This window comes from Ostrea edulis, chromosome 8 (genome assembly GCF_947568905.1).
Source record: "Ostrea edulis chromosome 8, xbOstEdul1.1, whole genome shotgun sequence".
NCBI lineage: Eukaryota > Metazoa > Mollusca > Bivalvia > Ostreida > Ostreidae > Ostrea > Ostrea edulis.
In genome coordinates, this window is record NC_079171.1 from 39,222,102 (window position 1) to 39,287,881 (window position 65,780).

The following is a 65,780-nucleotide window of genomic DNA, read 5'->3' on the forward strand; positions in this document are numbered from 1 at the left end:
AAATTATGTTTGTGAAAGACCTAAAACAAGAAATTTACGTATGGCCACTTTCATCGAACAAATTGAATCCAACATTTATTTGTGCAGTTTTAATTTCTTTACCCATGTCAGAATTTTTAATTTGTTCGTTGAATGTGGCCAAACTGAAATTTTGAATCAAAGTTCCAAAATTTATCATTTTTAGAGAAAAATGTGCAAACGTCACGTGTTATGACATCTACGGCACAGTTATGACGTCACAGAATTAACATTTTGATATGAATATATTTACTACGATGTATATTGACAATATTTAGTGCAATATTTGTTTGTTAAGTTTCAGATAATTTTTCATAAAAATACAGACAGATTTTGACCTTTTGTGGCCCTAGCTCTTTATTTCAGGACTTAATGTAATTTTTACTCATTTCATATGATATAAAATAAATTGGAGCCGTTCATGCAATAAAAACGGTCACAAATAACGACATCTATCGCAGTGTGAATTTAATATCCCTGAACTTATACTGAATTCTAATCATTGCATCTCGGTTACATATGCATGTAGATTTATACATGTGCCTCGTAATTTTCGGCGTTTTAAAATTTTCCCGGAATGTTACTTGAAGCAATTTGTTCATTATCTACCCCGGTGTTGCTATTCTAAATTGATATTTGGCATATCGATGTTTTTTAATGTCTTCACGATTCTCCAAAAAAAAAAAGAGGACTAGAAATGAAAGGAAATGCTTGGTCACCTTTCGTATGGAATCTCAAATTCTAATGCCGGCCAGCATAAAATTGATGTTGCGAATAACCCTTTTATCATTCATGATACCAAGAGTTTGAAAAAAAAAATAGAAACCAAACTATAATGCACAGTGTAACAGAAAATTAGAAATCAATAAGACCTGAGATTATATTGGTATAAAACGATAAGAATTGCACATACAGACAACATGTGTTGCATTTCTGTTGAAGATAGTTTTAGATTTAGACAGAAAAGTCCCGTGCAAGTTCTGATAGTATCATTGATAACCAAACATGAAGTCGCGGTATGTATTCTGCGTTTTTCTCTGTCTAGTCATTCGATTCTCCTCTGCGTTTGGCGTTCATATCGCAGACACGGACATTACTGTCCAATTTCTCCTCAAAGAGTTTCAGTCTTTACGTGACCGAGTATCTGTATTAGAAAGTTTCATTGAAAAACAAACGGAATTAATTCAGGTTCAGAATGACAAGATAGGTAAACTTGAATCTATAGTCAAGTCGGGGACAATTAATGAGGTTGATTTAGAGGAGACGAACTATTCACTTAGTGATATTGAAGATGGAGCTAACCAGTCACGTGATAACAACACTAAGACAAAACACTTAGCATTAGATAGAAAAAATTACCCTACGTCGTTTATCCCACATAGGATTCCACAGCAACGAAAGCTAAAAAGTAAGTATATATGCATACTAGTATGCTCATAGTTTCTGAAGAGCAAACATTGATCTAAAACGCAAAGATCCTGTTTTAGTAAGAGTTTTGTTAGGTGTTTATCCATGATATGTCTTAATCCGTCTCCGAAGTAGCCTTTAGTATGTCTAGTAAAAAGAATAAATTTTCCAATGATAGAATTTAAATCAATGTGACCTTTCAACATCGACATCCTTCATGGTTACACGTTCATATACAATTATGATCTGTGACTATCGTTGGACTTCAATTTTGTTTAACAATTGCTTGGCCCCATTTTAAGCCTATTCACATTAAATGATCAAGAGAAAGATCAGGATTTTTTTTTTATCAAGTTGTAAAGGTGTTTCATCCAATTATAGATCGTAAATCCAGTAACATCAACACCTTTAACTAATTAAGTAATTGAAAAAGCTAGTGGTGTATGAAGTATTAGAATAATGTAAACCTCATGAGTAATTGATTTCATTTGTTCATCCAGGAGGAGTACGACTGGCTGAAGTACAACCGATAGCATTTTATGCCTACATGAGTAGTGATTTACAAAATCCTGGAGGACATCACACATTAATCTTTGACATCACTAAGACAAACGAAGGCAGTGGATATCACGCACATCTGGGTGTGTTTATGGTTCCTAAATCTGGAACCTACTTCATGTCGTGGACCATGGGTCTCTGGATCTCATCCTATCATTCTACAGAACTAGTGGTAAACAATCAGGTACACGGTGCAATATACCTTCATACCAGTGATGATGAACGCGACTGTGTTACGGGGAATCTCATCCTAAACCTGAACGAACGAGATGAAGTATTCATTAGAACAAGAGAATCCAGCAACGTTGGAAAGATTGCTAGTGATGCATACGGCAGGACAAGTTTCTCTGGATTTCTTATCGAATAGCAAGCTTCAGTTGATTTGGTAGAATAACAGAGCAGTAGAACTTTCCTTCTTGAATGAATATATACTTCAGTCATGGGCGTCGCCATATTCTCACCACATGATAATTCTAACATATACAAACTGAGTTCACAGGAAAATGAAATGATTGAAATTCAACAACATTTAGTTTTTTCAGATTTTACATTACAAATGCTTGTTCCTGTATCTGTAAATATTGGAGAAATTTATTCAATTTCGACATTCTTTGATGTGTTCTCATCTACATAAATTTTGTTTTATTGCATCGAAAATAATTTGATTTCATAAACACCAAGTTCAAACTTTACATAAACAAAACACAGTGTTAATTTAATACCTTGTACATTACTATAATGTGTAAAGTTGCATCATCAGCTAAGATTTCTATGTAAGGATTTACAAAGAAAGGTGATTAATGTAGAATAAAAACAAAAAGTGATCCAATATTGATACATGTAAATGTATTACTCCTGCGAAGTTAGATATGTAGAGGAACCTGCAGTATATACAATGTACACACTTTTGAACAACGATCAATTTAAGAAATTATATAAAGAATATAAAATAAAGAGTAGGACAAACAAGGGCTCTCAGACGCATCATATGTGGGATCAGGTTCTTTGGAGGAGCAAGCATTCCCTGTTCACCTGTCACACCCGTCGTGAACCATATATTTTGATCAAGTAAACGGAGTCGTCCGTAGTCAAAATCAGTATGTAACTAACAATTGGTATGAAACATGTCAGACAGCATTTCACCCAGTGATCACGTGTATTTGCAAATTCATGGTCGTTAGATTATCTTCACTTTCTCACCATTATAACGACCATATAATTTTGGAAATGCTTACTTTAATCGAGACTGTTATGACACCTATAACATCATCTTATTTGTCAGTAATCTGCCTCGATTTAAAACAAAATATGTAAAACATGCTCCCGCGAACGAAACATTTTACAGACTTAAACACAATAGAGTATAGCTACTAAACTATGGGAAGTGGACGATTCGTTTGACATAAAGTTTGACATAAAGTTGTGTTGTTAGTTTGCCGTTGACATCAATAAAATACTAGTATGTACCCAAATATGAAGCAGATACAGAAGACTGGTGTATTTTATTGGGTTACTCCAGTTAGTCAGGAGACTTACTGCTATTGGTCAGTCGTGTCACTCAGGAGACTTATTACTATTGGTTAGTCGAGACATTCAGGAGACTTATTGCTATTGGTTAGTCGAGACACTCAGGAGACTTACTGCTATTGGTCAGACGTGTCACTCAGGAGACTTATTACTATTGGTTAGTCGAGACATTCAGGAGACTTATTGCTATTGGTTAGTCGAGACATTCAGGAGACTTATTGCTATTGGTTAGTCGAGACATTCAGGAGACTTATTGCTATTGGTTAGTCGAGACATTCAGGAGACTTATTGCTATTGGTTAGTCGAGACATTCAGGAGACTTATTGCTATTGGTTAGTCGAGACACTCAGGAGACTTATTGCTATTGGTTAGTCGAGACATTCAGGAGACTTATTGCTATTGGTTAGTCGAGACACTCAGGAGACTTATTGCTATTGGTTAGTCGAGACACTCAGGAGACTTATTACTATTGGTTAGTCGAGACACTCAGGAGACTTATTACTATTGGTTAGTCGAGTCACTCAGGAGACTTATTACTATTGGTTAGTCGAGTCACTCAGGAGACTTATTACTATTGGTTTGTGTCCATGATCTTAAGTAAGTTGGGGTACTTCACACATTTTGAATTGTTAACAAAACAAAATGTGCCACGGTATGATATTAAATTCCATAAAGCAATACTGAATTACAAGCAAGCTACATGTAGACGTACGTACATGTGCCTCGTAATTTTTCGTTACAATTCTGAATTGATAATTGGATGATTGATGTGTTCTTCAGATGTAATGTATGGAGCTTAAATTTATTTTCAAGATTCACAAAAACTGACGAGAAACAAAAATTAAAGGAAATGCAGAATCACTATTACTATGGAATCTTTCAATTTATGATGGCGGCCATGACATAATTGATGCATAGCTCTTATCCTTGGACGAATTTGGCTCCACTTTTTTGGCACGCTGTTTTTGGCTATAATTAGTTCTAAAACTTCATAGTTATTTCGGGTTTCAAACATTTCGGTTGAGCATCACTGAAGAGACATTATTTGTCGAAATGCGCATCTGGTGCATCAAAATTGGTACCGTATAAGTTTTACATGTTCTAGTCCATGCCCCTTTTATCATTAGTGATACTTTGAAAAAGGGCAAACAATGATAATGCACATTGTAACATAGAAATTTATAAATGAATAAAAGTTTAAATCATGTATGCATAAAAAAATAAGAATTGTGCGTAAGGCCAACATGTCGAATTTCAGTTCCTCGTAGCTTTAGATAGACATGAAAGTCCCATGCAAGCACTGATATCATCCTTACTAACTAACAATATATAAAGTAATGTCATTTGTTTTACGTTTTTCTCTGTCTTGTCATTCGATTCTAATAATAGTGATAATAATAATGTGCGGCATTTATATAGCGCATTATATAATTTGTAATTACTCTAAGCGTTTTAACAATGTAAAATGTAAAACATGATAAGATTAATCAGAGCATAAAATATAACATCCAAATTAAAATAAAAACAATTTAAACATTACGAGTTCATACGACAAACCAGCCTTTACATTAAAAAAGAATATATTACAAAATATGGTTATAAGATTTCCTAAAAAGATATGTTTTGAGGTTTGTCTTAAAACTTTTGACAGTGCCACACGAACGGATGTTTATCGGTAAACTTTTCCATAGTGAGGCAGCTGTTACATCAAACCTTCGATCTCCATAGGTCTTTGTACGAACGCGGGGTTTTTCTAGCAATCGTGAATTGCATGAACGCAGAGATCGTTTTGGTTTGTCCACAGTGATGAGGTCGCTGATATAGGCCGGTGCCAATCCGTTTAGTAGCTTGTATGTGTGTAGTAAAATATTGTATTCAGCACCGGAATCAACTGGACGCCAGTGCAAGGACACAAACACCGATGATATATGGCCATGCTTCCTGACCCGGGCAACAAGTCAAGCTGCTGAGTTTTGGATTGTCTGTAGCCTGCCCAGATCTGTTTGGGGTAGCCCTGTAAATATTGCATTTCCATAGTCTAAGCGTGATAACACAAAAGAACATGCAAGTGTCTTGCAGGCGTCATCATTGATGAAAACGAATTCGTGCAATATTCCGTAGATGATAATAACAAGAACGAGAGGTGGAACTAATATGATTTTTAAAAGACAGTACACTGTCGAAGAAAAGACCAAGGTTTCGAACACAGTCCGAGTTGGAAATAATAGTATTTCCAAAAGACAGTTGAAAAGATGGTGAAACGTTTGAATGTTTCGAAGTAAACACTATAAATTCAGTTTTTTTCTTCGATTAATTTCAGCAGGTTGAAGTTCATCCAAGATTTTATATCTGCTAAGCATTCCTGTAGCCGCGATGAGATAGCATTCCATGTATATTTAGGTCTAAAAACTAAGTATGCCTGGGTATCGTCAGCATAGCAATGATACATGATATGATGTCTGCGGCAGATTTAACCAATCGGATTTGCAAACATTTCATAAAGTCTTGGTCCCAGAACTGACCCTTGGGGTACTCCATATGGAAGCAGAAAGTCCTTAGACTTTGCAGTTCCTACAACCACTTTCTGACTACGACCAGTTAGGTAAAATTTGATCCATGTAAGTGCTGCACCAGTAATACCAAATGATACCGCCAGTCGCTTAATGAGAATTTGATGGTCTATAGCATCAACAGCTGCTGAAAGATCTAGCATCACCAAGGCAACACAAGAACCTTTATCCAATGCTGTCAATATCGTGGTGTACCCTTAGAAGAGCTGTTTCTGTTGAGTGACAAGGGCGATATGCAGACTGGGCCACGTCATTTAGGTTGTTTGAATCTATATGGTGCCCTATGCGAGCTGATACCACTCTTTCCAAAATTTTGGAAAGATATGAGAGGTATGGGACAGGTCTGTAGTTCCGTAAAAACTCTGGCTCCAATCCTGCTTTTTTTTAATAACGGACGTACAATGGCTTCTTTGAAGGAAGATGGAAATATACATTCATTCAAAGATTTGTTCACTATTTCTGCAAAAATAGGTAGCACAGATTCTAAATTGGGTTTCAGAAGTGTTGTAGGGATTGGATCAATTTCACAGGATTTTGATGAAGCCATAAGATGATCATGCGAACTTCAGATTCTGTTACTAAACTGAAATTGCATAGCCGTTCTCCATCAAATTGAACATCAGCATAGAATGGATCCATTGTATTCATGCTGTTGTTATTGCACAAGTTTACCCTGATGGTCTGGATCTTATCCGAAATTCAGAGATTCTCCTCTGTGTTTGGCGTTGATGACGCAGATACGGACACTATCGTCCAATTTCTCCTCAAAGAGTTTCAGTCTCTGCGTAACCGAGTATTTGTATTAGAAAGTTTTATTGAAAAACAAACTAAAACAATTCAGATTCAGAACGACAGAATTGTTTAACTTGAAACTATAGTCACGCCGGGGAGCTTTAATGAGGATGATTTAGAGGAGTCGAACTATTTACTTGGTGATATCGAGGATGAAGCTAACCAGTCACGTGTGTAACAACACTACAACTAACCCTCTGATATTGAGGATGCTTACCCCTCCCATGCACCTGACCCCACCTCTGATGTATGTTGGGGTCTGTGTTTGCCCAACTATCTATCATGTATTGCTTATGGGATTGGTGAGATTGATCACTGTTCGTTATTTTAAACTTTCATGATGAAGAAAAATCCTTCAACAAGAAATTTGAATACGAATTGTTAGGTCGTTTTTTACACACTACATATATGTAAATTTGATAAAGGGCCTACGGAGGGTGCGCCCGATTAACAGAGGTTGTTTACTCCGTAAGACACCAAATTCCATCCATGATGTTTCTCGGGGTCCGTAGTTCCGCTTCTCTCGATTTTGTATTCATTATTGGATTTATAGGATCATAGAATTTTACCTCAGTTTAAATTCCTACATTCTAAGATGTACAATATATCAGAGGATAAGCAGACCTGTTGGTGACCTACTTTGTCGGTTAGTCTGATCACATTCAGTTCTTATCTGTCAAATTTATTTTACCTTTCAGATTACCAAATACCGGTGTGCAGTCTTTAGTACTACTTCATATATTTCAAAAGTTGTGACCAAGGTTGAAATAGTTGACAAAATATACATGTACAATAAGATAAAACGCACACAACATTTGCCTAATCTTAGTAGTGGTGGTGGGCGCGCGTATTTAAGATCAAATAAGTTATCAACTGAAATACAAAGATAATCGATACTTTTAGTTTGATTCTTGGTTTATTTTTTTTCTAATTCAAACTTAACAAAAGGGAGGAACAAGACGCCAAGAAAACTAGAGATTGTTTTTATGAAAAACAAATGTCTCCCAGCTCCCGAAATTATAAGTGCTCCAAAGGAAACGTCATTCCGCAGGAACATAGACATTATGAACTCCGAGAAGAAACACAGAGGTGTTTACAAACTATTTTACACTCTCCCGCCATTAAATCCATTATAACTTTAAGGACAATGATTGGATCCTCCTCTTCCAACACAATGCACATGAACAAATGACAATGAAGAAATGTACAAAATTTCAAGGTTATCTGATAAGCCATATAGGAGGAGAAGTGTTTACAAGCTGTTTTACATCCTCCACCCCTCGTAGATCTACAATAACTTTTGGAAAAATAATTGGATCTTCCTGCTTCGACAATATGCACAGCTACAAATGGCACTGAAGCATTGTACAAAGTTTCAAATATATCCGATACGCCATATAGGAGAAGTGTTCACAACGCGGGTACGTTAAGGCAGGTTATGGAAATTTATTACTGGGATAAAATCCGCGAAATAATGTGACGTCATAATTGAAATAATTATATCACTCAGTATATATTAAATTCCAATTATGTATTTTATGTAAGTTTTATTTATGCTTAAAATAAACCATGTAGATTCTAAGATCCAAAGAAATTCGGAAAGTTTTACTGCTGCCGTGTAATTTCTGTCTGATCAATATGAAAGTAAACTGATGACGTCATGACTATACATCGAGTGACGTTGATTTTTGCAGGGAATTTGTTTATGTGTGGCATGCAAATATCGACAAAATGTGGATTGTTTTAAATATATGACATAGGATATATGGAATATACATGTGAAACGCTGAGATTTTATTGATATTATGAAGGTAGGTTGATGTCATTCATTGACAACTTTGTTTAACGGAGAAAACATTCCACTTAGCATGTCGATCCGATTTTCGTCTGTCACACACTGAAATAAAACTGAAAAAGTAGCACACTACGCCACATACTTTTATAGACTTTTTATGCAAGGTGAAGATAACGAACAGTGATCAATCTCATAACTCCTACAAGCAATACAAAATAGATAGTTGGGCAAACACGGACCCCTGGACACACCAAAGGTGGGATCAGGTGCCTAGGAGGAGTAAGCATCTCCTGTTGACCGATCACACCCGCCGTGAGCCCCATATCCTGATCAGGTAAACGGAGTTATCCGCAGTCAAAATCAGTGTGCCAAGAACGGCTTAACAATCGGTATGAAACACGTCAGACAGCATTTGACCTAATGATAAGTTGTATTGACGAACTAGATCGTTATAACGACCATAGAATTTGCGAAATGCTGACTTCAATCGAGACTGTTGAAATCCCTGTACCATCAACGTGTTTGTCATTAGCTTACCTCGATTTAAAAACTGACTATACCCAGAACAAGCTCTTACATATCGAATCAGTTGATATATATAAACACCATATGCAGGTGATAATGGAATATTGCTACATAAATGTGGGAAGTTGACGATGGAGAAGCTGAAATCATCCCGTTTGTCATACTGTTGAGTTGTCAGTTTGCCGTTAATGTTTACTTTCAATAAAATATCTAAGTATGAAGCAGAAGTGGACGACTCTGTGGTGTCCTTTATTTCAAGCTCACAGGGATCGTGTGAAAGGTCATAAACTAATTTACACGGTAATTACTGACAGAATCGTCTGTTAAGAAAACTTTTAAAGAAAACTGCATAGCATCAGTGCAAATGTAAAACATGGGCTACATGGTTTCGTGTTTAAATGTTTAATAATTATTTCTTGCTGAAAGTGGTAGGATTATATCAGTAATTCTGATATATTATGGGTGTTTTATCGTCATTATCGCCAGTTAGACCAATATTTAAATCCTGGGGCAGTGTGCTACTTTTCCATTTTCTATTAAGGTACGTCCGTGCTCTATTTATAACAGTCATGAAATGACGTCATACGGAAGCGCATGTTTGTAATGTTGTTATGATACAAAATGTTCTCATGTAAACAACCAAAATAGTTTTTAAGGTTTAGCAGCTTCCTCTTTCTCTGTAGGACAGATATTTTTTAAAATTGCAGTTTACGTGCATAATTGGAGCATGACCTGCCTTAACATATCCGCAAAGGTATTTACATCCTCTACCCCACTTAGATCTACTATAACTATAACTTTTAGAAAAACAATTGGATCCTCCTGTCCCAACAATATGCATATTTACAAATGGGAATGCAGCATTGTACAAAGTTTCAAGTCAATCCGATAAGCCATATAGAAGAAGCGATCACAAGATATTGTGGAAGACAGACGGATGGAAAGTACAAAACCAATATGTCTCTCCCTGAATGAGGGGAGATATAATTACAGCACTTGTATTATAGAGATTGTGTCAAATGCAATATAAATTTTGAAATACATATGTATATGTTTCAGAATTTTTATTCATGGTACAACATGTATATGAATTGGAATTCATTTCTTCAACAAGGCAGTAGATTTCAGAAGGCTAACGTACCATAAAAACTATGTATCTGGATATTTTACATTACCTGTATCATGTAGGTAAAGGTCAATATTTGTTACTAGAGGACATAATGTGTGTATAATCATGATGAACAAGGGTGTGTCAACCAAAAATGTGAACACCAATGTAAGGTTGTCCTCTACATACTGATTTTCACGACGGATGTGACCGGTCAAGACGGGATGCTTACTCCTCCAAGGCATCTGATTCCACATATGGTGTTTCTAGGGGGTCCGTGTTTGCATTTCACTCAATTTTGTATTCGCCGTAGCATTTATGGAATTTGCAAAACCCTCTTCGTTATAGCACTTTTTCATTTGATTGAAAATGTTTCCTGTTGATGCAAAGTGAAGATAACGAACAGTGATCAATCTCATAACTCCTATAAGCAATACAAAATAGATAGTTGGGCAAACACGGACCACTGGACACACCAAAGGTGGGATCAGGTGCCCAGGAGGAGTAAGCATCCCCTGTTGACCGGTCACACCCGCCGTGAGCCCCATATCTTGATCAGGTAAACGGAGTTATCCGCAGTCAAAATCAGTGTGCCAAGAACGGCTTAACAATCGGTATGAAACACGTCAGACAGCATTTGACCCAATGCGGGTTGTATTGACGAACTAGATCGTTATAACGACCATAGAATTTGCGAAATGCTGACTTCAATCGAAACTGTTGAAATCCCTGTACCATCAACTTGTTTGTCAGTAGCTTACCTCGATTTAAAAACTGACTATACGCAGAACAAGCTCTTGCATATTGATGTGTATCGGTACATCTTATTCTGTGACACATATGGCAGTTAGTACATGTAATTTGCTGACTTATTGCTACACAGTAAAGTTGGAATCTTATTATTGGATAGATGCTAAATATACATTATTTCTTTTAAACTTGATGTCCTAACTCTTGGACATCAAAAACCAAAATAACGCATAAGAACCTACAACGTTATAATGGATTGGAGGGATTCGTGGAAACTGAAAGTATTTGGTCAATATTTCATCAGGCTTTCGATATGTGGATCATAGAAAGTGAAGATCATGAAAAGTGATTAATGTCTTGTAAATTGCATAAAGAATAAAAAATTAAGAGTAGAGAAACACAGACCCCTGGACACACAAGAGGTAAGTATTCAGTATGTAAAAAGCGGCATAACAATTGGAATTAAATACGTCAGACACTATTCAACTTAAAGAAAGATCGTATTTAGAAATAAGACCACTATAACGACTGTACAATGAATTTGCGAAATTCTTACTTTAAACCAGATTGATGAAACCCCTCTAACATCAACGTATTTGTCTCGATGTCAAAACTTGATCATACGCAAAACATGCTCTTACATATGAAATCAGTTAAGAGTCATTAAGACCATATGAGTTATGAGATTGATCACTGTTCGTTATCTTCACCTTTCATGCAGGTGATAATGGAATACTGTAACATAAATATGGGAAGTTGATGATGGAGAAGCTGAAGTCATTCACATTTCTTATAAAGCTGAGTTGTTAATGTACCGTTAAAATGTATATTCAATGTAAAACTTATACGGTACCAATTTTGATGCACCAGATGCGCATTTCGACAAATAATGTCTGTTCAGTGATGCTCAACCGAAATGTTTGAAATCCGAAATAACAATGAACTTGCTAGAGCTATTATAGGAAAAAACAGAGTGCCAAAAAAGTGGAGTCAAATTTGTCGAAGGATAAGAGCTATGCATGAGGGAGATAATACTTAATTTTAAATCAAATATCCAAATATGAAGCAGATATGGAAGGCGTCTTTTATTTCGTGTTTACCGAAATATATCGAATATCAATGAATATTAGTCATAGATAAAACATATTCAATAAATATAAATGTCTAGTTAAAGGCCAAATAAAGATATATTTTTTTCTTCTTCTCATGTAGCTTTTGAATAAATTCTGCTTTATAAGAATATGAAAACAAGTCAGCTAATAGAAGAGCACAACCCGAATCCACAGGAAATCCAACAGACCGCCTGAAGACTCGATCGCCAAAGACTGAACAGAGGAACTCTAACTAAAACCAGACTTAAGTAAAAAAAAAAAAAAAAAATATTACTTATATCTTAAGATTTATTTAGCACAAATGTTTAAAAAACTGCAGGTTTATAAAAAATGAAAGGCAAATATATGCTGAAAATTTTATTTATTTATGAAAATTATATCGAAAGTTAATTAGATTGGAAATTTAGACTTCAGTCTATTCTCAGTTTATGACTTTGAGACCTGAACACCCGTATACAGAACCAGAGCAACATTCAACAAAGCAACCGTGTGGGCAACCGACCACAAGACATGAGTTATTTTTTTACATGTACAACCCATAGAAAAACACATATATTTTAATGGATAACGCGGTGAATTTAGAGTTAGCCTTCATCACTTTAACTGAAAAAGTAATAGTCATTGAAATCCTTCTACTTCAATAACGAATATCCTTTCCGTTAACATTTTTTACTCTTCACATTATCTGATAATAGAGTTCGTTACTCTTCCAGATGTGTCTGACAACAAGGGGGATAGAGTTTGGGCGTGTTCAAAAGTGTTGATGAAATACGTCGCACACATGCTCTGTTAGAGAGAGATCAGGGCTGTAGGGAAAAGGTGATGTGGCAACACTGATTTGGGAAATAGAATTCATTACACGTCGTACAGCAGACACCGGACATTGTATTGTTGAAAAACTTTAAAAGGTTTGCTAGCGTAATGGCAGGCTGCAGAACAGTGTCAATATACAGCTGGGCGTCAAATATCCTTCACTGATGACTAAGTGAGTCTTACGTTCACAACAAATCCCATTATACATCATACAACGGTCATCAATAAACATCACATTCCATCATGCAGTTATCAGTATAACGTTTTTCGCGACATTGAAAGCACGCTGATACCCGACTGAGCAGTAAAGAATGAATCTTGATACACCAGAAAAAAGTGTACAACGTCGAATTTCCGCAGGAAACAAATTTGGACAGTGTTGTCACAACCATTAGAGTCTGACACCATTTCCATGACAATTAAGTAGCAACACCATCCCAACGTTATACGGCTTGATCTCAAAGGAGCAGAGACGCCTCAACAGAATATCTCGGTTTATTCTTGGAGTATGTGTCCTTGGTGTCTCAGTTCTAAATCCGTTGCTTAAGAGCTGTAACCTCTCGAAACGATCCTAACGAGGCGTCGTAAACTTTGGTTGATCAGTTCAAATTGTACCATCTATCTAAGGCGTGTATACAGATATTGTGCTTTGGCGGACATTCAGAGCTCTTGCCACAGCGTTTTGAGTGTTTCCAGTCAACAGTAATAAACAGTGATCAACCTCATAACTCCTGTCAGCAACACAAAATATAGAGTTAGGGAAACGCGGACCCCTGGATGTGCCAGTGGTGGGATCAGGTGCAAAAGAAGAGTAAGCATCCCCTGTCGAACTGTCACATCCACCATGCATTTTAAAATTGCTAACAAAAATGAAAGTACATTTTACTCAATTCATATGATGTAAAGTAAGTTGGGACAGTTCATACAATATAAACCGTCATCAGTAACGAAATGTGCCGCAGCGTGGTATTAAACTCCTTGAACCTATACTGAATTATAATAATTGACTGTATCTCGTTTTCATGTAGAGGTCTGTACATGTAACTCGTGATTTTCAGCATTTTAAACTTTTACCGGTATGTTATTTAGAGCCGTTTGTACAGAACTTACCCCCATATTGCAATTCTAAAATCATAATTAGCACATTAATGTATTTTTAATGTGAAAGCACGAAGTCCAGATTTATCTTCATAATTCACAAAAAATTATGAGACACGCAAATTAAAGGAAATGCACGGCCACCTTTCATGAGCAATCTGTCAATTTCGAAGTCCTGCCAGGCCAAAGGTGTTGCGAGTTCATGCCCCTTTTATCATTCGTGGTCCCTATACTGTATTAATAAAAACAATTATAATGCATGGTGTAACATAAGAATTGATAAAACCGAAGATTACATTTGTAAAAAGAAAAAAAAAAGGCAGATAAGAATTGCACGCAAGGATCACATTTCTGTTCCAGATAGCTTTAGATTTAGACATAAAGGTCCAGTACGAGCACTGATAGTATCATTTCGTACACACCAGACATGAAGTCGCAGTACGTATTCAGTGTTTTTCTCTGTCTTTTCATTCGATTCTCCTTTGTATTTTGTGTTGATAGCGCAGACACGGACACTACCGTTCAATTACTCCTCAATGAGTTTCAGTCTCTGCGTAACCGAGTATCTGTATTAGAAACTTTCATTGAAAAACAAACTGAAATAATTCAGGTTCAGAACGACAGAATTGTTAAACTTGAAGCTATAGTCAGGTCGGTGAACTTTGATGAGGACGATTTGGAGAAGTCGAACTATTCACTTGGTGATATCGAGGTTGGAGCTGACCAGTCACGTGATAACACCATTAAAACAAACCCCCTAGAAGTAGATCGACAAAATACCCCTATGTCGTTTATCCAAGGCTTCACAGGAAAGAAAGCTAAAGAGTAAGTAGATATGCATACTGGTATGTTCAGAGTTTCTAAAATACAAACGGTGATTTATAGAGTAGATCTCTTCTACCGAGAATTCTACTTGATGTTTGATTTTTTTTTCCTACATAATCTGTAGTAAGCCTTATCCAAGGTTTTCTGATTAAAGGTTGCCTGTTTTCTTTCCAGCCTTTAGAATGTCTAGTAAAAAAATAAACATACTCCATCATGAAAAGGTGAAGATAACGAACAGTGATCAATCTCATAACTCCTATAAGGAATACAAAATTAAGAGTTGGACAAACACGGGGCCCTGGATATACCTGAGGTGGGATCAGGTGCCTAGGAGGAGTAAGCATTCCCTGTCGACCTATCACACCCGCAGTGAGCCTTATATCTTGATCATGTAAACGTAAAAATCCTTAGTCAAAATCAGTGTGCCAAGAACGGCCTAACAATTGATATAACACACGTCAGACAGCATTTGACTGTATGATAGGTTGTATTGGCAAGCTAGATCGTTATAACGACGATATAATTTGTGAAATGCTTAAACGGTGCGATATACCTAGTTACTGGCCAAGATCAATACAACTGTGTTACGGGGAACCTCGTCTTAAACCTGAACGAAGGTGATGAGGTATTCATTCGAACAAGAAACGATTTTAACACTGGACAAATCTTTAGCACAGGATATGGCAGGACAAGCTTTTCTGGATTTCTGATCGAATAACAAGGTTCAATTGAGTAAAGAGCTAAAGCAATTGAATGTTGAATTTCATCTTTTTGTGGACATGAGCTAAATTAGGTCAAGCTCAAAGAAAAAATATTCTTTAAATTGCATTTGTAAAATAATGTAAAAGTTTAAACCCGATGTAAATAACTTGCAAGAATTCGTCATATTTTGACAATTCATCGATCGATCTACTTGTCTATTATGCGATTGTATCTACTTGTCTATTATGCGACTGTTAACATCTTCAGAGATAACGCAACTTGCCATTTTTCTGACACGATGAGCAGCAGTCTGCCAAAATCGTCAGTGACGAAAAGGTTTTAAAAGAAGTCAACAGAGCAGTATTGGTGCTTTAGTAAGTAGATTCTAGCAACAAGACAATAAGCCGCATAGTAAGGAAGTTGAACAAGCCGCCTGATGTTGACATTATCGCATTCTAAGGGATAGGGTGCCTTTGGTTACTTTGGGGCTGAATAAGACGTAAAGTATCTAGATTGTCCAACTTGGCTAAGCATCGACAATCTATGGAGCGCAAAATTAACATAAACTACGAATAATTGAAGATATGTTCAATTATTTGTAGATATCATGAATTCAATTATTGCACACAATTGAATTGATGCGCGCATAAAATCAATTATTGTTCATTTCAATTCAATAGATGAGATCATCAATTCATTTGATGAGAGCAATAACTGATTTGAAGCACGCATTAAACCCGGAGAGCCAGACAGCAAGTTTGACTGCTCGTAGCATTCCTGGACTTCGACCAATCAGTCCAAGAACTGTGCGTAATCGTTTGCGCAAGCACAACATCAGACCAAGACGTCCAGCGGTGCGCCCAATACTGCTTCAACATCATCGTATCGCTAGACTAACTTGGTGCAGACGACATCTGCGATTCAGAATACAGGACTGAGCCAATATTCTGTTCACTAATGAATCCAGATAACATTTGGATAGCAGTGAAGGTCGTTGTAGCGTGTATCGTCGCGTTGGGGAGCGGTACCAATACGCTTGTGTTGTGCAACGTCGACAAATCGGTGGAGGTAACGTTATGGTGTTGGGTGGAATAACAGCACGTGGAAGGACGCACATCAAACCAATTATTAAGCATCCCAACAGCACGATCACGTTGGTTTTCGCCGAGTCGTGGCATTACAGAAGGGTAATTTTTTTCAAAACTAAAGTGCTTTCCTTAACGAATAGTGTCCAAACAAACCTTTTACACTTCTTACTCCAAACAGTATTGGCCAGTAAAACTCGTGCATACGAACACTTAAATAAACAACGTGTTTACTAATGATGAAAGCGTCCATGCAACGGAGTCGGGTACTATCCGATATTGTTCAAAAACATCATCTTTATCGATTGTTTAGATTTTATAAATATAAACATTAAATATAGAAAAATTATACTAAATTTTATAATGCAGTTTCTTTTTTCCGCTAGTATATATATACATATATATATATATATATATATATATATATATATATATATATATATGTGTGTGTGTGTGTGTGTGTGTGTGTGTGTGTTTGTAAGCCCTGTCAATTGAACCAGTGAATAAGAAGGCACACGTGTAAATCAACACGGGGTCGGTCAAAGGAACACGAAAATGGTGGTGTTCAGTTGGATTTTTATAAAAATCAGCATAAAATCATTAAATAGTTCATCTACCATCAAAATCCTGAAGTGTTTACTTAACAGGATTTATGAGATGTGTGTAACAGGTGTGTAAAGATTTAGCACTCGTCCATCTTTTTTCCTTGCGAGCATGGCTTACACACTTTCGAAGTGCGCATGCTCTGTTTTGAATGACGTAATTTGTGATGTCATCATAATGGAGTTTTCCAGGGTAAGAAGTTGGCCCATCTGAGGTAAGTAAACACGGTTGAAAGAAAATTTTTGCATATTAACAATGAGTTTTTTATTAGATAGACTGATTAAATGGTGTTTCATACCGATCGTGTTATGTACAAGCGACAGAGTACCCGAGTTACTGAAAATTCCGATGATGAAAGTTATATATCTAGTACGTGAACTGTTTGGGTTTTTTTCTAAAATTTAATCTTTGCAGTTAATGTACTCTGTATACTAAAAATTCATATTGATTTTGGATAGAATTTCACATTTAAAAACAAATAGATATGCGCCAAGTCCTTAGGAATCTACCCCACCCCCACCCCTCCACACGGGACTTTTTTTTGGATGATTGGACCGTATCCCCCTTTTCATCTGTCTCCCTACTTTGAAGTTTTTTTCCCAACGCCATGACATAAATAGATAAATAAATAAAATGCAAAAATAAAAACGAAAGATATATATGTATTCGGATTGGCATGTTCCACTTTGTCCGGGTTGAAATCCCCGAGGATGCAAATGTACATTACGCCGCACTGTTTGCAGTACGTACATGGTACAGGTGTACCGCATAGGTATGTAGCTACTAAGACTATAAACCAAACAGAATATCATATGTAAAACTATTACTCTGAATGCATTTTACTTGTTTACAATGTAGCCTGTCGGGGTGTGGTGCATGTCACACGCGTTGTTTACACGTGCACTTTAGGTGGCAGTGGAGGAAATTCGAACCATGTATGGATTATTGTCTCCTGATAACTTTGGCAGTTAACTTTTGATTTCAATCTACTTTTTAAGAATAATATAACCCTCGCTAATCATTGCCAAGCTGCATTTCGATCTTGGCAGAATGATCTTCAGCTACAATTCAAAATTAAGGGGTGATGTTGTGTACTGAGTTTTTCTTGATTGTTTACATCTGTGACTGTTTATGTGATGTATCAACTGATCAAGCTGTACAGTGTCATGACATATAGTGGCATAGCTTCCATTTATGTACTTGCGCATCATTTTGTCAGAAGAAGAAAATTCTAAAATGATAATTAAGATTTTTAACATGTATATGAATATACATGTATGTGTATGTTTGATTTTAGTATAATACCTGTAGAGAATATTTCAGTAGTATGAAGTGCCACACATTTAGACGCATGCATGTGGTGTTTAAAGGTCTCATCTGAAAGACCAGCAACTTTCTCTTTTGAATGCTAAATATGATGATGGAGCATTTACCTCACTACCTACATTTTCACCCTAAATAAAGTACAAGCATGGCTCGAAACCATGATTTCTTGATCCTGTTACCAGTCTTCACGAAAAACTTTGTAAAGCACAGGCCCTTCGGGCCTCCCAGTATAATAATTGTGCAAGCCCGAACAATATTTTGCAGGCCCAAAATGTTTATTTTCTAATTTGATCTCTTGTTATTTGCTGATTCTACTCTATAGACACATGCACAGTTCTTTTACTGTAGGAAAATACAGGTCAAGATGATCATAGTTAAAGAACAACTGACATTAAAAGGATTATATTATTTTTCAACATATTAATCCAGTATATGCGAAAGTTTTTGGACCACACAGGACATTCGGTCCAGTGTAATCAATGAACACACCGGACCGAACCAAATTTTGTCAGACCGAAAAACCTAATGTAAAAAAGTGAAACACGTGAAAATGCAAAACCAAGGGAATCTTATTTATTATACTAGTAATACTATTCCAGGAATCCTTCCCGTATAATACTTTAGACAGTCCATGCGGTTTTAATCAATTCATTTACGTATTTGGATGTGTGCTATTTTTTTTACTTATAACAAACTCCGCATCAAGATAGTAAAGCTCAAAACCGGACATTGAGACATCTGACATTCCGGTCCAGTGTAAAAAATGATGCATCAGACCTGAGGCACTGCACATCAGTCAGGTCCGACGGTCCGATGTCTTTCGCATAGACTGATTAATCTTGCAGATACATCAGCAGCTCATGTTCAACTCTGTTTTGTATACACCACGTACAAAACATTTTTTAAATGTTAGCCAAGGCCTACCCTCGCAGTGTTCGAAATTGGTTTAAAACTTGGTATAGACCACAGGTCTATGCCAAAATAAAATGACTTAGACGTACCTCATCGAATTGGCATAGACCACAACATTGAAAAAATAATAACACAAATTTAAAACATTTTCATTTACTTCTAATATACTTAGAAAGTGTATTTTCTTTCCATTTCTGTAATATCATCCTTTCCTCATAATGTTTATCAGACGTCGACTGACCATGCAAGGCCCTCTTGGATAACTTTATTGCTTTAAATCTAGAAAATTGGCATAGACAATTTGGTCTATCTCAATTACAGTTGGCATAGACCAGTGCCATTTGACATATACTCGGTCTATGGTTAATTTTGAACACTGCCCTCGGTCCAATGGGGCATGAATTTTCGTTTTTTTCTCCTCGTACGACAGTTTTTTTTGGGTTTTTTTATCGGATGGTTGTGATTGTGAAATACGCTTGGGTGGTTTTGAATTTCCCGGACGAGCCCCCTCCCTATACTTCAGAAAAGGCAGCATGGTTGATAATTTTTCTATGCGAAATTTGACTACTAAGTCATGACATTTAGTCTGAGTCAATCTCACGCTTTATTTGTAATATATACAGAACATATAAGAAAACATTTACAGGCCCATCGGACTCCAGGGTTTAATATTTTAAGAAGCCCGATCCCGATTTTACTGGCCTCGGGCATCAGGCCACTGGTTAATGTCGAAGACTGTGTTACCACTGAGCTACCATGACCAATTTTTATACGCCCGTCTTAAGACGGGACGTATTATGGTATGGCGTGTCTGTCCGTCCGTCTGTTAGCTTTTTCGTGTCCGACCCGTAACTTAAATACTACAAGGCCTAGAATCATCAAACTTTGTCTGTAGATACATCTTGGGTAGAAGGTGTGTCGCACATTAAAACCAGGTCACTGTGACTTTTCATTAAGAAGATATGGCCATATATGGCAAAAACTTGTCCGGCTCATAACTTGAAAACTATTAGACCTAGAATCACCAAAATTGGTCAACTAATGCATCTTAGGTAGAAGGTGTGTCGCATCCTACTTTAAGGTCACTGTGACATTTAATTAAGGTGATATAAAAAAAAAATGTTTTAATGGGTACTATCTATACTGTTAACAATATGTGACGGATGTATCATGTGCCATGGCGGTGCACTTTATTTAACATGAATTCATAGCTAAAAAAAAATTATTACTAATTTTTTGGTTAATTCCATAAATATATTATTCCGCTCTCTAGACACAATTCTGGGTTACCCCCCTGCCTTTGGGGGTATAAGCACCTCATTTCTTTCAGAATGGCACAATGTCAGGAGAGCTTTTGTTATTTGTTATACTCTTAATGTTGATGGCATGCATCTATGAACAACAGGATAATTTTTTAGATTATTATTTCTGATATCATATTTGTAAATTGTTTATGAAGGGTTGTTAAAAGTTTGTGGACAAAAGGACACACTTATTAAAAATTCAGAGTTATCGTAAGTGAAAAATATAGGAGATGTGTAACAAGATTGTATATTTGAAGATTTTAATTTTAATTAATTTTTATAAGTATTGATTTCAGATACATGTATGACATTGCATGCTTGGGGGGGGGGGGGGGGGGGGGCTACAGTTAGATAATATTCTGGTCAGCACATTCGATAAACTACATGGAATTCATTAAATCACTTCTTTTTCTTTCAGTGGTCTTCAACTTTTAATCTCCAAGAAGGAAATGTAATTAAAAGATGAATAAAGTATCCCTAAGAATACCAGAAGAAAGGCTATGTGTTGAGAAAAACAGCCCTTCCTCAGTACCTCAGAACTAGATGATAGCCCTTAATTGTTACTTTATGCTGAATATGACACAGTATAGAAGATCTGATCATGAAGAAGTAACACCATTGATACACTTGCCAACTGCCAAAATTACTTTCTGATAGTATGACGAGATTAGAAGATATCATGGTGTAGTCATGACACAAACTGCAAATCAAAGAATTAATTGTCTTCCCCAGAGGATGAACAGAGCACGATGGCTTCACATGGATAACATTTCCTTTCGAGTTTTGAAATTAGTAAGTATACAAAATATTTTAGGCCACATAGGGCCAAAAAAAAAATGTTTGTTTTAGGTCGCCTCTGATTTTTAAAAAAAGGGTTGGTAGGTAGGTTTATTTTATTTTTTTTTTAATATTTTTTTTTTATAAAAATAAATAAGTGCCTTCGAATCAATGAAAATTTTATAGTTAAAGTTGTAATATAATGTGTTTAACAGATAAAAAATGGGTTTAGAGCACAATGTTTAATTGACAAAATACACAGTATATGTGATGGAGTTTTAATATTACAATTATAGATGTCTTGGCATTTCGGGTAATAGTTCGTATATCGATGAATTGAAATCGGAAAATTGAAAAAAATTAATAGGGTCGGTGGATATATTTAGGGTCGGGCAGGCGACCTGAAACAAACACATTTTTTATTTTGGCCTAGTCATAAAATTATTTTTTAGATTTTCATCTTTGTTTGGAAATAAAAATGGGCAGGTGGTTGGAGTTTATTTTTATGCCCCCCTTTGAAAAAGAGGGGGCATATTGTTTTGCACCTGTTGGTCGGTCTGTCGGTCGGTCTGTAGACCATGTGTTGTCCGCTCAATATCTTGAGAACCATTCACTTGATGATAATGATATTTCATATGTGGGTTAGCAGGGTTTGACATTTACTTTCTTGAGCACTAGACCAGTCGGGCTACTTCAAATAATATTTACTAGACCTGACCTTACATCCACTAGCCCTGACCAACTTTCCAGAGAAAAGAAACCCTGATGGTTTCTCCATATTTAAGTACTTAATTCAAATGACAAACGTTAAGTTTAAACTAAAACGTACTTAATTGTCTCAAAAACATCTTTAGTCTCGTCATTCAATTTGGTGCTTTTATTTTCAAACTTTCCAATCTACTCCTTTTTTTTTCTCGGAACATCCTTCCTTGAGGACGAGAAGTCGAGACATTCCCGCACATGTGTCAACAACGAAAAATGGCTATTTACGATTTAATTTATTCATTTGATACAGGCAACGAAATTAAGGGGAAATACTCGCTAAATGCGAGTTAAAAATTGAATTTGCGAGTAAAAAATCACAAGTGATCGCAACTTTTTGCGAGTGAAAAAACCCCAATCTTTTTCCCGGATTTCCTCGGTTTATTGGCTGTACTTTGAAGTTTACAATAATCTTGTCTTGTGCATAGAAACTCTTTACAGAATGAATATACAAGTATTGAAAAAGTAAACGTGGATCGAATAAATAACTAAGGCCAAGGTCATCTCAGTTGATGGCCTACTTCATACACACTTCGGATGTCTCAGAGACGTCTGATTTAAATAGCAAGCATATTGATCTCGTCCGTGTCTATATAAAACAACACATGACAGTGTGTCACCATTTCACGCGGTGTCCTTCTGTACTCTATAGTCATACACTTCGAGTTCGCGGGGTTTTCTTTTCAACTAGAATTTTTTTAGATGAAATTTCCAAAAGTTTTGAACATATAGTTTAAATTGGCGCAAACAGTCTTCAAGATTTCAATCCACATGATGCTGTTAATAGGTGGTAGATCTCTGGACAGCGAGTACGCCGCACAAGTGTACCATATGACCCGCACCATGTATGTTGTCTGATAATTCATTGAATTTTAAATGAAAGAATTCGCAATCTTATTTTTATTATTGCACTTTAAAGGAGATTTTAAAAGATTTTCCCAAAATTTTGATAAAGAGACATGCTTGTTTTCTTAAATTCATGTAAAACAGTAATCGATTGAAAAATGCTAGTAAAAGCTCAATTTTGCTAGTTGGAAAATAATCCACTAGCTAAAATTTGCTAGTGGTGAAAAAAGTTAATTTCGATCCCTGTGATAGACACTTTCTTATATTCAATTAAAATAAACTGGGGTTTTTTTCAAATGAAAATAAATTCAGTTTATATATATTTATCCGAAATATAACTTTACACCCATTAACAAAGAGTAAATGTCGTAAAACATCACTTCCGACAGCGACTATGTATTCGAACTAAAAATAGAGATTTTGTCATCACGCGGTTCAAAATTGCTCGCAAACTCTTTACAGTTATTTTTTAAAGTTAAAAATAAGATATCTTATGGTTTAAAATAAAGTTTCTTGTTTATTTTTTCAACATGACCAGTCGGACTAGTAAATCGACATTTTACCCGACCGGACCTATCATTTAGTAGACTCGGTCGGTCGGACGTGCCTTAGTGTCAAACCCTGGTTAGTTATGAGTAGAAGAGGATCCTTATTGTTTTTCAGGTCCAAAGGTCAAGGGTCAATCTACTCTGGACATAGGAATATAATGTCCACTCAATATCTTGAGAACCCTTTGCTTGAAAGACATCAAACTTGGCACACTGGTACATCCTAAGGAGTAGATGACCCCTATTGATTTTAAGGTCATATGGTCAAAGGTCAAGGGTCAAACTGGGCATGGGAATATACTGACCATTCAATGTCTAGAGAACCCTTTGCTTGACAGACATCAAACTTGGTACACCAGTACATCTTCAGAAGAAGATGACCCCTATTGATTTTGAGGTCACATGGTCAAAGGTCAAGGGTCAAACTGGACATAGGAATATACTGTCCGTTCAATATCTTGAGAACCCTTTGCTTGACAGATATCAAACTTGGTACACTAGTACGTCTTCAGGAGAAGATGACCACTATTGATTTTGAGGTCACATGGTCAAAGATCAAGGGTAAACTGGACATAGGAATATAATGTCTGCTCAGTATCTTGAGAACCCTCTTCTTGACAGACATCAAACTTGGTACACTGATACGTCTTCAGGAGAAGATGACCCCTATTGATTTTGAGGTCACATGGTCAAAGGTCAAGGGTCACACTGGACATAGGAATATATTGTCCGTTTAATATCTTGAGAACCCTTTGCCTGACAGACATCAAACTTGTTACACTGGTACATCTTCAGGAGAAGATGACCCTTAATGATTTTGAGGTCATATGAGCAAAGGTCAAGGGTCAAACTGGACATAGGAATATACTGTCCGTTCAATATCTTGAGAACCCTTTGCTTGACAGACATCAAACTTGGTACACTGGTACATCTTCAGGAGAAGATGATCTCTATTGATTTTGAGGTCACATGTTTAAAGATCAAGGGTCAACCTGGACATTGGAATATACTGTCTGCTCAATATCTTCAGAACCCTTTGCTTGACAGACATCAAACTTTAAATAGTACACTGGTGTATATTCAGGAGAAGATGACTCCTATTGATTTTGAGGTCACATGGTCAAAGGTCAAGGGTCAAACTGGACATAGTAATATACTGTCCACTCAATATCTTGATAACCCTTTTACTTGACAGACATCAAACTTAGTACACTGGTACATCTTCAGGAGAGGATGACCCATATTGATTTTGAGGTCAAAAGTCAAAAGTTGAATTGGACATAGTAATATATTGTCTCCTATATTTTAAGAATTATTTGTTTGATTGACACGTACCAAACTTGGTACACTGGTACAGCATAAGGAGTAGATGACCCCTATTGAATTTTAGGTCACATGGTCAATTCACTCTTGACATAGGAAGATATTGTCTGCTCAATATTTTGAATTGATGATAATACTATCAATTAAATGAGGTGTGTGTATAACCCTTTTCAATTTTGCACCATGGGGGGCATATGTGTTTTACAAACATCTCTTGTTTTTTTTTTCAGAATATATATTTCACGTTCATTATTCTCACATGTTGCTGTAGAGTGTAGATTACATCATTTTTTTTACATTGTTTTCTTTGGACAGAAAATTTCCATACAGCAATATTATAATTGTTGTTGAGTGATTTTGAAGTACATTTTCATGTAACACTGAAGTTGAACATTCTTTTTCCCTGTTGTCCGTCTGTCTGTAAACTTTCACATTTCTGACTTTTTCTCAAGAACCACTGGGCCAATTTCAACCTAACTTGACAAAAAGCATCCTTGGTGAAGGGCTTTCAAGTTTGTTCAAATAAAGGGCCACACCCCCTTTCAAAGAGAAGATCTAATTACAAAATTGCAAAAATAGGGTGGGGTCATTTAAAAATCTTCTTCTAAAGAACCACTGGGCCAGATGATGTGAAAGTTACATGAAAGCTTCCGGACAAGTGTAGATTGAAGTTTGTTCAAATCATGACCCCCTGGGGTAGAATAGGGCCACACTAGGTGATCAAAGTTTTACATGTACAAATATATAGGGAAAATCTTCACAAGAAGTAGGAAAATAACAAGGCCAGTAAAATACAAATTTACGTAAAGGCTTCCTGAAATAGTGCAGATTCAAGTTTGTCATAATCATGCCTCCCAGGGAAGGTTGGCCGAGGCCACAATAGGAGATCAAAGTTTTACATTCAAATAAGTATAGAGAATTTTCAAGAACCATTAGGCCAGAGCAGTTTACATTTACATGAAAGCTTCCTGACATACAGCTCTGTAGTGCAGATTCAAGTTTGTAAAAATAAAATTTCCAAAAGGTGTCACTGTGTTTGGTGTAATTTTTGTTCGTTCTGCACAAACTAGCTCATTCAGCTTGACACAGCCTAGGTAATTTACAGCTGATCATTTGATAAACACTTACTTTGTAGAAATAGAAATTATGATTTTTATCTATTTATACATTTATTGCTATTTCTATGAAGACCTTTTACTAATCACTTCTCTAAATATTTTTGCAGATTTGTCAGAATGTTATACATCGTTATCAACAGAAAAGAACTTCATAGGTAGACCAAAGCTGACATGGGATGAGATCCTAGAACAAGACCTAGAGTTTACAGGATTGGATAGGATCAATCCACTGGGTCGCCAAGTGTGGAAGTACAAACTTCAACCTCGACAGGACAGCCAGGCCTCACCCTTGCAAAAAGATTAATTTGGCCTGGATAGTCAAAATGAGTGATGATGATTGATATCAAGGTCTGACACTGGAAGCTCAGTAAGGGTAGATGCTGGCAATGGAGCTGTTTAGCAATAAAACAAACAAGTTTAACATTAAACATGTTTGTATACTTTTTTGGCTCACCTGAACCAAAGGCTCAAGTGAGCTTTTCTGATCACCTTTCCCTGTCGTCTGTCTGTTTATAAACTTTTCACATTTTCATTTTCTTCTCCAGAGTGAACCACTGGGCCAGTTTCAATCAAACTTGGTATGCATCATCAATAGATAAAGGGCATTCAAGTTTGTTCATATAAAGGGTCATGCACCCTTCAAAAAGGAAATAATCATGGAAATGCAAAAATAGGGTGGGGTCATTTAAAAAACCTTTTCAAGAACCACTGGACCAGGAAAGTTGAATTCACACGAAAGGTTCCTGTTTTGTGCAAATCATGGTCTCTGGGGGTAGGGTGGGGTCACAATAGAGAATCAAAGTTTTACATTCATATATAGTGCATATTCAAGTTTGTAAAAAGCTCACAGGGGTAGGGTGGGGGTCACAATAGGGGATTTAAGTTTTACATGTGAAATATATACAAGGAAAATCTTTTAAAATCTTCTCCTCAAAAACTAGATGCAGAACCGTAGCTCTTTGAAAAGAGAGCTTCAGATGAACCCCTTATAAAAAAAACTTCAATTTATGGCAGAGAAAAAAAGTGCATGTTTAAGTCCCTCTATCACTGCATTCCTGCATCGCTGTCTCATGAATTTAATATTAAATAATTCCCAACATATTTTCCCACTATACTTGTTTCCAAACATACTTTCAGATATTTTCTAAACCCACATATAACCCCAAAACAGCTTCAAGTGATTTCAATTTCTTTGTTGATGTAGCCATGTTAAGTAGCCAGTCAATTTGAACCCCAGTTCATTTCCATACTCATACTCATTTTGAAACATAATGTCTGTGTGAACTAATATCCTCACAAATATTTTTAGTGAAATATTTTGGATGAAATCATCCCAGTTGGGTTAAATACTTATTATTCAAATACTGTAGGTTTGAATATTGAACTAATCTCACAGCTTTCTTAAGTTTGGTCCCCATCCCCACCAGTCTGTTTTTAGGCTTAACTATTGAAATGGAGTGTAAGGGATCAGACTAGGCTTTTATAGCATTATCAATTTTCAAAAGCTTTAGAAAAATTATACAATTTTAGGTCGCTTGAGTAAACTCAGATGACATATTGCTATTGATCTGCATCTGTTGTAGTCCGTCGACATTAACAATTGAACATTTTTAACTAAATTCTATAACTGAAAGATGAAGATACCGCACAGCGATCAATCTACAATTCAAATAACGGAATTCTTTTCAAATTTAGTATGAAGCACACAAATTTACATTAAACCTTCTTGACATAGTGCATATTCAAGTTTGTTAAAATCATTTCCCCGGGAGTTATGGTGTGGGTCAAAGTTTTATATGCTAGCTGATATAAAGGAAAATTCTTTAAAGATATCTCTTGAACTATTTAAGTTAGGGCTTTCATATCTTGTATATACAATTTTTATGGCAAAACAAATCTGACCTATTCAGTATGTCCTGAACTACATTGTGTTTAAGGTAGATCTTTCATATATATTATATATTATGAATTTCTTATGATAAAACCTTTCATCTTGTTGAGGAGCCTCTCACCTCTGGTTGGCGCGGGTTTGAATCCTGCTCGCACCGGTAATTGAGAAAGTTTCCCAGTTTACTCTCGGAAGGTCGGTGGTCTCTTCCCAGGTACATTGTATCTGGGTTCTCTCTTCCACCAATAAAAACTGGGCACCACCAGATAACTGAAAAATTGTTGAGTGTGGCGGAAAACAGTTAAAACAATCAATCATATTATGTTATTTGACCTTGTGACCCTGAATTCTGAGTTTGACATACTTTTAAGAAAGTATAACATATTAAGTATATCCAGGACTATTTTAGATAGGGCTTTTATGTTTTGTATATTGATTACTTATGGCAAGGTCTTTCATATCATACCAAGACCTACGACTTTTTACCTTGGTCTTATCCAGAACAGCAATATCATGCTAGTCATATCTTTGTCTTATATGATTTCATTTTAGTAATGTTGTGTTCTTTAGAGCTAGGTTTGGGTCACATTATTCATGAGAATAAAGATTGATAAAATAGCATTTAAAAATCAAAACAGCAGGGCCAAGATGACTCAGGTGAGCGATGTGGCCCATGGGCCTCTTGTTGATTTTGATATTTCTACCTATATCATTTGTATGAGAAATGGAACTCCTTTTTTTCTTTTACAAATACATGTATTATCATATGGATCCATCTTTGTTGATTATTTAATCAAAGGACATATTCAATTCATTCAATGTATTAAATGTAAATTTATGGATATGTCTGTGGTTAAATTACTTATGTATGTATGTATACATTTTTCTCGCACATGCAATTACATATATGATGTATATATATTTACTAATTGTACATGTAATATCCCCTGTTATATAATAAAATATATGACTGAGAATAAAAGACCTGCTGTTTTCATTGCTACCATGAAACATTAAAAGATTAGAATAACTCAAATATCTTAATGAATTCTATAATATATGAATTTGATATTTGTATATGATTGCCTCACTGGTGTTCAATGTGAACTTTGGTTTATTGTTTCAGTTTGCTCGATCTTTATATCAAATTAAAATTTAAGACAAATAAGGAATTATTTCCGAAATTGGTTAATATGGTACATTGTAGTAAAATAATCAAGAGTTTTTTTCATATGAGATAGCTAAATTTCACATGAATAACCAGTGACTGATTCTTGATTGTCAACATTTTCACCGAACAGTTCAGAAATTACCATGGTACATGTACATACTATTAGGGGATCATAAAATTCCTTAAAGAGTGACAAATTTTTAAATATCACCTTTTCAAGGAGAAAAATCCTCTTACGTATATGAATACTATGAAGAGATTAAAAGAGAGGTGGCTAGATCACTTGTATGGTGAGATTCATTTGTGGCAAGAACTGGTATGATGTCTTGAGTCAGAAAGCACTGGAATCCACTAGGAATAGTTTTAGATCTATGGAGCGCCAAAATAACAAACTCAGATATTTGAAGATATCTTTAATTATTTGAAGATATTATTAATTCATTTCATGCACGCAACATTGCAATCAAAGATCTCTTCAAATAATTAATGATATCTTCATTTGAATTGAATTATTGATATCATTATTTATTCCGCTGAATTGATGCACACAATAATTTAATTGTTGCTCTCCTCAAATGAATTATAATTTAATGATACCAATAATAGAATTAATGCATGCTACAATTCAATTGAAGAGAGCAATAATTCATTAATGCTAACATCACTTAATGTGCGCAATAAATGGATTATTGCTCTCTTCTATTGAATTAATGATATCATTAATTAAATTGATGCGTGCAATAATTATGTTAGTGAGAGTAATTATCTAATTGAGATATAATCCTTAATTAATTCGACATATCCACAACTGAATGAATGATTTCTTTAATTGAATTGTTGCTCTCTTTTTAAAAACAAAACAACGATGTGCGCATTAATTACTTATGAAATAGCCCTGTATATATAATTAAAAAGATCTATTGAATTAAAAGAGATAATCAAGTCATTCATACAGAGCTCTAAATTAATTTTTGCAAGCAATATTTCCACCACATGGATATTATTGGACTTCAATTATTTGAGCTTATGTAAAACATTAAGATTTTAAAAATCATCCTGGTGAATTTGTATTACAAAAGTCATGAGAGGACACGTCCAGTTTTTGAACAAAAACAGAAAGTAATATATTCCCTTGAATTTGGTCATCCCTGTCCTCAGTGTGTTTCAGACGTGTTTAGGGGGGGGGGGGGGGGGGTGTCCAACACGTTTAGCGGATATTTAGTTGTTGGCATGTGGCGGGAGCGAAACCAGGAATTATCCAAGGGGAGGACGTAATGAGTGCCTAAAGCACGAAATCTCTAAACAAAAATATCTAAGATGAAGGAAAATCGTGATTTTTGGGGGTTTTCTATTACAATTTTGTTCTCATATTTCAAAGTGAGATGATAGTCAAAATTGACATAATTTCCATGTACATATCATAAACATGTAGATATTTTTGTAACAGTATATGAAGGAATCTGGAGCAAATCCTGATTCTGAAGTTATATAAACTGGTGTTATACACCGGATTTTCAAACAATTTATGGTTTTTGCAACGTTTGATTAAAGTTTTCTGTAAGGCCACATCTATGTAGTTACATTTACACAGAATGTTCATGAAAATGTTACCTTTTGGAGTGGAATTAAGATATCGCGTAACATTTTTTTTTTACAAAGATATCTAATTTTTATCTATATCAAAAGTCAACAAAAAACTTAAAAGTAATACAAAAAATGTATATAATTATTAATACTTGTTTTAGATCTTTTAGGCACTGCGTTATACAGAATTTTGATTTTATTTATCATACTTTTTGGTTGAATTACTACCGAGTCTGGCCCGTACAGCATGTGTTGACAAACGAGGGAGTCTATAATCATAGAAGTATATATATATATATATATATATATATATATATATCATATATATATATATATATATATATATATATATATATATATATATATATCAGGGAAGTCGTTGTGGCCGAGTGGACTTACGCACTGGTTTGACAATCTTGCTTGGTGGTGGGTGCCGTACGTCGCTGGTTCGACCCCGGGCTGGGGCGAAAATTTTCAGTACCTAGTTGTGATTATTTAGTGCTTTATATATATATATATATTATATATATATATATAATGATAATTATTATAAGTTATTATTACAATTAAAGTTATCATTATGGACACTACTACCCCTCCTCCGACCGGTCGCGGTAGCTCAATGGTAGAGAGTTCGCTTCGTAACCGGGAGGTCGTGAGTTCAAGCACCGTTCATCCGCAAACCCAATTTTAAGACGTTGAAATTGGTAGTGATTGCTCCTTCGCCAAACGCTCGACATTTAGAAGTGAGAATCACGGATCTTTTAGATGTGACCTTATAAACGTAGACCCCTGGTCGTACATGTAGTAGGTGTTCGCACGATATTTCAAAGAACCCTCACTGCTACGACCTTGAACCCTATGGATACATTGGATAGGTACTCCGCTTAAAGCTGGTTACGTCTCAATATGAATAAAATATTCTCGACGGGACGTAAATTATATAAGCAATCAATCATCCAATCAATATTATCCCCCCCCCTTTTTGGTTGTTGATTTTCTTAAGGCGATAATTTCAACGAAATGTGTGGATTCCCTGTCTATCCCATCCCAATTTCCATTTATGTAATCGTTTCACACTTTTTTGTAAGTTTTAGAGATTGGCCTTATGTATTTAGCGTGGTGAGAATGATTGTTTGGATGTTTCAAAGTGTTTGATTGCCCGTGTGTATCAGAGTGTTTAACTGGCCGCGTGTTTCAGAGTGTTCAATTGCCTGTGTGTAAAGGAAAGTGTTCAATTGACCGTGTGTAAAGGAAAGTGTTCAATTGACCGTGTGTAAAAGAAAGTGTTCAATCCCCTGTGTGTAAAGGAAAGTGTTCAATTGCCTGTGTGTAAAGGAAAGTGTTCAATTGACCGTGTGTAAAGGAAAGTGTTCAATTGCCTGTGTGTAAAGGAAAGTGTTCAATTGACCGTGTGTAAAGAAAAGTGTTCAATTGCCTGTGTGTAAAGGAAAGTGTTCAATTGACAGTGTGTAAAGGAAAGTGTTCACTTGATAAGCAAAAATTCAAGGAGTGAATAAAACTATATTTCACAAATTTCGACCGCAGCAATGTCTTCTATGTTGTTTTTAGTACCAAATAGTAAATTTTCGTACTAAAATACCAATAACTGTAGAAGTGTTCAGTTGCAGGTGGGGAGTTAAGGTGTTCATTTGACACGCGTTACACGTATGTGTGTGTGTGTGTGTGTGTATATGTGTATATATATATATATATATATATATATATATATATATATATATATATATATATATCCAAATTGTGTTTTTAAAAAAATCACAGTGTCCGGTATAAAATATTAAAAGAAATAGAATAAACAGTACACAAAGTTAAAAATTTAACGCAAGCGCTTTCATTTTATAATCCTCAGGCGTTACATTTTAAAATAGTTTTGAAATGGTTTGACGTCATAAGGGCGTCCTAACATTTCACGTACATAACGACGTCATAAACGAATGAAGGGAAAAGGATTTTACGTTAAGCATATTATGACGTCATAGATAATAACAGTAAACATATTTCACAGTAAGCTATTGAGAGCCGGTTTTAAAGTCTTAATAAAGTGTCTTTCTTTTTCTCGTCGGGAAATAGTATTTTCTGTATACAGTTTATAAAACGGAAATACACTGAATTGTCCGTGGCCACACACATCTATATGTTCACTAACTTTAATTTTTCTGTATTCCGGTGCTGAAATGTGTTGTTTATGAACTCGTATACGAGTTCGCAGAGTAGTTCCAGTTTCACCGATATAATGTTTTCCACAGCCAGCACTTGTTATAACATAAATCAAATTTTTGGTGGAGCACGTCATATCTGAATTTACCGTAAATTCCTTGTTGTTAAATTTGAACGAACTTCCTTCCCTTAAAGACCCAACTTTAAGTTAACGCCCCCAAATTTTACCTGTGTCGCGATCAATAATAAGCCGCTGGTCCATCAAACTTTTAACAATAGCGCTTAGGTTGATTGACGTTTGCAGAGGCCGTGGTCTACAGCTACCTGAGAAAGATGTTTTGATAACAATCATGGCTAATGATGACCGGCAGTCTTCAGATCTCGAGGAAAGCCCCAGTATACGTACCGGAGTTTTGATAGCATTGACTCGCACCTAGAATATTTTAATTTCTAACGCCCCCTATACAATGCAATTTATCATGGTATTTTCTCTCTCCATCTTTATACATGTATTATAGATTAAACAATCAGAAATCAAACAATAATAATTATTAAAAAAAAAACACCAAACAAACATAAGTTATTGGAATATTTGCTATTAATGATTTATTGTGGCTTTATATTTATAAAAAACATGAACAATTCTTTATTGGCGCATCACATCAACATGTATAATGGTTATATTGCCCATGCGTAAAATTGTTACAGTAGTTAAAAAAATGCTTCTATTTGAGATACCACATGGATTATAAATTACACAATCAGAAATCAAACAATAGTAAAAAAGCATAAATAAGTTATTGAGATATTTCTATTTATAATTTATCACGGCTTTATATTGAGAGAGAGAGAGAGAGAGTTACTGAGATATTTCTATTTATAATTTATCACGGCTTTATATTTAGAGAAAGAGAGAGAGAGTTATTGAGATATTTCTATTTATAATTTATCACGGTTTTATATTTATAAAGGTAAAGAGAGAGAGAGAGAGAGAGAGAGAGAGAGAGAGAGAGAGAGAGAGAGAGAGAGAGTTATTGAGCTATTTATAATTTATCACGGTTTTATATTTATAAAGAGAGAGAGAGAGAGAGAGAGAGAGAGAGAGAGAGGTGTAAAACTGTAGCAATAATATAGATGAAATAATATGGCATGGCAATAGTGTTGCATACGTATGACAATAATTACTCATTTAGTCAATGATTGAGAGTAAGGGAGAGAGAGAAAGGGGGTAGACTAGCTATGTGTCAGCTTCTGATTGGGATACCATCGTTACACAAACACTACGTCCACAGAAACCCTAAAGAGAGAGAGAGAGAGAGGAGGGGTGTAGACTTCATGTCAGCTTCTGTTTGGGATGCCATCGTTACACAAACACTACGTCCACAGAAACTCTAAAGAGAGAGAGAGAGAGGGGGGGGGGGGGGGGGAGAGACTTCGTGTCAGCTTCTGTTTGGGATACCACCATTACGCAAACACTACAGCTACAGAAACCCTCAGACGGCCCATATTGAGGGGTATCTTGACCATTCTTCATTTGGTTGTACATGTACACAGATCTACTTGGATTTATTCATTCTCTCGAAACATGGATATTTTACCTATTACACCCACGACACCGCGAACTCACAGGACACCAGGAAGTGCCCGGAAACGCCGGGTAATATTATATTTCGGAAATTATTTATTACGATATATAACAATTTAATTAGAAGTTTTAAAAAGCAAAGGTTTAGAAATGGGCTAAACCTGTCATTTGCAATACATACATATGACCAAGTTTGAAGGTTTACGGGAAATAGAAATGCGGTATGCATGTAGGTAAAAATTTTAATTATTTTTTGTGTGTGCACAAATCAAGACACTAAGCATAATTTGTAATAACCTGAGAAATTTCCTGTGTATATCATAAAAATATACACAACAACCGATCTCTTGGCCAGGTAAATTCCAGGTAAATAACATTGACCATGGATAAGCTCCGCCCACATTCAGTCATCAGTGGAGCAACCGTACGGTGTGTTTTTTTGGGTCTTTAAGTATGGGCACGTTCCGCATCGCCGATCGTCACATTTGGTAACGGTGAAATTTTTGTTGTTGGACTTTTCCTGAAAATTAGATTTACATCTCAATAGCTTACTGTGAAATATGTTTACTGTTATTATCTATGACGTCATAATATGCTTAACGTAAAATCCTTTTCCCTTCATTCGTTTATGACGTCGTTATGTACGTGAAATGTTAGGACGCCTTTATGACGTCAAACCATTTTAAAACTATTTTAAAATGTAACGCCTGAGGATTATAAAATGAAAGCGCTTGCGTTAAATTTTTAACTTTGTGTACTGTTTATTCTATTTCTTTTAATATATATATATATATATATATATATATATATATATATATATATATATATATAAATATATCAATTATGTACTTTTTAGCAGTTTGTCAACAGACATTTTATTCAATAATGTCCGAAGTCCCGGGTGTATCTGGTATTGTACCCCTAGAAATCGACCACTCTGCTGGACACGCGTTATTTCACAGAAGCATACGACTGATATGTAATTATCGTTCTCAAATTTCTAAGCGAAGAAAATGAACATTCAGTTGTCAGTGCTACAATGTAAGATACTGTCTAGTGTCCGTCAGTAAAGCTGGAACTCTCAAATCAGGTATGACATTCTCAAGTTTTAAAAACATCTTGTCATTGGCCTAAAGTTTTAACTCCATCAATCCGTTGTGAAAAGTGACCAGACTCAAGTACACGTAGTAATTAAAGTTTAACATTCTTACTCGGAGCATAATTTAACGTGGAAAATTGATCAAATCAACCCGTTTCAACGTCAGACTACGATGCTTGACAATAGGTGCATCAAAGCATGAATCCTGTCCACGATAGTCAGGTGTTGTAGGCTTGTGCGGTTATCAATTTGCTTTCATGGAATCCCAATTCGCCAGCTAACTACTCTTACGCTGTTAGATACTGAATACAGCGAAATCTTCACCCCGTTCTATTTTCGACCTCCCATTCAATGGACAGACATAAAAAGGGGCACATTCTAAAGTCATACACACGTTATACAGGGAAACTATATTTTGGGCGAATTTAAAATAGGTTGAAAATGTTCTTCGGTGTCATAAAGCGAAAATAAGACGGGCGAAAATAACTCTGTAAACATTACATGTGCTATATCTAAAGAATGCCACGATACAGCGCATCTTTAGATGAAAACCTGTAATTTACATTTCTTGTACTATTGTACACAATTGATAAAATAATGTTGTTTGTTCAATGCAATTAGCTATACAGTACACTAATAGAGCGCTCTCATTAATTAATACGTCTTTGTTCACTGAAATGGAATTTTTCGTGATTCGTTCAAGAGCCTGTGTAAATGAATAATTGAACGCAAGTCATTCCGTCAAACATACTGAATATACAATATTTCCCGCAACATTCGCAAATCGATCTGGACACCGGGAATATGAGCTTAGGTCTAAATATGCCTGTGTTTATTCTTTAAAAATGCCCAGTGACAGTATTCATCTTACCCGTAAAATCGTTTTAAACTTCGACCTTTCATATCATCAAACACAAAACCTTCCTCTAGTATTCTTCAAAAGTTGAGAACAAGGATAAAGATACAGAGACTGACAGACTAACTCATCCACCCCCTCCTTCTGTAATCTTCATGACATGAAAATCTAATACAGGTCGACACCGAACTGAATAACAAAGAGAGTTTCAGCCTGATTCGGAGTTTATTTTCCATGTCAAACATAACATATCAACAAACAAGCAGTGAGGATTTAATAAAACCACAAAAACCTGGAAAAAAATATAGCACTAGTAATATGCAAATTAAATAATACAGAAAGAAAGTCCGTTTAACAGTTTGCAAAATGAGTCGGAGTTATTCAGCAAGTAAACAGAAAGGTCTTCTTAGATAAACAAGGATGTTCTAGATTTTAGCAAACCAAACTATGTATCAGGATTTTCATCTACATAATATATTTGATTTTTCATAAAGAAAGCTTAAAATAATAAAAAAACAAAACAAAAAAAACTGCTGCATTTTCAGGTAAGAGGATTCTTCACACACATATCTTGATTTGGCCATACCCCGATACACACACAGACCCTGTCAGGCAAAAACAGGAACATGTACCAAATATATAGGTACATCTTTTCAATAAAAATGAAATCACCTTATCACGACTAGGTGGAAAGGGGCAAGGGAGTAGGGCTACAGGTGTGGATTGGTGAAGGGGGGGGGGGGGGGTGGGTGTAATTTTTATGTGGTGATGGACCAGTATTTCTTGGAAGTTACCAATGACATTAACTGAATTAACGTTATATGTACTAATTCATATTGAAAATACATGTACCAGTTAAATCCAATATTATAAGCTAATTTACCAACACAGTTCCATGATTTTGCGTCACTGCATGTTAATATATATTAAAAAAAAATTTCAAAAAGCACACTTTTGTTTTTGGAATTCATGGACATAAAACATTGTCCGGCAAATACATCAGGAAGTCCATTGTAGCAGCTCAACATCTAACCTCTTATTGTGAGATTCATATCCTAATTCTGAGACCTAGGGGTTATCTATATCTTCATGTTTACACTAATTCTGTCAAGCTAGAACTATCCCTCCGGGTCTCACTAAAGACTACCACACAATGCCAAACAATTGTCTATCCTTTAAAACAACATTCACAACAATTCTGTCAATTCTAAAACATACATGTTTAAATAACATCAAAGTATTAAAAAAAATTATATATGTTTCATATTGTAAATACATATATATGTATAAAAAAAAAATTTTTATATGTAGTACTTCATAACAGAAGGAAGTTATTTTGAAAAAAAAAAAAATTGCAAATATGAAATTGACAAGTTTAGTTCCTTATAAAAAAAAAATATTTTTCATACACATACACGAACCAACAGAAGAAAATAAACATAAATTTTCAAAAAAGCAGTTGTTCAAAGCTCCTGAACCAAGTCACTATTCGTGAATTCCATATTTGAAATGAGTTATCTTTCCTTGTCTTGTGTGATTTTCTGCCAGTGGAGGGAATTCTTATCTCTCAGAAGAATTTGACGTCATCTTTTGGCTCTTTTAACTCGGGAACAGATGATTCAGAAGATTTTGAAGATAAATCACTTTCGATTTTGTTGAAACTTGGCACACTGGTAATGCCTGAAAAACAAGGGTTTTGTCTATGAACTTTATAATAAAACTCTTCAGTCTTTTTCGTAGATTAGTAAAATGTACTTTATATCAGCTATTTGGTATTATATAGGTCCAGACCAGCTAAGGAGTTTTTCTCCGAGTAAAAATACCTGTACATTTGAGATACTCTGTATCATAATCATGTAATCTACAGAGGTCTCCTCTATTGGTTGATCAACTGTTTTAAAGTTCGTCAAGAATTTCATATTCATTATTGAGACGTTGCCAGCCGTAGGTGAAGTACCACAAATTTAGACCTATGTTTAGTGCTCAGGGGCTGAGCAGAAAGGGTTCTTTATTGTGCCAATGTTTTCCGTGACACAGGACCTACATTTTAAAAGTGATATCTGAAAGACCTGTATTAATTTTCGTCTTTTTTAAAAAGAAGCAATCACCACCTACATAAGAATGTTTAGGTCTCGAGTTTGACAAAACCATGGCGTGAGCAGGTCTCCAACTCATGACCTCTCGGTTACAAAGTGAACTTGCTACCCCTGAGTTGCCCAATACTAATTTTGTCATAGTAAGGACACATGGAATGGGCTACATATATATTTATTGTTGTGCTCACCGAGTTCAGTATATCCCTTAATAAGTACTGCACTTCTGGAACAATGAATGTTCATGCATTCATTCCCCTGGTGCCTGCAAGAATACGCCAGTTTCGAGATATGAACTCTTCTGTATAGGAGGTGCATTTAGTGGAACTTTGAATGCCTAAGTGGGACAGATTGGATCTACAGCCAACGAGGTAGACGATGAAATGTATTAAAAGTGGCTTCTCTTTAAATATGTAAATGTGGGAAATACAAAATACTATCGAAAGAAATGTTTACCGAAGTGGAAACATACAAACAATGTCATATTTGCAAGAAATATCTTGGATATGGTACTTATGACCAACGAAATAACGTGATAGGATAAGAATTATATGTATTTGATTACTCTCTAAATACTTATCACTTACTTAGTTTGTGTATCTGTCGAATTCAGGTGATCAAACAGCCTATGAGAAACTTACTGAGTACATTCACTTACGCAGTGATGAGTATTTGTCCCACCCCCGCGTGTAAACAAATTCTTTCGCCCCTTACTATGTACAAGAGTTCTCCAAAGGGAAATAACTCGGACGTATCTCGAAACCGGCGTATCAGCTATGCATTCACCAGATAGAATTATCTGCTAGTATCCCAATACAATTACCTTCTAAAACTTGAAAATACCACATATTCGTTCTGTATTTTTAACACTAGCAAAAACAGCGGATAGAATTAAGAGACGTGAAATTCAATTAAAAGAAAACTAGAACATATACTCGATCAACTAATTAATTGATAAGTTAATATACCTTCACTCTGTAATTTCCTTAATATTGTTAGCAATTCACACTGAAGATTATTTTCTCATACACTTTCATTTTAGCACAGGGATTTTTCAAATACTAACAACTTGCATGTCGCAATGAAAATGCGGTATTTTCAACGTTACTGATTATGATGTCGTGATGGAATACATTGAAAAGCAATGCTTGTGGTTTCTCAAATGCTAAAAATCAAAACAAAGTGCAGACAACTTCATGACATAACAATGCATGTAACAAGGTAAATACAATTGAAAAATGTCTTTCACTTTTTGAAAGTTTATAAGATGAGCCTCTTTACACTTGCAAATTTTTCTTCACATCGGCATATTTTTCTTCACATCAACAAATTTTTCTTCACATCATCATATTTTTCTTCACATCAACGTATTTTCCTTCACATCAACAAATTTTTCTTCACATTGGCATATTTTTCTTCACATCGTCATATTTTTTTCACATCGACAAATTTCTTCACATCCGCATATTTTCCATGGAGCAACTCCAGTCAATTTGCCGTTGTGAAGAGGCTCAAAGTATAACATTTCATAAACTTAAAAAAAAACCTGAGAGACTTAACTTCGATTTACAACTGACCTGTGATAGGGGCCAGCAAATCCTTGTTATTCATGTCCACGGCGTTTATAACCCTCATGGTATTGGTCGACCCGGATCCAGGCTTCCAGCCAGTGACAATGATAACCGGATCTCCCTTCTGGACAAATCCACGATCCATACCAATCTGGATTCCTTTGTAAATCCTACGGTCTACATCTACCGTCCATTCACTCATGATTGAATCTGGAAAAATAAATAAATCCTTATTGTGTTATCCAAGAAAGAATGTCAAACATGGAAACAGAAAAAAAAAAAAAAAAACGGGGATCAGAAATTTAAACTTCTTTTTTTGTTTTGTTTTGTAATATCACGATTAACAGTATCCATTATTTTTCTGTTATAATTTGTTGTCGAACAGAATCTTTGGTGAAAATGTTTTACGTATGTTTCACATGACAAAATATAAAACAATGTATGAATGTAAATTTCAAAATTATCTTATCTATTCTAATAACTATGTAGGTTTGATATACAATTGACGGACTTTCGTGCTAATAAAAAACAAAATCATTTAAACAACTACATTCATCAACAATAATAGAGGATATTCAAATAACAATAAATGAAATAATTATTAATATAACAATGGTTGTGACTGGCTGAAACAAAGCAGAGGTTGAAATTAGATAGCGCCGTGGTCAACAGTGAACAATGTTATACTGTCGTTAACTTCTGAAAACGAAAGTAAAACTAATAAAAGATGGTGTGAAATCCACAGCATGCAGTAACAGGGAAATTGCCAGTGAACAAACAGGTGACCAGTTTATGACACGAACATGACAATTGGCATTATAAATACTGCAAACAGGCCTGAAATTAGTTTCGTGTACCGACTACTTATCTGGAAATGGTGTTTGCAGACCTGAATTGTAGGTAGACGTTCCTCTAAAGTGAACTAAAACATTCCAGCTTGCTGGCTTTAACTCAATGAATACAACGTGAATTTTTTGTTTTTAATCATAAATTTATCTCATATTTTGTATCATTTTTTTTTTCCTTTTGTGATATGGATAGATAAACCCTCGGCATGAAATCAACATTTTTATTAATAAATATAAAAATGTAGCACTCTGACAATCTAGTCATAATAAATTACAGCCAAATATGAATAACAAAGTGGATGAACAGGAGGCATAGGAGACACGTTGGGAGGTTGAAATCACAATGTAAAATCAGTGAGCTTTGGAAATTCTTCACATTTAATATCTGTGTATAGCCTTTTTGTTTTTGGTTGATAAATTATATTAAAAGTCCTTTATAAAACTGTTTCCTGAGGATCAATACTGATAGTTCTGAACTCTCCACATTAACTGCCTGGTGTGCATATTTCTATTAATCAGTGTCTTAAGTTTAGTCATTATAGTTCTTAATGATGGGCACCCCCAGTATGGGGCCCTCGTCAGTTTCGGGGGCATTGATGATCCTCAGGGTGTTAGTGTAGCCCGAGCCACACTTCCAGCCGGTCACTATGATGATGAAATCCCCGGTTCTGATGAAGTTTCGCTCCTTGCCGATCGCCATCGCCTTGTAGATCCGCTTGTCCATATCCTCCGTCCAGTACTCTTGTCGAGGTTCTATATACAGCATAAAGCATGATGGGATACATACAAAGCAGAGTGGTATAAGGCAGCATTAAAGAAGCATAGAATACACAGAGCAATTAGCAGAGCATGGCAAATATACAGCGGTACTAACAGACCTAATTAATACCCCCTGCAGGACTCATGTCAGACTTAAATTGACTTGATTTTGTTTACTAGACAAGACTTTCATTCATGTTCATGATAAATCCTTTGCCAATTTGGTCAGAGGCAATCTCAACATCATGGTGTACTCATCAAATGGCACAAAAAAAGACCAATATATAGGGTGATCACTGTGATTCTTATATACCCCCACTACAGATAAATATACATAGTCATTCCTTTATACCCACCACAGACAAACAAATGTAGCAGCAATTTTTTTCCTTATATAACTGGTACTGATAAACGGTACCATTCCCAATGCAAAAAACCATTGATTTTTCCCCAATTTTGAGACTAAAAATTCCCAATTTACTTGCCGAAAAAGAGACCACTGACATCGTAATTTACTTAGTCTGAAACGTTGAACAAGTTAACTAAAATGTTCACTTCCAGTATTAAATCGAAAGTATAGATCATGGCAGTGCATGTGTTTTGTAGAGCTACAATGATTTTAAAATGAGGCTACGACGATTCCTTATGTATCACAAAAACAAATATTACCATAAAAAAGTTTTTAAAGGGATGACTACTTCTTGTTTTGTTCTCTTTTTTCTTTTCTTTTAGTTGAAATCATTTGCCGATACATTGGTAGAAAATTCCCATTTTGTTCGATTTTGACGCTATTTTCCCCAATTGAATGGGTACTGGTACCAGTACCAGTGGGTAGAAAAAAATCGCTGTGTAGTCATTCCTTTATACCCCCACCACAGACAGATAAATGTAGTCATTCCTTTATACCCCCCACCACAGGCAGATAATTGTAGTCGTTCCTTTATACCCCTACCACAGACAGATAAATGTAGTCATTCCTTTATACTCCCACCACAGACAGATAATTGTAGTCATTCCTTTATACCCCCACCACAGACAGATAAATGTAGTCATTCTTATATACCCCCACCACAGACAGATAAGCACAGTCATTCTTATATACCCCCACCACAAACAGATACAGCGTTTCTTATATACCCCCACCACAGACAGATACAGCCATTCTTATATACCCCCACCACAAACAGACATATTAACACTGATTCTTGAGTACCACAAACAGACACATGGTGATTATTATATATCCCCACCTCATACTATGTTGTGGAAATTATAATGCTATTACTGCATGCACACACAACACGACACGATACAACACTTTTAGGGTATAGTTTTCTACTGGACAACACCAGTTCCTCTACAGTCTATAACACTGAATGGCCCACTTCTAGACACCAGTACTTACCTACATAATGGATAGGGAAGATCCCCCTGAAAAGATGGCACTGCCGGGCAGTCTGATCTATCCTAGTGATGGCCAAGATTGGGCAGCGGGGACGATAAGCTGAGATCAGGTGGGCTGACCTGTCCGTGGGTAAAACACAGAGAAATGATTACTGATGTCATGTATATAACAGCGGGGACAATAAGCTGAGATCAGGTGGGCTGACTTACCCAAGGGTAAAACACAGAGAACTGATTACTGACGTCATGTATTTAACACAGCGGGGACGATAACCTGAGATCATGTGGGCTGATCTGTCCGGGGGTAAAACACAAAGAAGTGATTACTGATGTCATGTATATAACAGTGGGGACGATAAGCTGAGATCAGGTGGGCTGATCTGACCATGAGTAAAACACAAAGAAGTGATTACTGACGTCATGTATATAACACAATGCCTTGCCAGCTAATTTGAAAAAATGTCGGTAAACACAAATTCTAATCTTCAAACTGAGTAAAATTACATATCAAATCAAACAATTAGAATTTCTTAATGTAAGAGTAGAGAATCATTAAGTTTAAGAGTTGATTTCCAGAGGAGCCTGCATGAATAGCTGTGCTTTTGTTTGAAATACTTTGATCTCTTTTGATGTATTTGCTGAGTTTGTTTTAATACTTCTAGAGAAGATACAGAAGAAACAAACTGTGAATGTGAACACAATCAACAAGTCACAAGTGATTTTCAGCACAAATCCTATTGAGAATGAGAAACTACCAATGAGAAACACTGTATCAATGAGAAACTACCAATGAGAAACACTGTATCAATGAGAAACTACCAATGAGAAACACTGTACCAATAAAAACACTGTATCAATAGAAACACTGTACCAATAGAAACACTGTATCAATGAGAAACACTGTATCAATGAGAAACACTGTACCAATAGAAACACTGTATCAATGAGAAACACTGTATCAATAAAAACACTGTATCAATGAGAAACACTGTATCAATGAGAAACACTGTATCAATGAGAAACACTGTATCAATAAAAACACTGTATCAATGAGAAACACTGTATCAATGAGAAACACTGTACCAATAGAAACACTGTATCAATAGAAACACTGTACCATTAGAAATACTGTACCAATAAAAACACTGTACCAATAGAAACACTGTATCAATAGAAACACTGTATCAATAAGAAACTTCCAATGAGAAACACTGTATCAATAGAAACACTGTACCAATAAAAACACTGTACCAATAGAAACACTGTATCAATAGAAACACTGTACCAATAAAAACACTGTACCAATAGAAACACTGTATCAATAGAAACACTGTATCAATAAGAAACTTCCAATGAGAAACACTGTACCAATAGAAACACTGTATCAATAGAAACACTGTACTAATAAAAACACTGTATCAATAGAAACACTGTACCAATAGAAACACTGTACCAATGAGCTACATCAGTGGATTAGCAGTCTTCACGAAAACATTTAAAACTTGCTGGCCAGTCGGACCAGTTAACTGTCTTAATTTACTGGCCCACAGTGAAATTTACTGACCCCCCCAAAATTTTCATAGTACATGTTTATCACATACATTATGGAATGCATTGTAAAATTGTACAATTAATTTAATGAAACTATGGTTATTACTTGTATTAATATCCACCCTAAGACATCCTTTCCATTGATACTAGAAAAACAAAACCGTACACGGTACTCTCTCCATCTCTCTTTCTTCGCCCGCAAACAACAAGACTACAAATCCATGTATTTTTCACAAACATGAAAACAGCCCGAGTGCACTTTAGGAAGTAGCCTTCTCTACCAACATCAAATGTAAACCATTGATTAATTCTATAAACTATAGAAATTGCATAAAATCAGAGATAACTGCAATTGATGAAGTTCATTTTAATTGGACAATGCAATAAAGCAGCAATTACAGGTGTGCTGTGGGATACAGAACGCAGCTATTTTTGTTGTTGCAACAAGTTTTTCATTGAATATTCAAGTGATCAACGTACAAGTTATCTTGACAATTACAAGTATAGTTATCATTGTTTACTTTAAAGAAATAAACAAACCACGATGTCCAAACACTTACTTTATGTGGTATGTGATTTATTTTTATTTCGATGGTAAATTTAAGCAAAAAAGACGTTTAGAATATCTAAATCCAACATTATACATGTATTTAATGTGACTTTAAAAAAGTCTACAAGCCCATCGGATTTCCAGATTTTTTATTTTCACTGACCCGACCGTAAAATTCACTGGCCTCGGTCTTCGAACCACTGAGTTTTCGTGAAGACTGAATGATTAGTGATATACATTGTCAGCCCAAACTCCCTATCTGTCTTTATTCAGATCTATATGTAAAATGAATGTGAAACACAGTCACACCAACAGAGATGTGACTGAATTCCTCAGAAATCGGAGGAAAATTGGTCAATAAGGGAGGAAAACACCTAACCCTACCTGGAAAAATATAATTTTCTGCCACTTTAGATCAAATCCAGAGTGTTTCATTTTTTCGAAAATTGAACAAATCTGAGGATTTCCTCTGAAAAGAGGAAAAATCACACCCCTGCACCAAGAACTCTTCTAGCATTTTGACATCATTCAGTTCCAGTTTTATGAGTGCATGTGTAGGCTTCAAGCTAGTGTTTTTGGCAAGGAGCTTTGATCACACTTCCACTGTGATCTATTCAAGCAAAAAAGATTCTTCAAGTCTCCGCTGTAATTATCCCAGTACTAAGCAATAGACTCTTCAAGTCCTTAGTGTACTCATCTCGCTACTAAGCAAACTAGACTCTTCAAGTCTCTGATGTATTCATTTCCAGTACTAAGCAAACTCGTCTAGTCCCAAATGTACTAATTCTGAATAGAATGATGGCAGTACTGTTACCTTCCTGACGTTGTGATGACAATGATAGCGGCTGCCATACACTTGAATGAGGCCTCCACGGCTGCGATGGCAACGGTGTGGGTGGCGTCAGTGGGAGTGGGCGTCTCCTTACGTAACTCCTCAAACAGCTGATGGTGGAAGACTGCTGACTCTGCTTCTCTACAAATCTACAATAAGGGTTTCTTAAGTTAATATTAAGTATATTTTCCACAAATCTAACATTTCAAGGGTTTCTTAAGTTAATATTAAGCATATTCTCTACAAATCTAACATTTCAAGGGTTTCTTAAAGGGAACGTATGGTCAAAAATCAAATTTTGATATGTGAAAACTGGTACCATGCAGACAACAAAATCTAGCATAGAAAAAATAATTGCTGCTGATAACAAGATTTAATCTGTCATTTACACTGAAAACTGAGCTGAATGGGAGAATATCTTATCATGGCGGCTGATGACGTGTATGCGGCAATTCATTACAACTGCTGTGCCTATAGCACTAAATGGGTTACAGAGTATCTATAATCTAAATGTCGGGAGTTCAAGCGAAATTTTGCACTGTGGTCAAAGGAAAAGGAATACATGTATCTACCTTTTAGCATCCCTGATCTCCCCCCAAAACTATGAACATTGTGCAATAATTGGATACATAACCTTGGAAATGAATCTTTTGTTTTTGAACGGCATTTTGAGAAAGAGTCTTTTGAAGAGGATATCAGGGTAAGTACCAGTTATATTTGCTTTTTACTCAGTAAATACTAATAATTCTTAATGTGTATAACCAGAGTTTATTTACAACAAACTTTTACTTATATAATAATTTTCTAATTTAATCTATCCTTATCCAGTGAACATTTTGTACAGCCTAAATATGAAGGGATGGGTAAACACTGCTTTTTAAATATTCAAAGTTAAATTAATATCTATTTAAGTTAAGATATTGGGATACACACCAAAACCTATTAAAAAGAAGATGCAGTAACTAAAATATTTGATGGCAGCAAGCCTAAGAAATAAGAGAAAATAGCTCAAAAAGATGAGGAAAAGCAGGATACATGTAATACTTTCAAAAATCATCACAGCACTAGCACATTTTGTATTATACTATTGTTTTTAAAGAAATTGAAAATGTACAAGTAAACAAATGAAGTATAGTATATATGAAGTATAGTATATATGAAGTAAGTATATATAATTAATTAGTCATTATTTTTCAGCTAATCCATTTTCTTTTGGAAACCAATGAAAACTCATATGCAGAACCTATTGACCAACCTGGACTATCAGCATCTAAGGAAACAGGTAATTTGATGCACTTCTCTATTAAATGATTAACAAAGTTTTACAACCAAGGTCATTTTAATTCCCCCTGTGCAGTTAATCTTTCAAGTCTTGACATTTACGTGGCAATTACAGCAGGGGTGTAGTGATAATCAACTGATTTGTGCTGTATACAGGTTCACATTGTAAGATTCTCTTGTAAACAGATGTACTAATAAATCAGAAAGAGAGAAAACTACTATGAAAAATAAACTCTTTGTTGTGTGAAATACATGTACATGTACATGCACTTTCATGAAAATTCATTACTAAAGTTATAAAGTAATGGTTTGATTTCATTTTTATATTTTCAGCTTAATGAAGACATGAATAGTGACAAAAATATCCCACTCTCAATCCATATTGAAGAATAAATCAACTTTGTGCAACATATACAGATATAATTGCCCAGTCATTGTCCATCATATGTGCTAAGGAATGTTCAAGTGAAGAATGAAGAAGTGAAGATAATGAACAATCTTGTATAAAGAATACAAAATTAAAAGTTTAAGAATTAAGAGAGTCGTTTTCATCAATTTATCCCAATGCACTAGTGTTTTCATTTGAAGCTGCTAATAATTCCTCTTCATTATAATCAGGCTCATATTGATATCCTTTGCAGTCAGACATGATCAGATGCTTTCACTGAGAGGCAATTGCCCGGTATACGTCATAAACAGATGGGATTGTGGGAAATATCTTAAAGAGCGATAACTTTATCTTGCAAAATGGCAGCCTCCAGCAGATGATTTGTAGCTATATTTAATAGCCGATTTCTACACAACAGATTACAATCAAATGGAAATAACCAGTGGACTTAATTACTAATTATTTAGTATTTGAAATGTGAAAATATTTTTTTATACCCTACGTTCCCTTTAAGTTAATATTAAGTATATTCTCTAAAATCTAACATTTCAAGGGTTTCTTAAGTTAATATAAAGTATATTCTCTACAAATCTACAATGCCAAGGGTTTTAAAGTTAATATTGAGACTCAGTATATTCTCTACAAATCTCGAGTGTCAAGGGTTTCTTAAGCCAATATTAAGTATATTCTCTACAAATCTACAATGTAAAAGGTTTCTTAAGTATATTTTCTACAAATTTACTTTGATAGGTACATTAGGTTTACCATTATTTGCTGTACCATGTAATATCATTCCTGTTTAGATAGTCATTCACACACCTATCACACAATGCTTTCATTTACAGATGGTTTACTGGGAAAAATAAATATTACTTGTCATCTATGCATGAATAAATTTGAATGTAATTATTTTCCATGAAACATCAGATTTTTAGACTACAAATTAATACTGGTACATTATATCAGTAAAGCTGACCTTCTGCATCATTTTCACAGCCTCCAATGGGTAGTCTCCCTTGGCGGTCTCCCCGGACAACATGACACAATCAGCTCCGTCTAATACAGCATTGGCTACATCACTAGACTCCGCCCGCGTTGGGCGGGGCTTCTTCACCATGGACTCCAACATCTGTAGAAAAACAATACATCAAATCATAGTCAATTCATTTACAAAACTGCCTGCATAATCTAATCTACAATTACATTTATTTTGGATTACAGGAGACAATTGTGTACATATTTAACCCCCACAACAAAAATAGGAATCAAGAACATAGATTTCCTTCAGTAACTCAACTGTAAAATTCCAAACCAATGATTTGGCGTTGTTTTTTTTTTTTAAATTTTAGTAATCTTTCAACTATTCTTGAACAAATTTCACAAAACTAAATGAATGACCTTCTAATCTTCATATGCGACTACATACTAATTGGAGTTAACCTAAGCAATCATATAAACACAGGGTGACAGAGCCCACAAAGCTCACCTTGGGGAGGATAGTGATGAACTGGACTTTACCGTATATACTCGCCTATAAGTCGGATTTTTGGAAGTTAAATTTTGGTCCAAAACTCTATGTTCAACTTATAGGAGTGTCCTAAGAAGATTAGTATTTTTCTGGATGGCGTAATGTATTGCCTAGTATTTTTTAAACAACAAAATCATCTACGAAAATAAACAAAGTAGTAACTGTTTAATTTGCTGAGAATAAAAAGTGAAATATCGATGCCATATCCCAAAACATTATTGAAACACGGATAAATATGAAAGAGTGTTGATATGAAATTAATTTGTTGGGAAAAAATATCAAATATCGACACATTTCTCAAAATATTATTTGAAACACAGGTAAAAACATTCAAGCATTGATTTGAAACTGTCAACCAATTCTTGAAAAAAGTTAGACCAACTTGTAAATGGGTCAATGGCAATTCCCTCCAAAATAACCTAAAAACTATACAACTGACTTATAGGCGAACAGCCTTCTAGGCAAGGATATACGGTAACTCACCAGAAAAATATTTAACAACAGCTGGGAAATCCGACAGAAATGAAAGTAGAATGTAAATATATAAATTAAATTAAAATTTTGAAAATAGTTGACAAGATATAAAAAAGTGATGTTTCACACCAGCACACTTCATGATGAAGCATGCTGCCGAGAAATGTCACAATTCATACCCTCGCGTATTTTCAAAAATGAAATCCATTTCTTATAGTAACTTCCAGGCTGGACTTGGAGTTACAAGGAAATGTGACCACGTCAAAAGTTTTTTAAATTTACTCCAATCAAGTTTGGTTCTAGGTAAGATCTATAACAGCTTGAGAAATTGGAGAAAGTCTAAAAACTTGAACTTGAAACCAATGATAGCAGTACAGTAGGTCTTCCAGGCCTGGATTTCTCCAAAAAAAATCTCAAACTTTAGTTTTAAGTTTTGATTCTTTTATTTGCGCAGTCAAAATTTGAGCAAAATCTAAGATTTAGGTCCAAGTTTTGACCGAAGTTTCTTTCGAAAAATCCAGGCCTGATTCATCCAGGTTAGCTTAAAACAAAATCTACAGCAAGGTTCATATCTTAAAAAAAACCTTACGTATGGATCTAGTGGGACGCACTGTTAAAGGTATTTAAACCATTCCCATGTGTACATTTCTCTGTTTTATTGTACAGACCTGTGTGGCACAGATAACAGGTTTGCCAGCCCTGTTACAGCGACCAATCATCATCTTCTGTGCTAAGAAAACTTTTTCTGGGGGAATTTCTATACCCAGGTCACCCCTGGCTACCATCACACCATCAGACTCCTTGAGGATTTCATCAAATCTAGAAAATGATTAATTACTGCATTTAAGAAATGAATCTTATAATTCTTTTCTTTATGGCAGTATCATATGAAAAACTGGACAAAAAGTTCATCAGTGTTAAATCTAGGATCTAGAGAGGGCACACATATCATATGTTCAATAGGGCACTTTTCATCGCGGCAAGACAATTTCAGGGCACTTTCAGTGTATCATGTTATGATAGTAATAGAATAATCATTTAGCCTCTTTTAAAGTTAATACCTGCTGCCTTGATTTTAAATTTTACAATCAACCTTGTGAAATAAAGAACAATTGTTTATATTAACAAATATCTTTAAAAAAAATTATAGAGAAAAAAGAGCATGGTGCAATTAAAAAGAGCATGGCGCCAGCCAAAAAGGGCATAGTGTGGCGCCATGCTAGTTTGCTTTAGATTTAACACTAGCGCATTGATGAAAAAGTTTTCCATCCAAACTGATTGATTCCCCTATAGTTACTCAGTCAGTGGAAGTCTACTGCTGGTTCTTATTTTTTCTGTTTTCACTTCATGCCATCAAGTATTAATATCTCACAACACATTTCTTCCCTTTCACATTTATTATATCCAAATTACACCCTTAACTCTGGTGAAATCTTTCTCAGAAATTTAGAAGTTAATTCTGCTGTTGTGTGGATTTTGACTCACCTTTTGACCCCCTCATGGTTCTCTATTTTGGCAATGATCCTGATGTTCTTTCCTTTCTCTCCCAAGATCTTTCTGATTTCCTTGATGTGGTCTCCACTTCTGATAAAAGACGCAAACACCATATCGACCTATAACATAAATGTTAGGATGTAACAATACAGTGATATATCAAAAGATGTATTGACCATTATCAAACACCATATCGACCTATAACATATATGTTAAGATGAAACAATGCAGTGATATATCAATAGACGTATTGACCATTAAGTAAACACCATATCGACCTATAACATATATGTTAAAGATGAAACAATGCAGTGATATACATGTATCAATAGACGTATTGACCATTAAGTAAACACCATATCAACCTACATGTATAACATATATGTTAAGATGAAACAATGCAGTGATATATCAATAGACATATTAACCATTAAGCAAACACCATATCGACCTACATGTATAACATAAATGTTAAGATGAAACAATGCAGTGATATATCAATAGACGTATTGACCATTAAGCAAACACCATATTGACCTATAACACAAATGTTAGAAGATGATTTGTTCAATGATATAGCGATATAACAATCCAAATCTATTACACGTATTGTATTTACATTCTGGAACTGAAATACCAGACACGATTTCTTACTATGTGACAAATTGATTGATCTTCAGACTACTGAACATGACGGTGATTTTCAAACTACTGCACATGACGGTGATTTTCAGACTTGCCTTATCAAAACACTAAACATGAGAGATGATGAAAACAAAGTAGTTATCAAAACAGATTTGTTTTTATTTTGAAAATAACACAATTCTATGTCTGAAAAAGACTACATGCCTTCTGTTACTTACACTGGTAGTTTCATTACCTCATTCTGAACACAATTCTATGTCTGAAAAAGACTACATGCCTTCTGTTACTTACACTGGTAGTTTCATTACCTCATTCTGAACTCCAAACAGCAGGTCCTCTTTATCTTTATCGGACACAGCTGGGAGGTCCACAGCTATTCCCGGGAGATTACAGCCCTTCTTGCTACCGAGATCCCCTCCATTCTCAATGAGACAGTTCAGGTAATCTTTACCTGCATCACACAAAACAATTCCTATGAACTGGCCTGGAGGTTGTAAAACTTTTTTGAGCACGTTTTCATACTCCGTGCTCTAAATTGTACTCAAGTCAAAAGTGAATGTAATATAAAATTTTATAAATTATAGATTTTATAAAATTATTCTCATACTCAAATGGAGTACATGCTCAAGATTTTTCAAGCATGCTTAGAGCTTGCTCAACAGAGTTGTACTCAAATCAAACATGATTGAGTTTGAGCACCAGTATGGTAAAACTTTTGTAACCTCCAAGCAAGATCACACTTCTCAATCCGACCAATCTAAAATGACATTACAGGACATAATATTGACAACACATGGACACGTCATTGTTTCCAGCATCACTCACCCATTCCTTTTACGATTAACAGACATCAGTCTGTCGTGAATAAACATGGTTTCCTATGACAAGACACTGGTACAGAGTGACCACGTTGTGTTTACACCACTCACCCATTTCTTTGACTATGACAGATATCAGTCCGTCGTCTATAAACATCCTGGCTCCCACTGACATGACCTTTGTGATGTTTTTGTAGTCCACCCATAACACCTGTTTAGTGCATTTTTCTTTGTACTTGTCGTCTGTGGTGATCTTTATCATGTCACCAGCCACAAGCGACAACTCCGCGGAAGCTCCCTGGAAATCGAACAAAAAGCAGACACCGTTTAAATTGAGAATAAAAAAATCCAACATAAATCGGGCATCATTTTTCATTGAAAGGAACAAATGAATTCAATTCGCCTGTCAGAAAATTTGAATCATACACACCCCTTCCAGTAGACCGGTTCTTATCTCGGGCCCCTTGGTATCCAGGGCGATGGCTACCGGTCGCGGAGAGCTGAATCCTTTGACTGCCTCCCTGATGTTCACTATCGTGCCCGCGTGGTACTATGAGAACAAATGATAACATTATACAACAGTTAGCAATATCTTGTAAACCGACTTAGTCTGTATTAGTGCTGACTTTCTTTTGAAGATTTAATAGTAATGAACTGGTTCACAGCGACTATAATTACCAGAGACATCAAAGCACTAGTTTGCGGTGAGAAATATTTGCGATGGTGAGGTTCAGGCGAACCTTGCAAAAATTTCATGCACACAAATATAAAAGTCGGTTTATAACTACATGCTTTACATTAACTAGTTCATGGGGAAACAAAAATCCTCAACAATCTTAACAAAATCTTACACTTGTAAAATTTCATCTTCACGTAGCATGATAATCTCAATAGAATGTCACAGACAAGCTTTGCCTACACAGAGACTGCATTGGACGGATTCAGTCCATTCGAATCACTTCTGCTGTAGGGTTTCAAAAGCCCAGACTGTCCAAAAATTCTTCATCATTTCCTGGTTACAGGTCAATAATAGCTTGACCTTTCATCATATTTCATTATATCCAATATCAGACAAAACATAAACTGTGGTCATCCTGACTTTTGTTACCCCTCTCCCCCCTCTCTCCCCTATCTTTGACCTTATAGTTAATTCAAGAATTCGAAATACGATACATACCTCATGAGTTCCATGTGAGAAGTTGAGACGAGCAATGTTCATTCCTTCAATAATCATCTTCTGTAACATACTGACTTCTCGGCAAGCGGGACCTGTTACAAAATATCAATATGAAGTCATCAAACCGAAGTTTCAATTATTCAGATAGAGGTCTACTGACCTGTTAGGAAATATCAAGACTTAGAGAATTTTCCAAAGTCATCAAACTGAAGTTTCAATCATTCAGACTGATCCGATATCTGATGACATAGAGATTAGGGTCTATTGGCTTAATTACATTTTACAGAATGCAAACAAAAGTAGGAGAACACAAACATTATACAAACTGGCCACTATACCCATGGCAACTGTATCAACCAGAGTTCCCGAAACGCGCCGGTCCATCGGGCATCCCCGATAAATTTTGAATGGGGCCGGCAAAATCCAAATTTTATCGGTCAAAATGTCCGGCAGATTTTATGGACTATTTTGAAATTTAAAAACATCTGAACAAATATAACTAAATGTAATAGTCATTTTATTAGTTACAAAAAATAACTATTAATTAAAAGTGGAGGGAAAAGCCAAACAAACGCGTAGTTTTATTTTTTTAATCCGGATAAATTCGCGGGTTCTTTTTTTACACACGTACGACAATTTCCTATTGGAGTTGACCAACATTGGGCATGTGGCCGATAAAGTGGAATTCGGGTGCCACAGGTACTAAAAGAAAAGAAAAAGACGGTCAGAAAGACAATGATGGGGATAAAGGAAGTAATGACAGAGCAATTGAACAAACTGTGCATGAAATGGAAATAGAAATAAATTATTAGTCCGATCTATGTTAATTTTATCTCTTTTTATTTAAAACAACAATGTCCGGTAAATTTCACAATTGTCCGGTAAATTTTGAATATTTACCGGACAATTGTCCTACAGATTTTTTACTAGTTTCGGGAACTCTGATCAACTCTGGAATACATTGTACTATTGCAAAACAAGTGTCCCCAAAACATTTTCCAGATTTGATAACATTGTTCTGATTTTATTATCACCATTTATTTCATCTATACTACAAGAAGTTCAAAATATAGCTTTCAAGATCAATGCCCATAGTGTTACTCAATTTTGGTTGCCATATGGCAACAGAAATAACTTTTGAATGTCCTTTTCAGAAAGTTCACAATCTCATATTTTCATGATTTTTAAGATTGAGAAAATATTTACTTTATCATGGGTAAATAAAACTAGAACTATACACAGAAAATGCAATATTTACAAGAAGCATGCCAGTTACTCTGCTACGCAAGGGGTAACAGGTCACATAGTGGGAAGGTTTTGGTGAGAATAATCAATAAAATTCTCTATCAAAGGACACATAAGTATGCATATACATGCTAAACAATTCAATAATGGAGGTTAAGCTTCTCACCGATGGTACAGATAATGCCAGTCATTCGCACTTCGTGAGGCTCCGAGTCAATGTTCAGCTTGCACATGTGTTCGAGATGTGACATGGCATCTGCAGCCTCGAGCTGTTGACACTGGCGATAGTATCCTCCCTCAAGCTCCATCTCCCTGATGTTAAACTACAACAGAGGAAATTTGGAATAAGTACTTGCACATCGCACTGGAGGACAGTGGAGTTTTCAGTTAGTACAGTTTTTAATGCTACATATTGATTCAATAAAACTTAAAATGATTTCAACAGCTGCACAGATGAACTCTGAACTGAACACATTCAGTTACTTAAGCTAAATAAATCCCATGTCATGTGAATGTGATTTAATTGTTTTGACTATATGACAAGAGTATTGAAGTTACTGAAGAAAATAGCACAGTCGATAAATTTACACTTTTACCATATATAGCTAAACCATAAAACATTACATGAGCTGAGAATGTGTTGCTAAAATTTAGATCATTAATGAAAATCTAGGTCTCAAATTAATGAAGCATGAATAAAAGCAGAAAGAGCATTATTATCATGATGGAAATAAAATATCATTATACATGATGAAAGTAAAAACAGTGATGAAGAATGACTGTCACAGAATGATGAATGCATAAAAAAATCAAAGTTTTTCCAGCAAGCATAATCATCATGTTATATATTACATAAACCTGATAAACAGAATTTAGTATAATTCCATATTAAATCACCACAAGTACCGGGCCATCGTATGCAACTGTAGCGAGTGTGTATAATACTCACGTAAAACTCACCACACTTATCACAGTCAACCACCAGTACCCTAGGACAGTCCATTGTCAGATACAGACTGGTTTCAGACTGCCTAATGTTAAAACACTTATCAAGGGGTTTAAATAAAAGCCATTTTTTTATTCACTAATGAACCTTTCAATTTTTGTTTGACTGTCTCGTCTAATGCTGTTAACCTGTTAAGAGGCTCTCTATCAACGTGATCGATGACTTCCCAATCCTGCGTACTTGAGAGGGAATTTACACACCGAGTCTGAAAACGGCTATAAACTAGTGAGATCACGGACACCAACTCCAAGATCACCTGACAAACACAATGTTCAAAACAAAGCATCAGGAAACTTTGAATATCTGATATTAGATCAACATCGCCTAAACTTCACATATTGGACCAAATGGATTTTGAACAAATGGTGTTTAGCTAAGTTGAATTTTACTGATTTTAATGCAAGACTTGTTGAGAAAGCTGATTGAAATTTACCTTCACAAATACAGTTCACTGAGCCCAGGATAGAAATATGTCATTGAATAACCTCTAGAGCCAAGCAACCATGTTCAGAACCTATCTATAGAGCTATGTAGCAGAGAGTTCAATGTCAATGTTAAGATGTTCAGAACCTGTAAGGGAACCTCTATGAAGGTGTTCAGAACCTGTAAGGTAACCCCTATGAAGGTAGAACTGTAAACCTGCAGCAATTAGACACAGGTCACATTAAAGCAGTTTTGTTTGCACTATAATAAAGTATAACCATATCAAAACTTTGGTTATTATAGGAAGGTATTTTTTTTTTTATTTGAAGGACTTAGTTTCCAATTGATACTGTTTGCGAAAAATACTTTGAGACAAAAAGGCATATGAAACAAACCAATAATTGAGCCTTGCATGGTGATATATATCAGACTGTCGGATGAGGGGGAAAGAAACTGCTTTTTGATTCTGGCCACTTTCACTTTGACTCTGACATCAGAGGTAAATTAGTTTACTCTATGTTTGATAAGTGTGACTACAAACGTGACCAAATGCAAATATTTCATATTGAGTCACAATATCATAGCTAGGTCAGCTCACTACACACTTAATGGCCTGTACAATGATTGGCAGTGGACGAGAGACCAGCAATTTAAAATCTCGGTTATCTAAACTATGTACCTTGATTTCAAACATGTTGAGTTCATATCAGTTCAAGGTGACCATTGTATGGATTTCAAATTTTTACATGGAGAAAAAAAATCTGCTGTGGGTCAGTTTGAAATGGTAATATATAGTCGTTAAAACTGCCCTGGAAAACGGACAATCACTGCAGTTCTAGGTCAATAAGATGAGACTGTAAAATGTTGATGGACAGTTTATAAATATCCTGATCACTATCAATTTCTGTTGATAAACACTCTAACACTTATCTATTTTGGTGGGTGTGTGTGTGTGTGTGGGGGGGGGGGGGGGGGTCACACAGTGCTAGAAATATTTAGATTAATCTCTTATTGATTGAGCAATTTTTTCTTCAACATCCATACTGATTGGGAACTTTCCCCTTTCAATTTGTTATACAATATATTTGGGGATGTACAAGGACATCAACCATATATATATATATTTGGTACCGATAAACGGTACCATTCCCAATGCCAAAAACCATTGATTTTTCCCAATTTTGAGACTAAAAATTCCCAATTCACTACTTCTTGTTTTGTTCTCTTTTTTCTTTACTTTTAGTTAAAACCATTTGCTGTTACATTGGCAGAAAATTCCCAATATGTTCGATTTTGACGCTATTTTTCCCAATTGAATTTATATACCGGTACCAGTACCAGACTTGGGTAGAAAAAAATCAATGGACATATGGGATAAATCTGGCAATATCACATTAGAAATTGCCACTATTTTAGACAAACAATTTCTATATATAACTTTGTATTGACATATTGTGTAATAAGGGATACACGCGTACTTTTACAATAAAAGTTAAACCATACAGCTTCTACTGTCTGTGTAAAGTGTCACTGTGGTTTAGAGTACATATACCACAAGAGAAATTTACCTTAACAAAAATACCCTCACAGAAGACAAACAGGTGTACATGGACACAATAAAGCGACAAGCTCTGGGCCCCCCTAACAATCAAGTAAACATCAAAGATAAATGATCATGATTCACAGGATTAAACCAACTATAGACCCTCATCAACTATTCATAAAATTTACTGTAAATTTCAAAATAATCTTATAATTTATGCTTCAGGTACTGGGCAATCATGAAAACATGTCTATATAGGTAATATAAAAGTGTAGAATCAAAGCAAAGACTTCAGACTGGTGATCTATACATGTCTAAATGTAGTAGGTAGTGCTTATATTTACCTAACAGAAGAGAGAGAGGATCTAATGAGAAAAATGCTTCCTTAGACAATATCAGTACACCCCCTCCCCTACCCCTGCCCTCCACAGAAGATCACCTGACATGCTGCCATGCTGGGAGACTTACCTTCAATCTGGTGAACAGCTAGAGGTTAAACCACTGCCTATAGTGTAGGTGTATATATAACACACTGTATTCATACACTGATGTATCAGATAGCACCAGTGACCCTGTGGTACCGACAGCCTGTGTATTAATATAACACATTCTCTGTGGCGATGTTACAGGGATTAATTGTAAACAGGCGATTTGTTGCTGGACATTATTCTGAACCCTACATAAACTCTCAGAATACTGCACACAGCACAGAGATTAATCACTATACTGCACAGCTGATTCCTCAGATATGCATGGACCCCTCTGCCTATATCCCTGCTGATGGCAGATTTTGACATATTTGCCTCAAAATTTTCAATTAATATCATGGATATTTTTTCACAAAAATACAGAACTTGAGTTGGATTTTCTATTTTTTCAAGTAAGTATGGGTAAATTCTATGCATTGATTTTTTCTTTTACACTATATAACTGGACAACATTTTTTTGAATTTACAAAATAATATTTCAATGAACTTCTAGAGCCATCATCACTATCATGTACATGTATTATAATATAAATGTATAATATTTTTGCGCATATAATAAATGCATATATATAGATATATATACAATTATATGAATTCTTTAAATTTCCATTTCCAACAAATATATAATCAATTTTCTTATAAATGGGAGTGATACATGTACATACACTGTACTATTGAGTTTGTTGTTTGTTTTGTTTTTGTATTTTAATTTATAAGGATATAGTCAATTGAATTGGGATTAACATATTAATGGCTATTGAAATTTTTATCCTTCTTACAGCATGTACAGAAGAATGAAATATCAACACTCGCTATGACTTGTATAATTAGAAATTTAGCCAACTTGTTAGAAACTCTGACCCATCTTTACATGGAACACAATAAATGTCAACATCGGAGATGTCGGATCAGACACCTAACTGAATGAGTACAAGCATATATCATGTATATACAGTATTACGTTTCTTGTTAAACAAATTTCTTAGAAGAGAATTAATGCAAATTAAATTAATGCCATCCACCAGGTTTTTAAAACACAATCAAAGCGAAACTCAGGAGTGGATCCATGTTTTGTAGACTGACATTGTATGAAGATATATTTTGTTGGTTACAAATGTTACATTTGTAAAACTGGATCCACCACTGAAAAGCCCTGCTACCATGGTTACCATTAAATTATTAAAAAAAAATAAATGAAATGCATGTTTGATCTAAATGAATGTGCAACCTGTTGCTATGTGCGTATAAATATGGAAGTAAAAGTTGATAGGGCAGTGCAACAAACCTGGGGCTCAGGGGCCACCACTGTAGGGGCTAGGTTCTGAAAAGAGTCACGAGTTAGATGCATAATGAACCAATATAGTATTCCCACTGCAACTTAATGATAATGTAAATATTATAAATAACCAGTGGAAGGTGAAGATAATTTAAGGACCTTCTGACATCAATTGTGTGTATCACTTGATGTAATTAATAAACACAAGATTTAGGATGTTTAACAAGTTACATCATTAGTATTAGTATCCAAGCTGACCTTACATCCCTATACACCTACACAATCTCTATAATCCTAAATGTACTTTAACAACTCTCACCAAACAACACTGTGATCTTTATGTATAAATCTGATCAAAGTACCAGTATCAAATTCAGAGTATACAGAACAGCGCATTATTGCTTTCTGGAATTATTCTAATTCTTTATTTTTACAAAACTGTTGAAAAAAATCAATATAAAATTTTTTGGTTTTAAAAGTGAAATAATGTATTATTGTTGAGTTAGTTGTAACTACCAGTCTGACATAATCTGGCATATGATTTGATGTTATAACTTGACAGTTATCATTAGTTAATTGTGACTTATAAAAACTTTCTGCAACAGTTTTGTAAATTTCAAGAATTACAGAACTCCAGACTACAATAATGATAACACACTATTTATACACTCAGGTATAATTTCAAATTTATGGAATTCAACATCATACATAACTGAGAGGTCTATGGACTTCATTCATAATCACAAAAATACTGTAACAAAAGGCCTTTAATTAGTATTACTTAAAATAAATGATAAAATAAAAAAGAAACAACTGTGTGTCTTGGTTTTCCCAGCACGAGATTAGAGTAAAATATGCTGTATATAGTTTGAGAATGATTTGACAGCAATATGAATGATAGAATGCCTATAACGAAATGTACACTTTCCAAAGAAGCCTGTTTTTGAATTGATGGGCATGCACAGTCTCTCTCTCTCTCTCTCTCTCTCTCTCTCTCTCTCTCTCTCTCTCTCTCTCTCTCTCTCTCTCTGTCTCTCTCTCAGTACACAGTTAATAGCTGTTTGCATAAACAGGAAGAGTTGATATTGTCAGAGCATGAGACATACAATATGAATCAAGCCATGTAATGCTGGTACATAGTAAACATTTAATGAACCACTTGAGAGACAATCTACAATGTATACTGCATCACCTTAATAATTGCTACTGACTTATGTATAGTTACTAAGACTTCCCCCTGATCTACATTCCTTAATCACACAGTAACCGTATAGCTACTAGTATTTCATGATGAGTCCTGTCTTTATTCTATCTGTAGATAGCTTAACAGTAACCTATCAGTGCACTATGAGTTTTTGTCAATCTAAATTTTTACCCCACCCCATACCCTTCTCCCCATTCTTTGACAATGCTTATTTATTTTCCATTTTGACATATACATGTAGATAAAGATTCAATGAGCATCCCCCCTTCGTATTCATAGCAGTAGAGAAAGGGAAGAACTTAAGCTTGAAATTATAAACACTGACTCCATTTACTTAAGGACAAGAGCACTCTAGAAATTAAGTAAGCTTGAATAAATTCCATTTAGATTTAAAATCTCTGGGGTTTAATTTTTTTTTAAAGATTTAATCTGGTAAACTAGGTGTGCAATATGTTTTAAATTGTCTCCCTTTGTTTTGATTCTATGAGTTATAAGGGGCTTCAAACCTCTGGCTCTACAATAACTGGGATGTCCTGAAATGTATGTAGTACAGTTTTATGTGTGTTGAACTTTAATCTAAAAGACTTTAAATTCTTGTGCATTTTTACTGTAATCTTAAGTAGCTAAGTCAAAAAAAAAATTAAAACAAATCAGGTAGACAAAGCAGCAGCTTGTAATAACAAGCCTTTGTATTACAATTTTGTAATTAAATATCAATTTCCTGAGAATTTAAAGTCATAACATTATGTACATTGATGTATATAATTGTAACATTTCCCAAACTTATGGGAATTTTTTAATGCATTATCATGATTAAACACTCACCCCACTGCCAGATGTCTTTGCGAGATGCTGCGCCATCTATGAAATTGAATGAAAAACATTTTTTTACACTTATGAAAGTGATGAAGAAATAATGCTGATCATACCAGCACCAGGTCATGAGAGATTACCAATCTAATTAAAATTAGATGTTGGATCCGCTCGCATACTCGCTACACAAACATCTAAAAACATCCCATAGAGGGTCACATCAGAGGTCAAATTCGGTATCACTCTAGACTTATCGGATTCAACAAACAGTCAATGATTTTGCCAGCGGTGATTTCATTGGTCAATCGAATTTGACCTCTGACGTGACCCTCTACGGGATGTTGTTAGATGTTTGTGTAGCGAGTATGCAAGCGGATCTAACATCTAATTTTAATTAGATTGGAGAGATTACATGTATACATTACAGTGGCTATTCATGGCGAAGAAATTCTGGAACCCAAAGAGGTCTTGTCACAAGGCTCCGAATATAATGTATATGAAATATGAAGTCCTAGAACTAACTATTCAAAAGTTACGGCCAAGGTTAAGGTTTTTTTTAAAAACTAGGTCAATCACAAAGGTCAAGGTCATGTGGTCAAAAAAATTTGCCACCTAGCTAAACAAAGATTTTGTCAATATACATATGAAATATGAAAGCCTTAAGGTTACAGTTTTTAAAAAGTAGGTCAAATCCTGGTATTAATGTCACAAGGTCAAATATTTTGGTACCAAAAGATGTGAAATATATAAGCTTTATCACCATCCATTCAAAAGTTATGGCCAAACTTAAAGTCTTTGCACAGACCAAAAACTATGTTTAAGAATATCTATGATTATGGGGGCATCAAAAGATATATAAATAAAATTTATAATGTATTCATGATATGACAGTGTTTCACAACACACAGTAGGTTAACTTGCAAACAAGCTAAATAACTTCAGTTGCCATGTGGGCAAGTGAAATTTCAACATCCAAGAGCCCTCTCTCATTTTCAGTCAACACCTCAAAGAAATAATATAAGAATTTTACATTTATAAGCATTAAGCAGATGTGATGCTACAATTGACTAATAATGGTCCCCAGATGTTTACAGTGCCAGCTTTTATGGTTCAGATAATCCCTATAAAGTCTTTGGAGGAAATTTACATAATTTAAGATAATGCCAACTGGTGCACAAGCTCCAATTGTGTTAAGACTTTTTAAAAAAAAATATGCTAAAATAAATACAATAACTACAAAAAACGTGTGTTTGTGATTCATTTATGTAGCTCAATAACTTGTATATCAGTTTTGTTCCAGTGACCCCAGGATTTTTAGATTACAAGTGTAGATTTATACCTCTATGATAAAGTCTTTATCCTAACTGTACATAAGAAGCCACAAGTCCCAAGCAGAGAAAGAAGAACAAAGCATGGAAGATAGTAAAGACACTCTGACAGTTGAAATATTTTCTCAGATTAACTATAATAGATGGAAATGGGAGAACTATCCTATTTGAAATCACTACAAATTCAGTGATTTTTCAGCATTTTTCAAAAGGGTCCTGTGGCTTTCGAATTGAGGAAAAAATGTGAAAATTTTGATCAAATTGGGAAAACCTAGTCAATATGGTAAATTTTATGCTAAATATATCATATTGAACAAGAAATCACACACAAATTGATGTCATTCTTCTTTTATTTTAAATATTTAACTTTCTTTTCTTTAAGCTCTTAAAATTTTCGACTATTCTTACTAAATCATCTAGAATTGATGCGTTGTTGTCATTACATACATAAACTATTCATATTGAACTTAAGTAAACTATAAAAATATGTTTTTTGCCAGTTTTCATTATTGGGAAAAGTGCAAGTTAAAATGGGGGGAAAATGTAATTTTTGGGAGGGGAAAGGGTCGATATTCAGACCTAAAATGGGTTTTAAAAAATCACTGACAATGTATAGGCCTAAGTTAGGAGGATAAAGGATCTGTAGTTCTACATACCCTGCTAAGTGGGGGAAAGGCAGGGGACAGAACAAATTCCTCTGCAAACGCAGAAAGTGTCAGATGGTACATTTCATTGTTCAAAAATCATTAAAATTTCCATCATGAAAGAATCATTTAAATCTACCTAAACATCCTGGAGAGTGATCGAGAGAAAGTAATTGATAATGATATGAAAACATTTTCATATATAATATGATACAGGATTGAGTATATTTTCAAATTTTTATTTCCTTTTTCATATATCCTTTTTCTTCAATCTTGCACCATGTATTGGAATTTTATTTCTGAATACTTTAAATAGAAATGTTTTAAATCATGAAAGAAATAAAAAGACACCCATTGTATCAACAGTGAACAAGGTATTTCCTTCGCTAATTGGGACACCTGCTTGTAGAGACACAATTTTCTCATGTTTTGGCCATGTTAACTTCCTGTCAAGTATCTATGCCCTAGCTTGATAGTTTTCTTTTCTTAAAATTCTCCTGCATTAGTGGTAGTGTTGGATACACAACCTCCTTACCAACTCTGTCCTTTAACTGAGAAAAGTATTATGTCTCTATTGAGATAAAACTTGGGACCTCTGGCACCACAATCCAGTGCCCTACAGTTCACCCACTAGCCAGAGTTGGTAGAAAACCTGTGCATCTTAAACTACAGACCACAACATTATCATCGTAAGAGAAAGATGTTCCAACTCTCCCAGAGTGCCAACACTTGAGGTGCAAAGTTCAGGGGGCAATTACTTTTACAAACCGATAGTCCCCACATGGGTACCAAATGTAACAAGAGTCCAGCCTCTGCTAGGGATTGAACACAGGACCTTTGGCAGTGCTCTACCAACCGAGCTAAAGGGTTAGCCTACCAGCCAGAGCTAATAGAGAGGCCATACATGTCTAACCTAACATCACCACATACTGTTACTATCAATGCTGTTTGTCATGTTTGTAGACACAAATAACAGATTGGAGATTCCTTCGAATACCGGGTTTTCTTAAAAAGTCCCAATTTAGCATGATTAAATTTAAACTGAAATGCCCAACCCTGAGGGCTCCGAACCCAGTCCTAATGTATTGAAGAACTTCAAGAAGAAAACCCCACTGCAACCCCATTTCAACTGCATTTCCTTCTTTAAATAAAATTTATCTAGACTTTTTCACGAGCTAAACTTCCATGTCTAATAAAAATATACTTTCATGTTTACAAATTTATTGATCTGCTGATGATATGGAGCCAAAAAGATTTCCAAAATGAAACAATGAATTAATATGCGAAACCATGCATCCATCCTGTGATCACTAATTCACAGTGACAAATACGTTTTCTGTACAAGATTTCGAGATAAACGCCTAATGCCGGATTCTATCGGATATTTTTCAATTGTGTTGTTAATGTACTATACCTTGACAAGTTTGCAATACTCGTCAAAACACGAGAGAATAATAAATCCAATCACTGTCGATCACCTTCAAAATTGGCAGACGACTTGACCTTCACCTTTTCTTTTTATAATTTCCGGTTACAGTAAAAGAAGACTATGGATAGGAATAACCTTTCCCGGAATAATTGATGTTACTGCTAACTGGATAGGTGTTGGTTACATAATAAGAAATTCCATTTTACAGTGAAATGAGTATAAATAATCGATGTAAAATATATAACACTACTTCCCAAAAGTAACATATCCTACATGAATAGTAGATCTAATATTACCTTTCTGTTTCTAGTCAGCACATGGATTTGGCCTTTGCAGGGGCAAAGAAACTGTATGAATCTTTGCATAAATCCACGTTACTTCAATATATGCATATACCCTATCT

The 65,780-nt window shown here is 35.2% G+C and overlaps 2 protein-coding genes and 1 long non-coding RNA gene across 10 annotated transcripts; 2 read left to right on the top strand and 1 right to left on the bottom strand.

The window, feature by feature from the left end:
- The first annotated feature begins 839 nt into the window (after window positions 1-839).
- LOC130049058 (uncharacterized) lies at window positions 840-2,956 on the top strand. The gene is made up of 2 exons (XM_056146094.1): window positions 840-1,426; window positions 1,926-2,956. Exons 1-2 carry the CDS (start codon window positions 1,024-1,026, stop codon window positions 2,348-2,350), a joined length of 828 nt encoding a protein of 275 aa, XP_056002069.1. The 5' UTR covers window positions 840-1,023; the 3' UTR covers window positions 2,351-2,956.
- Window positions 2,957-17,133: 14,177 nt separating this feature from the next.
- Window positions 17,134-29,074, top strand: LOC130049059 (uncharacterized). Its single transcript, XR_008797577.1, has 2 exons — window positions 17,134-21,622; window positions 26,312-29,074. It is a non-coding gene; the product is annotated as an uncharacterized LOC130049059 (long non-coding RNA).
- Window positions 29,075-36,771: 7,697 nt separating this feature from the next.
- On the bottom strand, window positions 36,772-65,490 carry LOC125661222 (pyruvate kinase PKM-like). 8 transcript variants are annotated; one of them, XM_048893150.2, is made up of 16 exons: window positions 65,363-65,490; window positions 61,989-62,024; window positions 61,670-61,696; window positions 59,969-60,004; window positions 55,390-55,546; window positions 53,979-54,070; window positions 53,232-53,351; window positions 52,913-53,099; window positions 52,292-52,434; window positions 51,330-51,457; window positions 50,513-50,663; window positions 48,819-48,971; window positions 46,156-46,322; window positions 43,242-43,360; window positions 40,236-40,439; window positions 36,772-38,245 (listed from the first exon to the last, which is right to left on the bottom strand). In XM_048893150.2, the coding sequence occupies exons 2-16, from the start codon at window positions 62,022-62,024 to the stop codon at window positions 38,133-38,135; spliced, it is 1,833 nt and encodes a 610-aa protein (XP_048749107.2). In that variant the 5' UTR covers window positions 65,363-65,490; the 3' UTR covers window positions 36,772-38,132. The 8 variants fall into 8 exon arrangements, with proteins under 8 accessions (XP_048749107.2, XP_048749108.2, XP_048749110.2 ...); XM_048893151.2 differs by lacking the exon at window positions 61,670-61,696; XM_048893153.2 differs by lacking the exon at window positions 59,969-60,004 and having other exon boundaries at window positions 65,363-65,472.
- Window positions 65,491-65,780: the final 290 nt, after the last annotated feature.

Coding starts and splice junctions, on each gene's coding strand:
- LOC130049058 (XM_056146094.1), top strand. CDS start 1,024: ATGAAGTCGCGGTATGTATTCTGCGTTTTTCTCTGTCTAGTCATTCGA. Junction 1,427..1,925: donor ACAGCAACGAAAGCTAAAAA/GTAAGTATATAT, acceptor TTGTTCATCCAG/GAGGAGTACGACTGGCTGAA.
- LOC125661222 (XM_048893150.2), bottom strand. CDS start 62,024: ATGGCGCAGCATCTCGCAAAGACATCTGGCAGTGGG. Junction 52,435..52,912: donor TGTCATAGTCAAAGAAATGG/GTGAGTGGTGTA, acceptor TGTGTGATGCAG/GTAAAGATTACCTGAACTGT. Junction 46,323..48,818: donor CTGTGAAAATGATGCAGAAG/GTCAGCTTTACT, acceptor CCCTTATTGTAG/ATTTGTAGAGAAGCAGAGTC.